A 72,089-nucleotide genomic window follows, 5' to 3' on the forward strand; every position below is an offset into this window, starting at 1 on the left:
AATTTCCACTTTTTTTTCATATGATGGGGGTTTGGGGGGAAGTAAAAGAGGCCTTGGGGCCTTGGTTTCTATAGAGCAGCGTCATCACCAATTGCCTCCATATCTCGTGCCATGCATCACATGGACTAGTTAGGAAGCAACGTCTCAGTATGTGGGATGGTCAAGGACCATTACCAGATACAAAGTCCGAAACATCAGTCTTGGTGCATGGTTCTCACCATGACACGTCATAGATTAAATGGTTGAGCTGAGATTAGAAGAAAGAGAACTATGCCACATAGTGGCAAGTAAATAGAGGAGAACGAGAGAGATTGGGCTTATGAAGGAAAAGAGGGTCCATAGTGGTTTGGAAAGTAAAAGAAGAGCATCCAATATGGCAAATTTGGCCATTGGATGATGGCAGCCAATTCTATTCACCCTAGAAAGTAATGTGTTGGGAGACTCCCCCATTCTACCTAGTATTTTAGTAGGTGACTTGGTGAGTCACCAAAAATCCCACCTTACGTGGATGTCTACTCCTCAAGTGAGTGCTATAAATAACGGTATGCTCCAAGAAGGGCTTTCCACCATCTCCTCTAAGAAAAGCTCTTAAACACGATCTGCACCTTATAATTTTCACACAAGTGGACTAGGAAGTAACAAATGGTGAGAGATTTATATCTATGTATCAATGCATATCTTGGATAAGCATGAAAAGAAAAAAGAGAAAAGTTCTTTTGAATAAATACATGTAATGCTATGATTTTCTTGAAGTCTTAAGGAACTAGCTTAGGTCTTCATCACACACATCTATGTGGCCCAATGGCAAGCACAATAGTCGACGAGGGATTGTATACTTAAATTTCTTGATGATGTGGTTGTTTTAATTGTAGAATTATGCATTCAAGGAACAAAATCAGATCTAGTTCATGCACTAGTACTTGATTCAAGCAACATTTTTTACACATAACATACTATCACCAGGTACAAGATGCAGTCAAAACTATCCACTTCTTTATATTAGATAACAGGGGGGCATGACACATTGTTCTTCTAGCATTGCTTTATGTTGCATTGTGAATCGTGATTGGCTACAAAAATAGGATGTTAAGCTGAAAAGACACTTGATTTGGTCTCCCTTTCTGAATGATATTGGAAATCAAGGAGCTTTGAATTTTGGGCTTGTTCTAACTACAAAAATTTGCTAATTCTATCAATGAGAGATTATTTAGGTGGTAGTTTGTGTTGAACAACAACTCTTAGAATCGGTACAAGAAACTCCATAGGTACCACAGTTTCAAGTCCATGGACTAATTAGAATATGGTCATTCCAGTTGTGACCTTGAATGTTTCCCATAGTGCACAATGCAATTCCTGGGCTAGAGATGGTGAGATGGTCTTGCAATTCCTGGGCTAGAGATGAGATGGTCTTGCTTTGGATCAAGGCCCCATCAGGGCATGGCAAGGGAGAGCATGATGGTGCACGAGTGGTAAGAAGAACATTGACACATGAGAAATTAAATCCTAATAGTCCTAGCTTAAAGTGTGCAATTGGTTCATGTTGAGACTACTTGTCAGAGAGAGCAAACACAACATATCCTTCACAAGAACTGAATGTGCCCGCGTGTTTTGGGAGATTAAATAGGATTAAATTGGGAGATTTGAACAAGGAGGTGAAGTGGAAATGTGGAAGGATTTCATATTCTCACTCTTGCATGCATTTTGTGGTCACAACCAAAGGGATCCAAGCTACCCTTGCCACAAGATCATTGGCATGCTTTTGTGATGCATGCATGTATTACACACAATGAGATGCTACTCTAACAAGGCCTGTGCAACCCTGGGACTATCATCGTATGATGGCACTACATGATGTTGCTAAATTCCCTGTAGATGAGGTAAATGGATATGATAATGTCACATATGAAGGCCACTATGATGCATTAAGTAGTGCTTTATGTAATGGAAACAGTTTTGGAGAACATTGACATGTGATAACCAATAATGAGAATATCAAATCTTTACCTTATCAAGTGCATTGAAGTAAAGCAAAAGGTAGAAAATAAGAATAATGAGAATACAAATCTTTACCTTATCAAGTGTGTTGCATTAAAGGAGAAGGTAGAAAAGTGGTATGTTGATGAATGGGAGAATGTAATTGATAAAGGTTCCGATGTTGTGAAAGGACTATTAAAAGCAAATGGATTCTTCCTGTTTCAAACTAGATAACAACTAGCCCCTCATCCACATACATTCAAACCTTGTATGTTGAAATAAGATACCTATGAAGCACATGCCAAAATGGAGACTAAATGTACACAATCAACCAAGAAAATCTAGCCCATTGGATTTTGATATGTAACTTGTTATTGTTCATTGGAAAAATTATGCACCATGCAATGATGCAAATAGCCGGCAACATCATTTTCCAAGCCATTTTCATTCTATATATGATGTATGGACTCATTTTATGGCCTTGGACCCTTGGTGCAACCTTTCAAAAGGACACACCTTCACGTTCCACACCATCGAGCCTCTGAATACTTGTGTCTAATTTTTCCTAGATCACCTTAAAATCTATATTTTGTGATGATGGCTCTTGGTAAATACCATAATACTATTAATGCCATACGTCCATCTCCCCTAGATCTATCCTACTCTCCCTGGAACTATCTCTACGTAACCACATATGCTTATCTCCCCACTTGCCCCTATCTTCCCACCTATGCCTATCTCCCACCTATCCCTATGTCCCAAACTATATCTATCCCTATCTCCCCACCTTTGGTTGTCCCTTGAGATCCTCATGATCATGTTCTCTCCTTCTTGATTTAGCTTATATATGCTTGGGGGACCCACCCCTAGATTTCCTCTTTTTTTTTTTTTTGTGGATCATTGTAGGAAAAGCACATCAAATTCGTGAATTTTGTAGTTATGCACATTATCATTCTCAATCTTCCATCTGTTGGTTATTATGGTATTCTTCACATCCCAAAGAAGAGAATGGCACTCTCCACATCCCAAAGAAGAGGATGGCACTGGCGCCATTCTCCACATAGGGAAACTGGCACCAATTCCATTCATGGAGAATCTTTTCATGTATGTTTATTAAGAATTAAAACTTTTATATTCGTGTCAAAATTTTGTATGCCCTAGTAAAAGATAAATTTTAAAGCATTAGCTGGGATACGAAACTTTTACATTAAAAAATTTAAAGTCTTACCAAGATTTACATCTTTCCTTTCAAAATTTGAAAAAAAATAATACTATGTTATGTCCACATTGGGAAGCTCAAAGAACTAGCTTGATAAAATTTAGCCAATATTTTATATTAATATATAAGTATGTCTTCTCTAAAAACATCCATGGTTCCATTCTCCCCTTTGGGATGTGGAGAATGGTAGTAGTGCCACTCTCCCTATGAGGTTATTGAAAATGACACTTGTGCCATTCTCCATGTCCCAAAAGGTGGAATGGCACTATGACAATTGTATATAGCCCTATAGGGAGAGTGGAAATATTTCCTATCTCCACATCCCAAAGGGGCAAATGGCATTATTGCCGTTATCCATAACCTCATAGGAAGATTGGTAAAAGTGACATTCTCTACCATGGCTTATGGAGAAGGGGAGTTGTGCCATTCTCCCATGTGGTTATGGACCCAAAGAGGAGAATGGGACTACTACCATGCTCCCCTTTGGATTCAAGAGAATGACACTAGTGCCATTCTCCTTTAGGTTAAGGACGATGGCACTACTAGTATTCTCCATAACTCCATAGAGAATGACACTAGTGCCATTCTACCCTCTGGGTTGATACTAATATTCTCCATAACTCCAAAGGGAGGATGCAACTATCACCATTTTCCAGAGCCCCATGATGGAGAATTCACTAGTTCTATCTAACATATTCCCCATGGGATTGTGGACCTGGGTTAAGGAGAATGGCACTACTAGGATTATCCATAACTCCAAAGGGGAGAACGGAACTATCGCCATTGTCCATAGCCCCATGATGGAGAATTTCACTAGTGCTACTTTAACATATTCCCAGCAAATTATGAAGAATGACACTAGTGCAATTCTCCTCTATATCCCCTTTGGAGCATCACATTATGGCTATGCTTTTTATGTGTGTACATGTATGAAATTGTCTATTGAAATTCTTTGGCCACAATTTGTATAATTTTGTTTTCTGTAATAAAAATTATTTCATACAATCTGTGAACATTGGGATAGTTAGTGTATCAATGATAATGGAGAAGGACATGCTCCTACCATTTCCCATTATTGGATGTAAGAAATATTAATGAAGGACTTTGGAGTGTCGTCAAGTGGCCAAAGACCTCTCTTCAATCTACTAGTTTTGCTTTATATGAGTCAATAGCTCAAGAGGCTACAAATTAAACCTAAGCAACATCATGTTGAAGCAATTCATGTTGGATCAAAGCCAATTGCAATTATATGTGAAGATGGACCAAGATGCTAGTATTAATGAAGTGGCCAACAATGGAATATTGGCACAAGATGCTCCACCTTCAAAGAAATGAAGGTACATTTTCATTCAGGGGAAGCCACCAAGCAAAGAGAGCCACCAACGTCAATGTTCAAAATGTCACTAGATAAACATTCAAAATTAAAGACGAACATACTTCACATGGTGTTTATTAACACCACCCTATTGTATGATTATCAACCTCTAGCAATACATTGCATCCCTAGTTGGTGTTTATTAACACCACCAATTACATGATTTAGATCTCTAGCAACCCTTCATGTATACATCAACTACCAAATTTTGGTTCCCAAAATTAACCAAATTTGGCAAATCCACTCTTGTAATTGTTGTTAGGATCTTTTCCTAGGTCCATTGTTTATGAGGTTCACTACAATTCAATATGCTTTGTACTCATGCTAGCTTTTCTAGTACAAACCACTTCACATTCCCAAGCAAGATCACCAAACTGGTCTTCCCAAATCATGGTATCTTTGCTAGTGCCTTGGTTTGTCCTATCACACTTCGCTTCGCTCCACGTATGCAAGGTTATTATAGTTTCTTGATGACCAATGGGGTTTTCACTCTATGAGAATAGAAGCTACAAAGTATGTACATAGCATGGGAGGGCATGGGCGAATGTATAACTTAAAATGTGACTTTTGTGTGTGTGTGTGTGTGTGTGTGTGTGTGTGTGTGTGCATGCGTGCATGCGTGCGTGTATGTGTGTGTGTGTGTGTATGTGCATGTACGTGTATGTGTGTGTGTGTGTGTGTGTGTGTGTGTGTGTGTGTGTGTGTGTGCATGGGCGAATGTACAACTTAAATGTGACTTGTCTGTGTGTGTGTGTGTGTGTGTGTGTGTGTGTGTGTGAGAGAGAGAGAGAGAGAGAGAGAGAGAGAGAGAGAGAGATGTATGCACAATGGGTTGGAAATTGATCTCTTATGTTACTTTGCCAAAAAGACAAATGTACACACAATGCATAGAAGCAGACAACTCTAACTTTGATGTTGCACATAATCACTAGAAAAGCCCTTGTACCTTGAAATATCAACTCTAGTTTTGTGTACTTGATTTTTTGAAATACTAATTGCAAGTCACAAGGTTGTGCATACTTGACTCTTTGAAAATATCAACTCTAGTTGTGTGCACTTGACTCCTTGAAATACTAATTGCAAATTAGAAGGTTGGCTCTAGCCATTATGTCTACAATATGATCAATTAGGTTGAATACAACAAAAAGTATTCTTTGAAAAGTAAAGTCTAAAGTCTTAAATTTCAAAACAAATGAGCCAACAAACAAGTAAAATTCTAAACTCTTAACTTTCAAAGTCTAAAGTCTAAGCTTTCAAAACAATGAGCCAACAAAGCCCAAAAGCAAATTCAAATTTCAAAACATCTAATTCATTTGTGAAAATAGTTCAAAAATTTACTTCACTTTCACAAATCTTCAAGGCCCTAGCCGTCGAAGTCATCATCATCATCATCTCGCTTGCCATCACTATGGTTTAAAATGCGAATAGGGTCTTTCTCATCCTTCTCTTCCTCATCGTCCTCATAGGTAGTATCTCCTTCTACCTCTTGCTTTTCCTCATTTGTTTGGATGGAAATACCCATAACAAAATATTCAAAAAAATTGGACATTTTCTCTTATTTTGGATTTTTTTCCAAAACCGATCACCTCCACTTCATATTCACCTAGTACACATAAAAATGGGTGTTTTTGGAGCACTACAGATATTCATCTTCACACAACTACGGCCTATAGAAGCAAAAAGAGAGGTGTGGGTAGGGAAGAGAATGTGAAGAGGGGGGCTCTTTTATAGTATAATTTTTTGCACATTTGATATAAAAATGAACTCATTATCCCTTTTTTTATTATTTTGACTATAAACAAGACTACATCTTCATATTTTTATTGAAAATTTTTATTGTAAAAATGGGAATGCACCTCAACATGTGGCATGTGCTATATGTTGGGGAGGGGGGACCTAATTAGTTTCTTGATTATTTATCAATTAATGTCTTAGTTATTGCTAACACTATGGCAACAAGGGCCAAAAGTGCAGTCTAGAGCAACAATGATGAGATCATTGTATGTGTAGAGGAGTGGTAAAGCTCCACTTGTAATATCTTGAGCATGAAATATGCTATGATGAATCTTAAAGGATGAGGATAGCCAAAACCCTCTCTAGAAAAGATCCAATCATACTTGCAAAATCAAGATCAAGAGAAAGACTTTTTGAAAGGGGAGTGGAGAGAGAGATGGTGGAGTGGAGGGAGATGGGGGGTGGAGGGAGAAAGCATGATTACCTTGAGTAGTGGAGATGGGGGATGGACGGAAAAAGTGGAGGTGATGGGGAGGGGGATGATGGGAGGTGGTTGAGATGGATTGATGGAAAAAGTGGTTGTGGAGGGGGGAGGTTGACGGAAAAAGTGGTGGTGGAAATGGTGGACAGAAGTTGGAGGACAGAGAATGGAGGTAGACGGAAAATATGGAGGCTTGACAGAGTTTGGAGATAAAGGAGAGATGGGAAGTGGCTTGGAAAAGTGTGGGGAAAGAAGTGAGGTGGGGGGATTGGTGTTGCTTTATAGGATGTGGGGGTTTATGGGTTAATTTGGTGTGATTAGTGTATTCATGTGCTTATGTAAGCCAACATTGTTTAGGATGTAACTTTAATCCTTTTGCACCAGTTGGAAGCATTTTTTCACTCCTTTGCCTTGAGGGATGTGTCTTGAATGACTTTTCGAAGGGGGTTCTCTTTCACACATGCAAGCATGTGCGTTGCTTTCGCTTTAGGTGCTAACCTCCTCGGAAATGGTGCTAAGATGCTATCCTCGTCTCTCCAAGTGCATGTTCCGAGGGTGTTGGTCACCTATAGTTGTGTCGTTGCTTGTTGTAGCATAGGTGTTCACAAGTGTAGCATAGATCCTCAGGTCGTATTCTAGTGAGAGGTGTAGGTTGAAGTGTGGAAAGCAGATCTCATGTGCACGTGGGTGAGAAAAAGGGCTTGATCACAATGATGGATGGAGGGTTTAGAAGGGGTTGCAAGGTTCAAAAATGGGACATGGTTGAGAGAACTATCTAGGAGTTCCAGGGTTCAGAGGGGGTTGCAAGGTTTAGGAGGAGTCCTCAGTTGAGGAGTGGAGAGTTAGTCTCCTTCGCAACTTCGAGGGGTAACGGTTGAGAAGGAGGGACAAGGGAGGAGGGAGGAAGAAGGAGGAGGAGGAGGAGGAGGAGGAGGAGGGGGGGAGGAAGAAGGACGGAGGAAGGAGGAGGAGAAGGGAGGAGGAGGAGGGAGGAGGAGGAGGAGGAGGAGGAGGAGGAGGAGGGAGTACAAGGATAGGGAGTGCAAGGGTAAGGGCAAAGCACCATCATGGCTCTAGTTCTCCAAGAAGTTGCTCAATAGCATAGCATCTCAATAGCAATAGCAATAGCATAGCATCTCAAAACTGCTTACATAATGAGAATAATTACATCCATTTTTCCAATGAAATGACATTAAATCTCAGTAAATCAACTACAATTTTAACATCCAATGCTTGCGAACTTTCAATTATGAAACCAATTCCCTTATGACATATATGTATTCAATATAATTGTACAAAATAAAATTGAAAAGTGCTAATGATACCTCTAAGCCATAGCTACATTTGAATGCAGTAGTCAAAGTACAAGACCCCAAGAATCCTTAGAAAATGCACTATAGCCCTATTCTAAAGATTGCATTAGCCCAAGAATAAATACAAAGGAGCATTTGACTTGTAAGCTTATAAGTTAGAATGTAATCTTAAATGGCATTAAGCCATAACCATAAATAATGCAAAAGTCCGATATAAAATCCACAACATGCCTTAGTAATTCATTGTTATTTTACCCTTTCTTACCTAACTCCTCAACCTAAGATCCATAATATCCCATGTAATAGATGCATTACATGCATTTTTTCATTTAATTTCCATAAATAATAACTAGAAATCAATGCAGTAAATGGATATGAGCATCTAAAAATACCTTTGTAGATCTACGGATATTTATATCATAAAATTTGGAATATGCATAAAGACAGTGAACAAAATTGATAATCAAAGCCACACAGTTACATAGGGGGTTCACTCTTCAGAAACCCCATATAGCATGTGCGAGCAAGCATGGATTAATAATACCCCTAATCTTGCATTTTTATATTTTTTCATGTAGAAGGTACACATTTTTCAATCTTTGAAATTTAGACACCCCTCCATAAATCCACACATATAAGTTACATTAATTTGCTATTTTATAAATCCCCTCATGCATGTAAAGGGCATGTAAATCTCCCTATTAAAGAAAGACACCTCTGTGCACTAACGTGCAATGTTACATTTTTTTTTTTAATGGTAAAAGAAGCAACTTAATTAAGTAGTATAAAAGGAGAAAAGAAATTACAGTTGTGACAGAGTTCCCAGACTACTAGCAGTCTTATTCCAAGTACAAAATTTTCCTTACTGACATAGTCTGGCTAAGGCTTTACAAACTTCATCCTTGTAACCAAAAGAAATCAGCATCCTTTGAATCTCCTCCATGTAGCTTGGTATCGGTATTCTTCCCTGTGGTAGTCGTTGGAAGGCTTTTCCATTTCTGAACTTCCATATGAGAGAAAGTATGACAGCCCTCTGTGGATGTATTGATTTGAAGGTAAGTTCATTATGCTTCCCTCTGTCTCCAAGGAGTGCTGTTCTCCAATGGAACTTGATGTCCAACTTCAAGCTAACCATTTTCTTCTCTAGAGCCATCCATAGTTCCCTAGAGATGGGACATTCCCATAACAAGTGCATATGCGCTTCTCTGAACCTATAGCAGAGTGGGCACTCCAGGGGTATGCGGGGATTCCATTTTGAGAGCCATGCTCTCACCAGCAGTTTACCTATCACTATCCTCCAGAGTAGCCCATTGGATTGAGTGGCATCCCACACTCTTCTCAGTCTAGATACCCATCTATCAGTCCCATCTCATGGGGCATGGAACTTCCACTAGTGGGCCTACGAGCCACTAGTGCACCTGTTGCTTCCTTCGCACTCCTAAAATTTTTGCATTAGTCGGTTGAGAGGCTTGCCTGTGGGACTGATGAATCCCATGAAATCTCGTGCCTCTCTGAACTAATTGCTCGTTGGCCAATTGGTGCTGATCCTTTGGATCGTGATGTCTACTAACTATTTTTTCCTATTGTTGAGATCGAATTCCTCAGCGATCTGTTCAAGCCTCTTCCACGTATTTCCACCTGCTATGTTACATGTTTTTTTTATTGACCCACTAGTTATACAATTATAAAATTGTGGACAATATAAACTAAGCTAGATTGCATGCACAAATGGTTGAGCTAGATTGCATACACAAATGGTGCTTTTCTCTACAACACTTGAATTCACATACTCTAATCATGGAGCCCCAAAGAGAACTGCAAAACACACAACAAATCCAGGATTACGTCATCGTAAGATAGTGGCAAGGAACCTCGCAATCACATTTAGAAACGCACAAATGGTCACTCAATAAAAGACAAATGTCTCGACACCAAGAACCTCTCTAGGATTGGCCTATTTTTATTGTGATGAACATATTAGCTTTCGAATCACCTTGACAAAGCAATGCATTTCTATTTCAGAATCAGGGGTGTCACAAAGATCCATTTCACTATTTGAAAGAACCATATGGAAAGAGGGGTCAAAATCACTTGCAAGCCCTCTTTTAGAAAGAATTTGCAAACACAAGCCACGCCAAAACATGCATAACATACTTTAGAAAGAGGTGTATAGCAAAGGATGACATCACTATCTGAAAGAGACGTATACCAAGAGTTGCATCAAATCAGGCCACTGGACATGCAATAGTGCATATCATTGATGCACTGTCATCATGATTTCCTTCACCTGTAAGACAAAGTTACAAGAGGAGAATGAATTGCTCGGATATTCTATCTAGACATTCACTATATATACAAACAATTAGTTGCACACTTGCGAATTGAACCATATGGGTGACGTGCAATCGGATCACTCTAAAGTATGAGCAGAAAGATCTCCAATGCCATATCCACAAAGTCCCCCTTCAATGTTTTCAGAGTGCACTTGAATGTTTGTAGTAGGTGAGGCGGCGAAGGCAGTTGGGGGAGGGGTTTAGAACCTTGACCGACAACTAACCCTAAAGCAACAACACTAAACCAACTAATACTAAACAATAACCCTATGCTTTACCCCTAAAATCATGCACTTAAGTAAACTAATGACTTGCTAAGAAAAGTGAGCTTGACTTTTCCTTCATAATTCCAAACAACCATACTTCATTAGCAAAACGCTAATCAAAAGTTTCATATAACCCCGTGTAGGGCCAAAAAGATAAGCTAGCTGTTGCAAGGCTTTTTATTAAAGGGAAGTACAAATGATCAAGCATACTTAGGTTACAAGCACATGGGTGCTATAGTTTCCACATTCAAAGCACGCAACACAACTCCATATTGGAGTCTTAAAATTTCCCATTCTAATAATTAAGCAGCTTCAGTGCCTAGGTCACTAAAGGACCATGCACATGCAATGGAATGTATGATTTGGTAAGTGTACTTTATAGGGTCAAGATATATCTTAAGCATGTGCTTGGCAACACAATGATACAATGCTATTGAGATCATGCCAAATAGTTTGCATTGTGTCAGGCAAAATGTGGGTAATGTTTTTCATTCTTTTGAAGCCACGAGGAAGTTATATCTTATGGATTTGTTCAAGGCCATTGTGAATCCATACCGAAAGCCACAATGCTTAGTCAATGAGCTTTCATACTTGTTCACAATGGAAGATGATTAGGCCTATGACTTCTTTGTTGGCGCAAGGACAAAAATCGTGTGTGCCCTTTAAGAGAGCAGGCATTGTGTGGCTATGAAGAAGGATCCTTTTATAAGCATCATTCATCTTGCAAAGGATATGTGTAGTTAATGGTTTACCTGATGTGGATCAAGATGTGGGGGCAATGTACAACTTAGAGAGTGACAAAGTTCAAGGTGCATCAAGCGAGAGCCCTGGCCTCCAATTCAAGATGAGGAAGGAGAGTAATTTGACTAGGCTTAGCTTTAGAATCTTGCAACATTGCGTGTGTATGCATGCATATAAAACCAAAAACTTGTCCATTTGTAGGTGTGTAGAGGAAAGCACAATGGGCTCCAACCTATGGCAACTTTTGGGAGTGGCTCCCATAGTCGTTGACTTGTGGGAATGCCCTTGTCAGAGCATCGACATGCACTCCAAGGCGAGGATCGTGAATGATGACTTTGAGATGGTGAGGAGTTTAGACAAAGAGGCACTTGCTTCTCCCCTTAATGACTCTTTTCTTACTTGGAAAGGGTTACTTCATTGCTATTTAATAGCTGTTGCATTCACATGTCTTGCTCACCGGCCAATGTCTAGCTGATGTTATGAAACCATTGGAATATTTCGATGTTGGATTGTGATTGATTTTGCATTGAGCATCAAGGAGGGGGTGGGCGAGGGTGGTTGGAAGCAATCTTCCCAAATGACATCGTGAGATGTTTGTCCACGTCACTTGTTTCACTGGACGTTGCGGCCACACGTTCTGAATGCCGATTTTTAGCTGCATGAATTTGATTGGCCCTTGTGACGTATTCGAGAGCTTGCCTCTTCATTTGGACCTAGTCTAAGAGGACCTCCCCACGCTAGTGGGAGTGCTGAAATCTCAGCAAGGCTCTGCCCAGCCAGCATTTCTAGAAATGCAGCCCCATGAAGCTCGATGAAGGTTTGAGCGTTTCCGTAAAGCGGGTCATTGCAATTTTCGCAAGTACTTAAAGTCAAGCCGATAGCCATCAAACTATTTGGGCAAAATGAGGAGCATCCTGAAGTTTCAAGATGCTGGCAATGCGAGCCGAGCATTTTGAGCTACAAGCGAAGTCGAGAGAGAGAGTGATGGGGAGGCAAGTGATAATGGTGGCAAGGCAAGTGCGGGGACACGTGCGAGGCATGTGAAATATATATATATAGATAGATAGATAGATATATAAAAGGGGAGCAACGACTTGTGTATATGTGAGATGGTCTTGGGCATCATCGTCATCACCAAGCTGTGAATCTTTGAAGTGAAGTTCTCAAAGTGTCCGCCATAGCTCTGCCCTTCCAAGGTTCTGCTTTGCCTCCATCGCCATGGCAATCCCCATTCACCAGCAATGGGGATCGCCTTCCCTCTCCATCCCTCCTCCCTCTCCCTGACCCTCCCCCCCCCCCCCCCTCCCTTGCTTTTTGTTACCTCCTCCATGGCTGGGGAGGACATTTGGAAAGCTCACGCCGCCCTCGCCCTCGTGCAGCTCAACTATGGTGGCTATCACGTCATCAGTAAATTGGCTCTCGCTGTCGGTGTCAATCAGCTCGTCTTCTGCGTTTTTCGAGATCTTTTAGCATTGGCCATCCTTGCTCCTGTGGCATACGTCAAAGAACGGTGCGCATTCGTCCCTTTTGACCGTTTCCTTGCTATGCTCAACCTGTTCTGCATAGAATACGAATGGTATCTTAATGGGATCCCGGTCGAAGCTTTTCTGCTTTCACACGAAAGAGCTTTGACGCTCTCTCAAATGATGCCTGAGAACTGTGGGAAATTCATGATGAGATTAGTTATGAGGTTGTAACAGGAACAAACGAACTGTAATTTCAATGGAACATCTGTGAATATAACTCAGAGAAGTCAACTTCAAGCGAGACGTGTTGTTCATCTGGCATTCTTGTTTCATTTGCAGGAGAATTCGTCCACCGCTCACTCGTCAAGTTTTGTTTTCATTTGTTTTCCTTGGCTTCACGGGGTACGTGTTCAAACTCCACGTCTGTCTTTTGCTGGACCTTGTTTTCCGAACTATTCTTTTCAAAATCTTATCTTCGCGGTTGACTTTGCCAGGATTTTTGCAAATCAGCTACTCTTTTTAGTCGGTCTCAACCTCACATCTCCTGCTTATGCTGCAGCACTCCAGCCAGCAATTCCTGTATTCACATTTTTATTTGCAGTCCTTATGGGGTTAGTTTTAAATTCTTCCTGAATTATATGGTTAAGTGTAGCTATCAAAATAATGCTCTTTCTTAAGCTTCTATGGTAATGTGGTTCGGCATGTTTATTTTAATGATGTAAATGCTGCGATGGATACTTGTTTGAACAGCACAGAGCAAGTAGATTGGAATGGTCGGTCTGGCATGGCAAAGATTGGGGGCACCATTGTTTGTATATTTGGAGCAATCTTGATGGCAGTTTTCAAAGGCCCAACCGTTTTGGGTGACGGCTTTCTTGACATGCATATGCAAGGGGCCGTTATTGGAAAGCCCTCTCCAGAACCAGTCGGCTGGTTGGCTGAGGGGTTGTTAGACCTTGGTCTTGACATGTGGCACATTGGTGTTTTGTGTCTGATAGGAAATTGCTTCTGTATGGCTCTATACATTGCATTTCAGGTCTGTGCAATCTTCTCAGCGCAAAAATCTTGCCGATGGTGATATTCGCATTCACATCGGATGGCTTTCTTGAAAATTAAAGCATTTCCTCCTGCGAAAAATGTCGTATGCAGGCACCCTTGCTGGCAAGATATCCTGCAGGTCTATCTGTAACAGCTTATTCATATCTGTTTGGTGCGACATTGATGGCTATTTCTGGATGCTTTGGTGCTAAAGAGTTAACAGATTGGATCTTAACCCGGTCGGAGCTCCTCTCAGTTCTTTATGCAGTAAGCTCATTTCAACCTTCGTTTGTACTTTTTTAGTATCTTATTTTTGTTTGCTGAATTTATTTTTCAGTAAGGTTCTTCAAAAACTTGTGCATTTGGCATGCAAACAGGGACTTGTGGCTTCAGCTCTGAACTATGGGCTCCTGACTTGGTCAAACAAGGTTTTGGGCCCTGCGCTTGTGGCCCTGTACATACCTCTTCAGCCGCTTTTCTCATCAATTCTTGCTCGAATTTTCCTTAAAAGCTCCCTTTACTTGGGAAGGTACATCTTTGTGAATCCCACTCTCAATTTTATATTGGGTTGATAAGTGCCTGCTTATGTGTAGGCTGTAGGTGCTTGGTTCTCTACGCACTCCCTCCCCCCTTGTCCTCTTCACTCTACTATCTTGCCTGCTATCTACTAGTCTTAGTTTTACAATTCAAAATGTGAGGGCAAAAGTTGAAAGCCTTTTTAGTTTTGAGAGTCGTTTCAACTCTAGCTGCAGTTGGTATGGTGTCCAGCTTAACAGAGCAATAGTTTGCATTTGGTTTTGACATTGGTTTTGAATTTCTTGCTCTGAGTGCCTGTAAGATGGTCTACTTGTAGGCAATGAGTTAAAGGAATGGTTGCTTGGAACAATTTTGATTTCCTCCATCCTGACAGAGTGATTCACTATTATTGTGACTGTACTATTACGTGGCTGATTCTGTTGGAATTTGCTGATGCATCTTTATGTTGTTAAATTTGCATCTAAGACTTCAGTGGCTCCACGAGAGCTTTGAAGAAGAATATATCTTGACGTCTTTGAATCCACTTTTAAGCCTTCCAAAATGCTTTTAATGATGGATATCTTTAATAGACAATTCAATGCTCAGGAAATTTTATAGGGAACAAAAACCTAACAGGAAAACGTGCATTAGAGAGGCGGGTTTGGACAACTTGCAAGCCTACACAGTTTGGAAAGTCTTTCATCTTCAGAAGAGAGAATACTGATGTAGACATAATTGTGACAGTACCCACCCATTGTTTGCTTCTCCGAGGGTCATCTGCAGCTTAGGAAGAAGCTGCTCTGGCAGAGTTTTTCTCCTGCTAGTTTAGTTGAATTTGTACAGACCTGGCAACAATTTCACAAGAGTTGGTGATGCAGTGACCTTTAAATGATGAGGGGGAGTCGGACTGAACAAACCAGAGAGGTGAAAGCTCAGATGCAAGCCATTTCTATACTGTCACATACTGGGGTTTGGTGCAAGTGACTCACATGCATTACTATAGGGCCCACCTTCATTGTAGTAACTCTTATGATTGCCTGCTTAATCATGGATATGTAGTGAAATTGAAGAAAACACCAGGTCTGAGGACTTTTATCTGTTTTGTCAGTCTGTGGTATACGGTGCTTGTATATGATAATATTTGTGAACGAGAATGTTTAGTCATGCGGCAGGCTTTTATGAAGAACGTTCTGTTCGATTTCAGGGAACTTTGAATGGATCCTGGTGTAAATTTTGCGAGCAATGGACATCGTGTAACACCTATGTTGTAAACCCTTTTGAATTATTGGGGTTCAACATATGTTCCTAGAATGAAGCTTTGGAAGCAGCCCACCCTGTAATTCCCTGCTCAAACGGTAAAATGGCATCCAATTACTAAACAATCATGTATCCTCAGCCAACCAAAGCTTGCAACGGAGATCCCAAAAGCATCCATTGTCTGTGCCACACCTGCAATTACACAACCAAGTGCCTAACCAGCCAGACACGGCTGAACAACTGCAAGACAAAGCCTTCATCAGCCAAACTCTGGTGCAATCAATCGACAAAGCACTTCCAAACAAGTTGCCTCAATCTGTTGCCTCCCTGGTCACTGCCCAACAGCATAAATCAACCTTTCGTCGTGAGGAAAGAAACTCAAACGCAATAACTAGTCAGCAACCAATCAGGGAATGGAAAAAGCAGGCAAAAAGCAAGCCTTCTTTTATCCAGTATCCACAGAAGATAGGTCACCGGGGCTGGAAAACCCTAGATCTTGCAAAGAAAAGATGATTCTGCTCTGGCACAGTCCCAAAAGCAGCTTAGAAGAGAACACCCACACCTAGAAAGATACCAAAATCAGTAGCAACACCCCGAAAGCTTCAGAAATCAAATCACAAGTTTCCTTGCAGAGCTTGGACAGCCTGGAAGCAAATTGCAATCTTCTGTAGCAGCCTGGAAACGCCTGGAACAGCTTTACCAACATTGCACTGAGGTGGTACAGTTTGCTTTGGATGTCATGGTGACCTTGCCTTCTTCAAAGAGAACTGACATGTTATTCTTGTCCATCTGACTTACAGACAGTAAGTTCTTGCAAAGGTTGGGTACATAAAGTACTCCAGAGATATCCTTCTCTTCACCTGCGGTCGTAATGAAAGGAATGCTACCAATGCCCTTCACAGGACATGTAAGGCTATCCTCCACAGAAACTTTGGAATCCGGGTGCGTACTTTCCATGGTTTTGAAGGAAGTCTTTCTGTTAGACATGTACTTTGAAGCACCGCTGTCAACATACCAACCCTCTTTTCCTTCACTGACTGCATACGCTGAACAATGTTCACTGATTAAAAACAACTGCCGAGTCGTCACATTGGCAGAATCATTCTTAGGCTCTTCTTTGTTCCTGGCTTCTCTCTTCTGCTTTTGATCTGCCTTCTTCTTTCAGGCTGTGGCTGCTCCAGGCTAGGAGAAGGAGAGAGGATGATGCTGCTGTTCCAGAAGAGCTGAGAGGGGGCAGATTTTTGGAGAGGTGGTAGAGACAGAGTGTGCTGCTGTAGAGAGAGAAAGTGCTGCTGAGGTGAGAGAATGGCCTGGGGAGAAGCTGGCTGCACCCAAGGAGCTAGAGAGGTTCTGCTGCATCAATCAATAGGAGGGAGAAGAAAAGTGACGAATTTTTCATGTAGGAAATGAAGGGGAGAGGCCTTCTTTTATAGGCGCAGCCCCCCCCCCGGGAAGGTGGTTGTCCCAGATTTTTGGTGGGCTACAGTCCCAAAGAGGGCAGCCCACAACCTACCCCAAATCTACCAGATTTGGGACCAGACACTTGGCCTGCATGTCCTGCCACTTGCCATGCATGTTGCCACATGTGTGGGACAGGTGGACTGACCTGCCAGCTCAGATTCCATGTGGCAGTCTGCCACGCGTCACTCCCAAAAACCCTAAAATTTCAAAGAAGTCAGAATTCAATTCTGATCGCACCCATGGGTTCCTAACAGCTTGGACTATCTAGTGACGAACTCTAAGGTCATAATTGAGCCATACTGAGCTCATTTGTTTGTCGTCTTATGTTGTATCTCCATTACTCTTGGCATGCTATCAGGCCCACACCCAAAGCTCAGGGAATATTCTCTTGAATGGTTCCTAGGTCAGTATGCAATCTGTGCATTTAATTGGTCCCATGTTTGGGTACTCAGGTGGGGTGTGGTTTCTAGATGTCCCTCTCAAAGAGATGCCATCACTCTTGTGGGTCACTAATGCCCATAACCCCAAGCAAGGGGGTCCACCCTCAAATGCTAGACCTAGTTCCCATTGTCCGTAACTGAACAGTAGGAAAACATTTCATTTCTTAATAAGCATACTATTGAAAAACAAAAAGAAATAGTACCAAGCAAGTGGATACATGTTGAATGCAAACACCCTCCGTCTTTTCTTTGCAGCTGCTCTTTGTTTCTCTTGTGTCTTTTGGATGGCTGCTCGAACCGTGGCATAAGCAAAGTCATAATCCTCCACGAATTGATCCGCGGCAAAGATTTTCTCTTTTGTTTGCATGAGTGGAGTTGGTAAAGATCTACCATATACAATTTCGAAAGGAGCTTTTCCAGTGGAGGAATGAATTGTGTTGTTATAAGCAAACTCCACAAGAGGAAGGAATTTCTCCCAAAAGGTTTGCTGGTCATGCACATAAAATTTCAGCAAATCCAAGAGTGTACTATTCGTAACTTCAATTTGGCCATCCGTTTGAGGATGAAAAACTGAGGAGAAACTTAGAAGAGTTCCAAGGTTCTCAAACAAAGCCTACCAGAAGTTACTAGTGAACTTTGAGTCTCTCTCTGATACTATAGACTTGGGCATGCCGTGGTGTCTAAAGATGTGTCTAATAAATAAATGGGCAGCTCCTTGAGATTCTTTCTGCAAGGAATGAAGTGGGCTTGCTTGCTGAATCGATCTACTATCACCCAAATCATTTCATGATTTTGATTGGTCCTAGGAATTCCACTCTAAGCCTGGGGGGGGGGCTGAGCCTATAAAAGAAGGCCTCTCCCCTTCATTTCCTACATGAAAAATTCATCACTTTTCTTCTCCCTCCTTTTGGTTGATGCAACAGAACCTCTCCAGCTCCTTGGGTGCAGCCAGCTTCTCCCCAGGCCATTCTCTCACCTCAGCAACACTTTCTCTACAGTAGCACACTCTCTCTCTACAGTTCCAGCCCCACCTCTCCAAAAATCTGCCCCCTCGCAGCTCTTCTGGAACAGCAGCATCATCCTCTCTCCTCCTCCTAGCCTGGAGCAGCCACAGCCCCTTTCTCTCTCTTGTTGCAGTCTTTCTCTCTCTACTGCAAAATTTCTCTCTCTACTGTTCCAGCCCCTTCCCCTTGCAGAAATCTGCCTTTCTCTGCACCTCTGGAACAGCAGCAGCTCCTCTCTTACATCCCCTCCCTTGGGATCAGCATTGGCACACTCTCTCTACAGCTCACTCCATAAAGGTTTCTCTCTCTAGCCTAGAGGCTGTTTTTTTCTGAGCTGTTTTCATTCCAGCCCCATTTCCACACTCTCCTCACCCAAGGTAGCTTCAGAGGCATCAAGGACTTCATCTACAAAAGGGTCAAGTCACGAAGGAAGTCTGTATTGTCAAGTTTATCTCATTTACAGCACTATTTCATGTTGTTTCTACTATCTTTCTAGAAACTAGTGCTTGCCTCTAATGTTGGATGTAAGTGGTGATTGTTGTAGGCTTCTTCCTTGTGGATTGGGCAAGCCAAGAGTTGAAACCTGAGCTTGGAGTCCTCCTTTTTGTTGTCTACCTTGTACATATGCTCTTGAGTCTTGTATCTAGGTCCTAGGCTTTCACTGAGTTCATCAGTTTGGAAGGTGCATTGCACCTTGGTCTTGTATCTCCATTTTCAAGAATAAAGTGAGCTTGGATAAGGGGGGGCATCTTGGCCCCTCAATCATATTGCAATTTCCAATTGCAATCTCTTAAGTTCCAGTATATGTGTTTGGCAACTCGCAATCATTTCATTCAAACGCCTCTGCGAAATCCGTTGTCTGAATTGATAGAAAGCACCGAGTAGTTTACACTTTGCCACGATCTACTCATGGCTGATTCGACGGAACCCATGTTTCTAGAAGGCGATCATGACATGGATTACCAAGGAGGGGACGACTAAGGTCTTTATGATGACCTGGTGACAAAGACTGCTTTTAGTGATATCACACATGCTCTTGACGCACAGTTTGAACTGATTAATACGAATCATATGGGGTTGACATAGCAACTCCAAGGGATTCAGAATTCTATCACGCTCTTGACCAGCATTGTCCAAGCACTTACACATGTTAATGCTTTAGCTTTAGTGTTGGGTTCGAATATTACATCTCGGAGATCAAAAGTCCAGGTTCAAGGAACTGGTCGACACTTGGTTACATAAGTGAGAAGTACACTTCTAGTTTCACCGTTATCCTGATGAAAAGAAGATGCAACTTGCAGCAGGGTATTTATTTTATACTTTGGTGGAAGGAACTGCAGCCGAAGCCCTCCACCTGGATCGAATTTGAAGAGGTCTTTAGGAAATAATTTCTAAGAAAAGAGGAGGATTATGACAGTGTAGCCAAGCTAAGGCCCTCGATATGTCCAAACAGAATTTGACTTTTGAAGTTTATCCTTAGAAGTTTCGTGATTTGCAAACCAGAGCTACAAAGATGGATCCCATCACTTTATTGGGCTTCTTTGTGGATGGCTTTCAGATCAAGAACAAGAAATGTACCACTTTGGAAGAGGCCATGAACTATGCGCGTATCTATGATGATACCATGGCCAGCGCAAAGGGAACCACTCTTGCCGACACGAGTGGAAAGCACAAGAGGATTTCTTCTAGTCACTAACTGGTGCAGGGGAGTTGAAGTCAGTGGACAACGCCCCCAAGAAGATCTTGACTCTCACAAAGAATGGTAGAGCCCATTTCTTATATGATTTGAAGATGGGAGATTGCAAGAATGAGATTTTGACATGTGGTCCTAAGTGAGGATTGGAGCTAAGCCCTTGTCACGGGCATCCATAGCCCATGGCCATGTTGACTGCCATGGAGATAGTGCAAGAGTACACGCGGGCAGTGCAAGAGCTGCCATGTGAAAGTGCTTACATCAGCATCTGTCACGTGGCCAGTCGGTTGCCACATCAACACTCAACAGCAGTAGCAGGTCGGGATAGGAGGAGGCTGGTCGGTCAGCATCTAGCAGTCTAGTCGGTATTTTAGGGCCCAAGGGGAGCCTATAAAAGTAGTCCCCTTGGCCCTCATTCTTCATCCCCATCTCAGGCCTTCCAAGTCTTCAGTGCAATAGTAGACATGCTTTCCCGCAACAGACCAGCAGAGCACCTCAATCGTTGCAGTTTGGGTTTCAACCCCTCCATTTAGTCGTATTCAACCCATTGGGCATTCATACATTTCAGTTATATTCTCTCCCTCTAATTCTCTCACTCACATCCTGGCACGACCCCAATACCCTAAAACCTCTTATTTGCAAGCAAACACAAGAACACACGAAACATGAGGAATTTGAGCAGGCTACTCACCACCCAACCATGACATCTACGGAATAAGACCCCGTGAGATTTTTCCTCCGAGCCACAAGCTGAGCTTCTGGCACGAGCTCCCAACTAGATCCTGACCAGCTTGGTGTCCCATACCACCAGGTGGCGCCTAGAGGCCTTGGATTTACTGTTGGGCCTTGGGCTATGCTAGGATGCAGGCGTGCGTCCACGACTTGATTCAAGATCAGTCCTAGCACTAGGGAACTAGACTTGCTCCCCTTGGCTCCTCGAAGACTGAACCTTTGGGTTCCTTTTATAGACTCGAGCCCAATGCACCAAAAATAGCGGAGACCTCTATCTGGTTCGTACCCTTGCCACTCAACCGAGAATCAAGCCTACCTTGCCCTAAGCCTCCCCAGGCTACGTGAGCTAGTCTTGTGTACCACAATACACATCAGATAGCAATCCATGCACATGACGTACTTCCCCTTCTCTAAGAACTCAATCCTGAGTTCGTAAGAAAACCCCTTGCGTCCTCCTCGACACGATCCTTCCACTTGATTTTGTATTTCGTGATAGTCGTAGTCCGGATTCGTCTTTCACGAAATTCAAGTTTTCTCTCAGGTTCGTGTGGAATAAAAGTCAAGTAACTACTATTATTTCTTGAGGAGAAACAAGCTGTTCATCCGCACCCAGTAACTCTTTCAGACTACTGACATGAAAAACTTGATGTACTTTAACATCAGGAGGCAATTCTAGTTTATATGGAATTGGTTCAATTCTTTTAATAATCTTGAATGGACCACAGTATCTGGGGGATAATTTCGGAACCAAACCAGTACGTAGGCTCTTGGATTCCTTGGGAATACGTAAATATATCATTGTTCCATCAGAGTACTCTCTGGAAGAACGATGTCTATGAGCATAAAATCTATCTTGATCTTGGGCACTTGTAATAGACTCCTTGGCAAATTGCAACATTTCTTGCATGTCTTGCAAGAATGTCCTTGCAGCGTCATTGTTTATTCCCTTGAACCCAACCATAACTGGTGACTTTGGTTGAAACCCGTACATAAGCATAAAAGGATTGTAACTTGTACTTGAATGCTTTGCACTGTTATAAGCAAATGCTATCATGGGGAGATAGTCTTCCCAGGAAGATTGTCTCTTAGAAACATATGCACGAAGCATATCTTCAACGAATTAGTTAACCTTCTCTGTGCTACCATCGGATTGTGCATGATTTGAGAAACTCATACTTAGAGAAGTTTTCAGCTTCTCAAAAACAAGTGTCTAAAAGTTACTTGTAAACTTAGGGTCCCGATCACTGACTATGTCGGAAGGCAAACCGTATAGCTTAAATGATTGGTCCACAAACTCGTGAGCCAACTAAAAGTTGATATGGTGGATCTAGTAGGTAAGAATCTAGCCACCTTTTTTAATTAGACGGTCAACTATGACCCAAATGGAGTCATGACCCTTTTGTGCTCTAGGCAAACCGGTAATAAAATCCATGGAAATACTTTTCCATTTATTACCAGGGATTTGCAATGGCTGTAATAAACCCGTGCTTCTAAGACGTTCTACTTTAGTAACCTGACAAACTTGGCAACCTACCACATAGTTTTCAAATGCACACATCTTAGGCCAATAAAAGGTATGTTTCACAAGAGACAGGGTCTGATGTATGCCCGGATGTCCAGCACTAGGAGTATCATGACACTCCCAAAGAATCTTGGATCGAAGATCTGAGACATTTGGCACACATAACTTTCCATTCCGGAACAGCAAGCCGTTCCGAATAATCTACTGACCTCCCGCCGCTTGTACTGTAGGTGGCACAATCCTTGAGTCTTGGTCAACCATGGAGCTCCCATCTTGGACCTTATGCCAATAAGAACTGAAATGACTCAGTTGCGCAAAGGCCTCTCAAGGATTGAAATAGGTCAGAGGATATTTCCGTAAATGACACATCATTTACAAACTCGACGATTTAAAGCATCTGCCACACTATTTTAGGAACCCTTGCAATAACGTATTTCAAAATCAAAGTCTTGCATTAAGTCTGTCCATCTAGCCTTTCTTCCCAGTAATTCCAACCCGTCTCACACATACTTTATTGATTGATGATCTGTCAATACAAGAAACTTTGAACCATACAAGTAGTGTCTCCAAACCTTTAGAGCATACACTAAGGCATAAAGTTCTTTTCTAGTGTGGGCTAACAATATTGAGTGTCATCTAGTTTTTTACTTTCAAAAGCTATAGGTTTGTCCTCTTGGAATAAAGCTGCAGCCTGTCCCAATTGCAAAGTCACTCACATCGGCCTCTAAACCATAATGCCGGGTGGGATCGGGCAGCGAAAGAACAAGGGCTTCCTTGATAGTTTGCTTCAAGATAGCCTTGTTCGTCTCGTTATTCCAAGAGATTGGCTAGGTAGACCTGCGTCCGCGACCTCTCAATATATTGGTCAAGGATACCGTGATTTTAGAAATCACACACTAACTTTTGTAGAAAGACCGTAAATCCTAGGAAAGATGTGTTTAAACTTTAGCATAGATATGGATTTGGTGGTAACCCGTACGCAAATCAATCTTGTGAAATAGTTCGCTTCGGCCAACTGGTCGATCAAATCATCTGAACTAGGAAGAGGGTATTTAGTCTTAATTGTCACTTCATTTAACAATTTATAATCTATGCACATTCACCACGAACCATCCTTCTTCTTTCTTAAAAGGACAGGTGCACCCCACGGTGATTTACTTGGGCAGATATAATCCATGTTTAGATAATCTTGAAGCTGTGAAGCTAATTCATCCTCCTCAAGTTGGCTCATCCTATAAGGTGAAATACTAATAGGTTGAGCCCCAGGACTAAATCTATGCGATGATCTATTGCCCTTTCTGGAGGTAAACCTTCCGATAGTTGTGTAGGAAATACATCAAGGAAATCATCTAACAACGTTCTTAATTCGCGGTGTTCAAATGCACTCAAATCATTTTTGTCATTTATTGAAAGAACAAATGAGGAAAGCAAAATCAAAACACAGTGATACACATCATAAGGAGAAGTGTTTAATATATTCCAAAGTTGCATCGCAGATACAATAGGTCCCTGAGAAGAGGGAATGTAATACAAACTTGGGTGTCCTTATCCAAAAAAGAGAGAGTATGATCTTTCCATCCGATCTGAATATCGTGGGTTTTAAACCACTCTATTTCAATCAACAAGTCCACATGTACCAAGTGCATAACATAGCACGTAAGAGTATCTGTGTAGTCTTGAATCCGGATAGAAAGTTTGTCAACCTTGCGATCCCAAAACTGCTTCCTAGCTAGAAGCTGCACCTCGTAGGTGCGATCGCTAGGTGTTGTGGACAGCCCCATCTTCTGCACAAGTTTTTAGTTCACAAAATTGTGAGAGCTGCCTAGGTCAAAGAGAATGTAAACGCGTTGGTTCTCACTTTCACCATGAGCTCGGATAAGGTCATGAGGGCCAAATAACGAATTATTAAAAGTGCAATTACATGAAAGTGGGTAGGTAATAACATTTACAGAAATACCTGTCATTGCTCCTTGGCCTACATGGAGCTTTGGTCCCGGCGCTTGCATCTAGTTCTTGCGCTTAGGACAATTGTTCCGTGTGTGGCCCCGCTCCTCACAAATTAAACAGCATCCTTCTTTCTTTAACTTGAGGGTGCATATATTACTACTCCATACCACTCTTCTACCACTCACCACCTCTCTAGTGCTTAATGGCACCACAATTCGGAATATTGTTTAACTTAATCCTTGTGAGGTGCGTCCACCTATCCTAGTGGGCATTGATTGTTTGCATTTCAATCTCCACATCTCAAGACTTGTATGGTTCAGTAGCTCTACCCAAGCCTATGCTTTGAAAGACCAGGCCCATCGTCTAGGGGTCTGTGAACATAAGTTACAGATCTGCAAAGTGTCTCAAGAATTCAAGCCTTGGATTTCTAAACTATTGCATCTAAGGGCTGCCAAGCTGCAATAATCCTGAGCAAGCATGCCACTGCCTTACAGCAGGCTCTTGAAAGACCTTCATCGAGTAATGAAGACTCTGTAATGCCAATGATTATCAGTGGTCATAGTCACGAGCAAGACCAAATGGAAGGAATTTGAATGAGATGCAACTTCACAAATAGGTTAAACCTTTTTTCAAAGTTGTACAAGAATCAGCCAGCATTGTAATGCTCTAACTCTAGCCATTTATGCCAGAAAGCTGCTGCTTCGTATAGCAATCATGCCATCTCTGTAACAGCAGTAGGGCAGCCAATGGATGAATCAAGTGGGGGTGCCTGAGATGGATTAGCTGGTTAGTAAAGAGAACCATGGGTGGACTTTGGCTAGACTACAGAGTGCCAATCTACAGATCTGTCTAGTCTATGCAAGTCCATAGGGATGTTAGTGAAAATGCATAGTGAGTGGATCTGCATGCTAGCAGTTGGTTGAATTCATATCAATGTTTTTTCTGGTAATCAGTTTTTTGAAACTGTGTAAGAAGCTCAATAAAAATTAGCATTATAAATTTTTTTCTGACACTATTTAATGCTTTGTAGATATAGTGTGTTTGGCCATTTGACAGGCTTGTGTCTTTCTGGATGTAACATTATTTACTGTACCGAAAGGATCTTATCTCATCTTATTTTGTTACAGACATTGTGTTGTGGGAGTTGTGGCATTCAATTTTTCTTACATCATGGTCTTAAAAGTAAACAGTTTTTCTTGCTGGTTCTTGAGCTTTCAGAGAGATATTTCTCGGTCAGCACATTTTTGTTTGTGACCACTATACCTAGTCAAAACCTGCACGATAGGAAGGAAAAATCAATTCTTAAGAAAACAAGTAAACTGTAGTTGCTCTGAAAGGAAAAAAAGAGACTCCAGAGAACACATTTTTATGTTGACTCTCAGATGAGAAAGCTGAAATTGTGCTTTATTTGCATATACATTACAGCGTGCTTGGAGGTGCTCTTATCATTGCTGGCCTATACTGTGTCACCTGGGGTCGAATAGAAGCAGAAAGACTCACTACTTGTGTTCCTTATCGACGAATCTCAAGGGTGCCAGAGATTGATAATGGGGACTTGAACTCAAACGTGAAGGACTCTTTTCTCAAGGTGCTTTATCAAAGGAGCCCTATACATCTAACAGGCACTACTTTGCCCTTGTCTCGAACTAAAGCAGACAAGTTGTAAAGCTGCTGATGTTTTAGGTTGTGCAATTCGTGGCTAGAAAGCTTCCATTTGCTCCAGAAGCATTTGTCAGGATGTTCGGCTATATATGTGATGTAGCAGTAGCCAGTGACAGAAGCTTGAAGGCTTGTTATGTCACAGATAGTTTCATTTTTTTGACGATGGGACGCTCCATTTTTAAATGAATAATTGAAGAGTTATCAAGATCCAGTTCCCTGTGTGCTGGCCTTCCATGGAAGATGATTAGTCATAGTATTAATCTGGTTGGTTGGTAAAGGCCAAATAAACTTTTTAAGAATCTGATGCTATTGATGCATGAGACTTTCCACCTATAATTCATATTTTCCCTACTCTTAAAACATTCATCGTTTGCTGGATTTGGGAATTCATTTGGGTTGTGAAATGTGGCAGGGAACCTTGGAGTCTACCACAGACGGGGAATGTCTGCATACATCATAGTTCAAGGTTTAGCTCTGTGCAGAAGATTTCAGGAAAAATTTATGGATAACCTACATTTTCTATGGAGGTTTATGAACCATCAAACGCAGTGCTTGTAAATTGGATGTCTTACATCTCTGCAGGGAAACTACCATGTTTACCTCGAAACAGATATGGATAGACATCTTTAAAGAACGTTATTCTGCTTTCATTGCTTATGGAAAGAAAGGTTACAAAATCTGTTGTGCCAGCTGACATAGAAATAGGTACCTGGCAGTTATGCCTGCTCTGAAAACTGTAGCATAGATGACATTGCACTACATTCCGTGTACAAAGACAGCATACATGCACCACGGATGTTGCTACAGCCCTTCTCACCTCTTGAAAGTTTGGATAAAATATACAAAGTACCTTAAAGGTGCTGACTTACCGCAAGCTGAAATTTGCACATTTATTTAAGGTGGATATCCTAAAAAACATGGTCGCATTTGAGACCTTTGATGGTATGCCATTGTTGAGATCAAACAATCTGGAAAAGTTCAATGTAGCAAATGGGCTGGTAGGCCTAAGCTGAATTCGTAATAGCTTTTTAATGTGAAGGGCAGCTCTCTTTTGGGGGAATTTATTGCCAAAAAGGTGTCTACAGTATTCATGGCTTTGGGAGAAAAAGTAGCTCATGTAAAAGCTCATACCAAAACAAAAGATGAGATGTATTCAAACTCCAAGATACACCAGCATCAATCTTGGCGCCTTCAAGTTGCGTGGGTCGATGCTTGGTTGCTGTAAGTTGAGGTTGTGGTGCATTTTGTTGATGAGAACTATCAACTTACGAGCCTCTACAATGTGGCGGTTAGTGAGAGCAACATTCTTGGTGAATGGCACTTATGATAATACCTTGTCATTTGTATTGACCTAAAAATGGTAAGAAAAGTGTGTGCGTGTGTGTTTCACACAAAAAGGTGTGTTGAGACAAGCAAGTCTCGAAGACGAGAGCTTCATAGGTAGTTTCATTAGAAACATGCATACGAGCATTGTCGTCAGGGCAACAAGCCTGAGTTTTATCAAAATTGGTAAGAGATTCTAGGGAGCAACAGTAGGTCATTGACATGACTGCAAGTTTCACATCACTACATGTATAGGTAAGTCTCGAAGGCAAGGGCTTCATAGGAAATTGCATGCATACGAGCATCGCCATCAAAGTGACAAACATGAGCTGTTTTGAAACTGGTTAGCACGTTTTAGGGAACAATAGTAGGTCTTTCACATGGCTACAAGTCTTAAGGTCTTCAAAACCGTTACTCTATATTTGAGGATTCTTTGGGTGATGACTCTACCAATCTCTTATGCGAAAGAGGAGCACTTCTTAGACTAGCTAGTTGCAAATGGGATAACATTAGCTATGTTGTTTCCCTTAAACAAACATAAAATGAACACACAACACCAAATATGTCCATTAAAAAGGACCAATGTGACTCCAATGCTTGAATGCAAAGAGAAAGTGATGTGATTTGATGCAAGCAGCTTATGGTCATCAACACTTGGAACAAAGAGACAAATTCAAGTAATAGTCATTGTAATAGTGAGACTATTAACATAACAATGCTAGAGTATAGCTAGACAAGAACATTTATAGGTTGTGGATACTAGGTAAGCAATATGATGAGCAAAAAGTCCTTATTTGCTTCATTATATGTGTTGTTTTTAGAAAGAATTTTTTTGCATGAATATTGTTTTCATTAGACAATTAGCTATCATTGAGAGGCATATCATACATATTGTATTCATGGATCTTCAATGTTGAATGCTCGTCTCTTTTCATTCAAGCTACATTGGATTATCTTAGAGATGCTTTGTTATGGGGAGAGAGAGAGAGATTAGATTTGAAGTCCCTAATTAGTGCTTGCCCATCTCGATAAATTGTCCATTTTCTTGCTTTGTGTGCTTCCTTTACTTTGCTGAGTTAACTATTTCTTGGAGTAAGCTCCTTATATATCCAAATCTTTGTACCCTTTAACTTCTGTGTTTGTTTGAGGATTTTAACTCTTGTTGCCCTCCCCTTGAAGTAGACCTGTGCTTGTGTGCCATTTTGACTTACATTGCATATATCATTTTCATCCCATTGAATTTGTGGTTCTTCCTTAAGGCATATTATAATTTCATCTCCTCATCATCACGGATATAGTCATCTTTCAACCCTCCAACACGTAAGATCATTGTATTGTTCACTCTAGATTCTTGCTCTTTTACTTCCATATAAAGATAAGCTTTATTTACTTTGCTACTAGCATTGGCAATCATCTCTTCTTTGATAGAGCTTACTTAATTATTTAGTGATCATCTTCTTAATTGTGGAGGCAAATTGTGGTGCTGGAGGAGACATGCTGCATTTGTATAATAGTTCTATCATAAATTTTTGTCTTGAACCTTCCCTCTTGGAGCTTGACCTCTGAATTTCCTATTGTAAGTAAGAGATCTACTCTTGGGAGTATGAAATGATCCTCCACTTCATCTTTGCATAAGGGGAGGGTGGTGGGAAGCTAAAATGGTCAATAAGAGACCTTGCTAGCTGTGGAGAGAGAGAGACGGAGAGAGACAGAGAGAGAGAGAGCATTAATTTGCAAACGTGCCAATTGGTTTGGATGCCAACAACTTTGTTGGTAAGGAGCATGTAGCTATAAGCATCTAGCTTGCTAATTATGGGGAACCCTAGCTAGCCAATTATCCCTAACTAGTTAGCATTTTGGCCATCCAAGGCAACTAGTTTGTTGGCCATCCAAGCCATGTTGTTGGTTTATACTATCTACTTCATAATTCAGGTGTCCAACATAGTCTAGTTGGTTTGGGTGATGGAGACAACATTGTTTTAGAAAAGAATTAACATACAGGTTAAGCCAGCAAGTTGGCTTGCTTAGATGGCTAGCATTCACGACATCTATGTGCAAACTAGCTAGTCATAAAAGCATCCCTAACTAGCGAGATGTCGCCGACAGAGTTGCCATTCAACCTAGCTTGCTTGGTAACTGATTTAGGTTGCCTAATGGCTAGTTTAGGTGACTAGAATGGTCTAGGAATAAGTTAAAAGTTCTTATGAGTAAGATGTCTAAAAGCTCACATAACTTTCCTTATTCTTTGCTATTGCATTGGGATTGGTTAGTAAAGATGATTCCCAAGTAAATGACACGATAAAATAATATTGTGTGGTTAGATGGTGCTTCCTATCAATTCAAATTAGCTTGTCGATTCTATATCATTTCAAGGTTCAAATCCCTGGATGGATTGAGCATGATGTGGCTTTTATTTGGGTCTATCCATGGCAAGAGGGAGCATGATGGATGTAGTGTTATAATTAAAGCATAGACTTTATCAACACTGATTAGCATCCCTCAAGATACGTTGTAGAGAGTGTCCATGACACACTATCATGGATGGCGGCTAACCCTCTAGAATACAAAACATTGTTTTTCATTATTCTTTTCTATTGTAATGGGATTGGTTAAGTAAAAATGATTCCCAAGTAAAGGAAGGGGTAGACTAATATCATGTGTGGTTACATGGTGCTTCCAATCAACTTGTAGATTGTATATCATTTCAAGGCTCAAATTGTCTAAAAATGATTTCTTTAGATCTATCCATGGCACAATCATGTGGTGTTATAATAGAAGCATGCTCTTTATCAAGACTAATTAAAATGCCCGCAAGATAGGTTCTAGAGAGTGTCCATGATGCACTAGCATGAATTGCATGGCCAACCTCTCCACTAGGACAAAGCAACACATCGTAAATAAAGTCTAAGTAATAATTTACTATCTAAAGTGTTTTCATGAGGTCAAAGCGAATGAAGTATAGTGGATAAATCTTGACATTGTGACACCATTTGTGAAACTCCTAGCTTCAACCATATATGGGTCATTTCAAAAAACCACCTTTTAATCAAAACATGATAAATTTTCTTGCTTTTGAAAAAAGTGCATGATTGGAGATCAAGGAAAGTGTGAGGATATTGCAATGGTGAAGAAATAGAAGATGTGTCATATTATCCTCTTAATGGAGACTGTGTTAGAGAGAAGTAATGAATCATAGTTTAATGATCTTTTCGCTAACCTAACTAATGCACTCGTAGAAGGGAATAACTTTGTAGTTCCTACTACATTTGGAAATGAGAAAGATGACACCTACTTTGTGATAAAAGTACCAAACCCAAACATAAGATTGAGATGGTATTTGTGGATAATTAGGGACGAAGCTATCATAAGTATGATAGTTACATAGGTACTGAGGGATACACAAGTGCTTCCTTATGGTATGACGTGAGTGTACATGAGGGGGGATTTTAAGGAGGGCACATAAGCTTATACATTAGGCATAATCCACTTTATATTTTTTGTCTTAAACTTATACCTAAGGGTTTAAGTGGGTTTTGGGGCTAAAGGGGTTTGATATCATGGCAACTGGGTCCACCAGAGATATGTAAACTAGCAATTGCATTTGACATATAGGGCTATAGACTTTTTAATAATGACTTAAAGTTGATAGCTGAAATTTCATAAATAAAGGGAAATTCAATAGACAAGGCCCTAAGACCTTGGATAAACCTTGCACATATATACGTAAAGGGGGGGGATAAGAGCTTGAGAAAGAATAGAGTTATAAGGAAAGGGGTCATAGTAGATTCTTGGTATCCACATAAGCTATAGTAGGGGTGTTTTATTGTCTATGTGTAGGAGATGTCTTGAGGTTTATGCAAGCATTTGACGTCCTCTCCTTCTTAGAGTGAATCTCCTGGGCCTAGGGTCATCATGATCCTTGGTGCTTACCCCCCTTGCTTGCCTCAAGTGAGTTTCTAGGGCTCTCCCTAAGGCTTAGCTTAAAGAATAAGGATCTAAAAATGGTCTTTTTGGAGTCTCTAAGTCTCTCACCTATTGAGACGCCACCTCATTTAAAAAACGGGATGTAGTAGTTAAAGCTATGCACTACTAGAAAACATCTGAGAAAGGCCACAAATACAAATGGCTAGATAAGAGTCTAGAAATGTGTATTACTAGTGGAAGAGCTAGAAAGTGGAATTTGGAGCCTGAGACATAGACATACAAGGCTTGTAGGGAGTAGGCTGAGGCACAAGGCTTGCAGGGAATTGAAGAAATGAGGCTTGTAATGAGTGAGCATAAGAGGAATAAGGCTTGCAAGGAATCCAAAAGAACTAAGCTTAAGAGGAAAATTGGGAGTAGCATTGTTGCTATTTAGCATGATGGTAAATGAACTAGCTAAAAAATATGATGATAACCAACTAAATTGTGAGGTTTAATGAAGTATTACCAAGCAAGTTTTGGCCAATAGTCTTGTATGCATGACAACCGGTGGGTTGGCCTAAAGTACAAAATGGACAAACACCATTGGGCTAGTCCAATGCTTTTACATGCTATCCAATGGATATAAATAGGATTGGATTTGGACATATTGAATTAGATCGTGGGCATAAAAGTGACTACATCCAATTTTGTCAATTGTACATTGGATTGTATGTTTTTTGGTTAATAAATGCACACAAAATTCTTTAATAGTCTCTAAAGCATTAGACTAGTGTGTGTGTATGTGCGTGCCATGCGTGCATGTGTGCGCGCCTGTGTGCACGTGTGCGTGCGTGCATGCACATGGTGTCAAGGGTGGGTTGGTGTGAGAGGTGTATGTACATGTACATACACGTTTATGTCTATGTGCATGGGTGTGTACATGTACACACCCATGTATGTGCGTGCATGTGCGTGTCTATGTGCACATGCACATACGCATGTGTGCGCACATGCACATACATGTGCCTACATGTGTATGTGGTTGGTGATTTGTCGAACATGTCGAATAGATGCTACACATGGTGCCTAGCATAGTGAGGAGACATGAAAGGGGTCCGGAAGAAGCATGAATGCATTGGATTATATACAAAGGCTACAGAAAGGTAGGGACAAGGAGGAGATGATAATTATGATGTACACCGGGTAAGAAATGAGGAAGTAAGAATATAGAGGGGGGGAAGGAATGCACATTGTGGGAGGGAGAAGGGAAGCTAGGAGATGATAATTATGACGTACCATTGTGGGAGGGAGAAGGGAAGCTAGGAGATGATAATTATGACGTACACCAAGTAAGAAATGAGAAAGTAAGAATATAGAGGGGGGGAAGGAATACACATTGTGGGAGGGGGAAGGGAAGCTAGGAGAGGGGATAAGAGCTCATAGACATGGGAAGAAGAACTTCTACACAAGAATAGGTGTGCAGAAAGAAGCTAATGAGTGGTTTGATATGTCCCATGTAGGAGGACAAGGGATCCTTTTATAGGTGCATTATCACCCTCCACCACCAGATAAATGTAGATTCTTTCCCCCATTGATTACACAAGATAGGATATCATTACCAATGTCCTTTTTGGTTACTTTCTCCATGTGTCCATTTTAAAATATCCTATGGTATCTCCATCAAATATATAGGAGGAGAACTTGTCCTCATATGGTTTTAGATAATATCATTCTACTCCATACTGCATAGTTAGCTAGACTCACCTAGTGCCCCCCCATAGCCTTTCCCTATCTTTATATCTTTTCATGCATCATCATCTTGGATTGCATGGGAGAGGGAGTAAAATCCACATCAATCATGTTTTTTATATCTTGTGATAGAACTTTGAAGTTGCAAAAGTTATGTTAGTTTTGTTGCACCACTATAGGTTGTGCTTTGAAGAGGAACATATTAGTCTTAGATTTCTACAAGGGTAGCAATCCCTATGGGGAACTAGCCCAGATGTTGTAAGTTGTTCTCAATTGAAGTAGATTTGGTCTGGTGGTTGTCCCCCTCTAGATAACTTTTCGAGCATTTCACAACCATATTATAAATTCTCAATCTCTAAAAATGGATTGTACTTCCTAATCACCAATTAGTGGCACCAATCATCAAATGCAAGTTTCATTAATAGGCTACCCTACTCGATTCCAAAGTTAGTTCCTTTCCCTATTGGAGGTTAAAAAAGGTATCAACTGAGTTGTGCTTTTCTTCAATTGATGGTACTTGGTAACGAAACACATCATGAATCTTGTTTGTGACAATGTATGAAAATAAGGGTTGAATAATCAAGGAAGGATCCTAAATTATTGAATTGAACAAATTCTCTAACAAGGAAAGAAATCCTTAGACTAGACCAAAACCAAAGGAACAACTGATGTTACTCAGTAATGAATTACATCATGAATTTTGCTTCCAACAATGTATGAAAGTAATGAATTACATTATGAAATTTGTTTCCAACAATGTATGATAGGATTGAATAGTCAAAACTAAACAATTTCTCTAACAAAGGAAAAAATCTAATCAGACTACCAAAACTAAAGGAACAATGGGAAAGCACTGGAACAAACAATTTCTCTAACAAAGGAAAAAATCTAATTGGACTACCAAAACCAAATCACAATGAGAAAGCACTGGATACATGACAATTTCCATTGGGCAACTATTGGAACTCACTTCCCACTGCATGAAGTTCTTCCAAAATCCAGTGATGAACAAATGACCTACAACCATTGACAATAGGGCTGGCAGTGCTTGAAATGGCAACTTCGGACGAAGAGGCATCCATGATTGATGTGGAAATTCGGAATCACATGACCGCAGCCTCTAAATAAGCATGATCTTTGAAGTTGAAAAACTTAAGCCATATCCCTTTAAAATTTGCATGGCAAATTCGTGATGCGGAAGGGTATGCTTAGGGACATGCATGAAGATCAATGACTGCTGACAGCTCTGAAATGTGCAGACCAGGTTCAAAGTACTGCACGAAAGCTTCGAAATGCAACAGGACAGTAGTCGCTTGCAAAACGCCTTCAGAAGGGTGAAGTTGTGGCAGTTAGGGCTCTCAAACAGCAGTACTAGGCTTAGAAAAGCTCCAGGCAGAAGCACACATCAGAGAAACTGCTCAAAGCTGCTCCAGGAAGAGTTGCACAGAAAAGGGAGCTCAAAAAGGCTCCAGCAAGAGTTTCACACCTCCAAAACACCTCGCAGGAAGAAAGCACACCAACAATGGCATATGAGTAGAGAGATTGCTGCAAATGGCAGCTGGTGCTGAACAGTTCGATTGAAGCAGTTTTCGCAACATAAGTGCTCCAAACTAGTTGGGAGAGAAGAGGGCAGGGCTGCTTTCATACCACTGTAGGGATGTGTGGAAACAAGGGAGCAAAAATGTGAGGCAAGGAAGCAAGAGCTGAAGGTGAACTGATTCTATTGTAGAGAAGTGTTACAATTGAAGGAGACAAGCCTTTGAAGGCTAGTCTTAAACCCTAGACTGGTCAACTCAGCTACAACTTATTTTAAAAGAGCGACTTAGTTCAAATGGACTTTCAACTAATAGGACTAGAATTCTAACTCGCACTAGCCTACAAGACTATACCATGGAGGAAAACTAGGACAATACACAACCAAAGTTCCTCACAAGCTATTACTATAGTTATCACCGGCATCAATCATAAACAAGGCTTTAACACCATGTTAGAAGGAATGAGAAGACAAGAGAGCACATAGTCCTGCTAGATACAAACGAGGGTCTCTAGGACAGAAGTATTACGCTGATCGATGGCTTGTCTGCATCTAGTTGTCATATATACCACGCAATGGTGCTGGCGATGTACTCATCTGGGGCAGTGCCCAGGAGTCCACTCTGTTGTCGTGTAGTCTGGGGTTTGCATAGGTGTGCTGTCCTATGAGGCCTATAGCAATGCTCCCCTGAAAATCCTCGTAGCCACAAGGTGGTCCTCTGTCCTTCACGCATGCAACTGCGCAACAAGTCAACACCATCTCTCCGTGGGTGCTGGCCAGGATGCATCAATTTTACGAGCAAAAACCTATGAGCAAGTTTATAAGAGCGTGTTTTTCAAGAGATTTAAAAAAATGTATTTCTTTAGGAAACATGGTTTTTACACTTTAATTTTCACTAGGAGAGCTCTTCTTCCTGGGCCTGAAACTATCCCATAACCTGTGCTAAAAATCAGATAGAAATCTCTGAGAAAGTCCTCGCCTTTCCCAATGAGCTGCTGCTGTGCGGGTGTACTATCAATCCTCTGCATCTGAATCCTCCTCCTAGTTTGCTCCAATAGCCAAAAACGGACATCTCTGGCACATCCAAAACCATTGGGATCACTCCAAAACCTCTCGCCTGGTCCCAACTCCCACTCCAATCTCCTATACTCTTAACACTGAGCTATTACCTGGACTCATTGAACACAACAACCTGCGTATTCCTCCCTGCTGGTCTCGTCTCTATTGTCCTCCTTTCTGAGGAGTCTGCCATCATCTAGGACTCGTGATGTGAGGAAAGCGTCCTGAGGTACCACCCAAAAAGTAGAATCTCATGTCAAGTGAAGATACCCACCCAAGAGTGCGGACCTCTTTCACAGACGTTAATAAATCTTTCTTTCCTCCTTGTCCACCTCCTAAGAGTGGAGGCATCTACCTCAAATAGCTTCCTATAGAGGCCATGGTAATCCCTAAAACCTTTCAGGGTCCAAATGCACCTGATCTGCAGGGCCCCCTCGACACTAAAGATACATCTCCACTAAGCTGATCCCATGACCTGGAAAAACAGTCTCATCATTCTATCCCATACTTTAGCCGTATCCGAGTGAAATCAGCGGGTCTCAAGGGTGTGCAGGTCTAAGCCTTCCTATTGGAGCCAATTGGCGATCCAATAAATTCTTGTTGCTGCTCTCTCTACCACACTAAGGAAGCCATAACTCATTTGAGCACTCTCCTGTGTGGGTTCAATGCCCTATTGCATAGGCTCCCGTTCACAATATGAACTTTCAATGTCCCGTGTCTCATATATACTTTCTAATCTACTTAAGGTAGCCTAGTGCATGCTTCAGCCATGCGACACTGGTCCTTTGGAGAGCCTCAGCTACCAAAACACCTCAGCCTCCTCATTTGAGCACTCTCCTGTGTTCCATGCCTTGTTGCATAGATAAGAATGGTCTCCCATTCACAATATGAACGTTCATGTCCTATGTCTCATATACTGTCTCTAATCTCCATGAAGCAGCCCAGTGCATGCTCCTGACATGCGACATTAGTCCTTGGAGAGCCTCTGCGACCAAAACACCTCAATCTCCTGGTGGACCATGCTCGTGTTCTAGCCTGCAAAACGTTTTTTTGTGCGATCCTGAACATGTTGCCCTAGTGATTTAGATTTGTCAACATTTTAGGGATAGATGACCGTGGCCACATCTCCTTTTTACAGGTATGATCATTTTGCCTGAACAAAAGCGTGTAATACAGCAGGCAAAGTGGATGAAACAAAGACTACTTTGAGAGAAGGCACAATGTTAACAGCAACTCAAATCATCATGTGATTACAAACAGATTCAACATACAATCATGTAAATAGTTTTCCACAAGATTCAAATTCTATGAAAAGCAAGCAGTACTGTACACTGAGTTGAAGATAAACAACGGACTAGGATAAGTAAAAGCAGACATCATAGGACCACAATGCCAAGTTCAGCACAAAAAACTTATGCTACTAGAACAAGGTGCAGAAGACGCTGCTAAAACACACAGAATGAAGGATAGAACATACCACGTTGGAATTCATTAGATGGCATTGACAACTTCAAATCATAATATACCTAGATGAATCCAGGAACATTCCCAAACTCATCCTCTAAAAACACAACATAGTGCAGTTTCAATCTCATGATAGTCACTCACAAGGTTGAAAACCATAAACTACATCATGCATAGCAGGGACTAGCTACTATGACATCCCCACTGACGTCATCAGTGCCCAACAGTGGTTGTAGGCCATAGTATAAAAATATGCTCTCACACATACAAATCCACACACCCACACATACTTGAGCATCCATTTATACAAAGTCTTCGTACTGAGTTTCTGTCGGCACTCCGCAGGTGAAGGGCAGACTCAGCCATGACCAAGGCTAGCACTAAAGGAGAAGGCTAATCAAAAAGTAGTCCAAAATCTCTTCATTCAAGCTACAACTGCTTGTGAAGTCTATAAACGTTTTCATTTTAGTCTCTCCCCAATGAGCATCTAAATCTAAATCTAGCTGATAGGGCAACCATTTAAGATAGAAAGAAATATCACAATACCAGCAGGCCGCAACTTGGACGAAAACTTCACAAGGTGAAATTTGCATGTCTGCTAATACGGCAGAAGCATATACCTAGATGAATCCAGGAACATTCCCAAACTCATCCTCTAAAAACTTCAAATCATAAGCTGTAATTTATACACAATTTATGAACATGCATGCTCCATGACCTGCTCTCTCTCAAATGTGTAATTGAATTTTTTTTTGCCTTTTCCATAATCAGAATGCCATGTTCAGCTGAATAAATGACATGGATTAAGACATCAATGATGGAAACTCTGCTTAGCACATGCCGTGTTCAGGAGGATAAATGAACATTCCTTAGAATACAAGGGCAGACGTCAATGCTTGAAACTCTACTCTAACATATCAAGGACAAGGGTGCCGACGTTAATGATGGAAACTCCTATAAAGAAACGGTGGACACAAAAATTCTGCGTCCTCGTTCTTAAGTAGAGAAGAATAGACCAGCATAGCAGTTCAAACAAAATCTAGCGTTTGCGCTTTTTATGGTTGTAGGCTACAGCATATGAAGAGACTGCATAAGGAGAATTTGCCAATTCCAATGGCACAATTGCGCCAGATGACTGCAGAAGCTTAATAAAATCCTTAAAAAGAGCTTTATTTTCGTTGTTAATAAAAACCATGGCAGTCCCAGGCACTCCCCGCCTTGAAGCTCTTCCAATCTGGTGAACGTATTCCTGTAGAGAATGGGGCATGTCGAACACTATCACTTGCCTCACTCGTATAAGGTCCAACCCTCTTCCAAGCACCCCAGTTGCCACAATCACTGGCAGTTCACCCATGAGAAAAGAATGAAGCACTTGTCTTCTCTCACTCATTTGTTTATCCCCATGTAATGCTGAAGCCTTTATACCTGTCACTTGACAGATAGCATCCGCCAGTAAATCTGCACCCGCCCTTGAGTTCACAAATACTACCAGTGGAGGCTGGAAATGAACGGCACTCTGGAATATCTCGAAAAGCTTCTGCTTTTTCCGCTTCGACTCCACCCAGATTACCGTTTGTTTTACAGCCCCACTCGGCAAGCTGGGTTTCCCCACAGATATGTGCAACGGGCGTTTTAATATCGAGCTTGCAAACTTTTCTATGTTTGGAGGGATTGTAGCAGAAAACATCATGATCTGCGGTTGAGATAATGCTTGAACGATTTGCATAACCTGATCTCGGAATCCGCGCTCAAGCATGCAATCCACCTCGTCCAGCACCAAAATATAAACATCGCCGAGATCAATGGGGTGCTTGGTCAGCAAATCTACTAGCCTCCCTGGCGTGCCGACGATAAGCTCAACACCCTGCTTTATTCTGTATAGCTGCTGAGGCAAAGCGTCTCCACCGACTACCAGGGCCGTTTTGAAAGGAAGCCCTTTTCCGAAAGCTTTAGCCTGAGTTTCGACCTGAGCGCACAGTTCCCTGGTTGGGGTCAGCACCATGGCCAAAGGCTTCTCTCGCTCCACAACATAGTGGCTTCTAATCAAAGAGCATCGAGCTATGATGGGAAGCAAAAAAGCAGCTGTCTTCCCGGAGCCTGTATGAGCTGCAACCAAAATGTCACGCCCCTTGAGAGCTGCTGGGATTGCCTGCATCTGGACAGAGGTTGGGGAATCATAGCCGGCCGATTCAAGGTTAACTTGGAGCCTTGAGACGAAGCGACACTGCGCAAATTCCAAGATTGGAGCTGGAACTCCCTCCCCTTTGACTTGTACATCGATTTCCTTCCTCAGAGCCTCCGCTTGCCCGTCGTTTAGAGCGTTGACAGCCTGATCAAATTGCCACTCCGGTAATTTTTGTTCCTGGTCCTTCACATAAACGCAGTCATCCTCATACCGCAAAACCTTGCCGGGAGAAGAAGAACTCCTAGTGGCTGCAGCAGCACGGTTCGCTCGCTCGATCGCAGCAGCTTTGCATTCGGAACTGCAAACATCTTGATCAGTCTCATCACAAATGTACTCCCCATATCGGCCACAAATTACGCAGCAAGGCTCTCCTGGCTCCGGGTTTCTCTGCTCCTGGCTTGTGGCTTTAACAGGCGCGTGTGCTGTCCGAACAAAAGCGATCCAAAGAAAGAGTTAGAGAAACAGGATGGGCAAAGCAGATAAAGCAAGAAAACGAGGGGGAAGCAAGGGAAAGCGGGGAGGAAAAGAAATGCAGCGATGGAAAGATGGGCAGGCATAAAAGCGTGATAATGAGGAGAGGTGGAAGGAGAGAAGAAAGAAGGAAAGATGGATTGAGAGTTACGGAAAAGCGTGAAGAAAGGCAGAGGAAAGAAAGAAGATAGAAAGATGGAAGGAGTGACCTGGTTGTTGGGAAGAAGGAAGCACAAGAGGAAGAGGAGGAGGAGGAGGAGCTCCTCGAAGACATCGTGGTAGAAACATAATACTAATTGGTTTGAATTTTGTTGCTTCTTCTTTGGCCCTTTTCTTTCTCTTTACCTCTCAAAAACAATAACAAGCCCCTTGCGCGCATGTGTTGGAAAGCTTTTCTTGCAAAAATAGCCTCCAACCGCTTGCAAATGCAAAGAGATTTGCAATGTCTATGTGTGTGTGTGTGTGAGAGAGAGAGAGAGAGAGAGTTCTTAAAAAAAGAAAGTGTGTGGGAGTTAGTGTGTGTGTGTGAGAGAGAGAGAGAACCAAAATAGAAGGGAGCCCCCTCGCAATAATCTGTGTGGGGGACACTTTTTAACAAAACTGTCAGTATAGCGCTTCCTGGAAGGCAGTGCTAACAAGTGAGAGTACAAGTGGGTGACTCTACCCATTGTCAAGATGAATGGATGATTTATTTGCAACACTTGTCATGGAAGCTCTAGTAGAGTTTGCAAATCTCTTTGTATTTGCAACACTGCTTGCATTATAGCTTTCAAACTTTCCAAAAAAAAAACAAGCGTGTGTGAGTGAATGTGTATGTGTGTGTGTGTGTGTGTGTGTGTGAGAGAGAGAGAGAGAGAGAGAGAGAGAGAGAGAGAGAGAGATTAAACCAAAATAGAAGGGGGGCACTTGGCAAGAAACAGTGTGGGACACTTTTTTTACAAAAGTGTTTGTATAGCACTGCTTGAAAGGCAGTGCTAACAAAATGAATGCTCATAAATCATTCATAAGGCTTGCCTGAAAAATAGCAAGAAAGCATAATTGGATCTACAGCTTGTAAAAGAGTGCAAAAAGGGGAGAGAGAGAGAGAGAGAGAGAGAGTACATAAAAAATAGGATGATTTCTAAGGGAAAGGGGATTATGTGGGAGTTGTGGCAAGCTAGAAAGGGAAAGTCCAAGAAAGAGAATGATTGTTTTCATTAGTAAGACCTCCCCTTCTAGGACAAGCCAAAAACAAGGCTTCAAAAGAAACAAGGTTTGTATTGAGAGTCCCCCCCTGACCAAACAATTAGAAATTTCGGAGGTTTCACACCCGTCCATGGACAAGGGAAACCCCCCAATACCCCGTTCGCCCTCGTTTGAAGCATCCATTCGCGCTTATATTCACAAGCAAACTATTTATGTTATAAAGCTCCACTACAAATTGACTATCTTACATGGTAAGGCTATCAATCTCTATTGTGTGGAACCCAGGTTCAATTCCTAGGAAGAGCGCAGATTGGTGGAGTTGTCGCGGACTCTCAGTTGGATGCGCATAGGGGGCTGCTCGAAATTTTTTTAGCTGCCCATTCATGACTCGAATTCCACGTCAGTTTTTTGTTGCGGGCGGGTGGATGAGTGTGAAGATGCTTTGCCGTGGGCGTGCTTTTTTAATGTAGCGGAGACACCATCCGCCCATTTCTGGGTGGATGTGTGTGAACCCCCCCTTAGACAACCTCCCTGCACATCGGTTCCAGGGCTAAAATTTTGGTAGGTGAGGATTCGCATCCCCACAAAGCTGCTCCAGCTTCATACGGGGATTATTTTAATATATGACTGATTTTCTGGAGTAATCATGCTCAAAACAACATCTGGAAGCCAATCAAAATCCTTGGGCACTGCAATGCTGGGCTAGCAAGCCCTAAAACTGAGATGCTGGGAGAGCCTTGCTGTGCTAGGCAAGCATTCACAAAAATAAGGTTTGAGCAAAAATAAGGTTTGTATCTTAAGGCCTTATGGCAAAACATTGTGGTACTTTTGTGGGAAATAGGAAATTCTATGGTCCTACCTTTTTTCCCATTTTTTGGCATGCCAAACACAAAGCCATAGTGTTTGTTTTCGGTTCTCTTATCATGGAAATTGTGCAAGGGCCTTAAATGAATGCTACGATACAAGGGTAACCTGAAGCATCTCCTTTGGCATGATTAGTGAAAATTTCACCTTGTTTTCCCATGAAACCAGGGAGCACTTGAGCTCAATGGTTTTGTGGGAAAAAGAGTTTGTGAAGCATTTAAGGGCTGAAAAATGACATAAAATCCATGTTTTTACTAATTATTGGGAAGGTGTCGATTTTCATTCTCAGCCTTTTTTGGTGGTTTCCATTGTTTTCGACGTGAGCATAGAAGGTACCGTTAACATTGCGAAATTGGGTGGAGTTGGTTATGAGAATAGGGAATACAAACTTTTCAGAGGTTGTTGGCCAATGGAGAAATTGCCTTGCAGCAAAACTTTGCTTGAGAGCGGTTGGAGAACCGGAGATGAAGTCGTTCAACTTTGTTTTGGCTTGGTCCCACAATTGCTAGAGTTTCGCCTTGATTTCCTCTCTCCTCTCCTTCGAATATCCTCTTATTACCCTGACCAAACGGGTGAAATTTTAATCACCCAAGTTCTCGGGCTAACCTGACCAAAACTAATAGAGTCATGAAAACCCAAGGATGGGTAGGTTTTCTGTGATTAGAAGATGGGCCACCAATCCAATCAGTTGATGCGGTCGGCTATCAATAATGGTTTCCTACCTAGAGCCAATAGAAATGGTCAATAACTTCTTGGAATGGTGGCAAATTCCACCATCACAATGGTGGGTGCTCAGCCAATGGGAAAATATCTATTGTCAGGTCTGTTGATGAGTTAGACAGTCAATGCGTGACTCCAAATTAGATTTGCTACCTTAGTCATCACCTGCCAACTCGGGCAATCGATCGGTAGGTAGGGGGGTTCCACACTTGGGCAGATGCCCAAGATTGATAATCCTCCCTGCTAATGAAAATCCAAGGTGTTCCACATTCTCGGCTTTCGCATGCGTCAGGATGAGAGCCATAACAAATTACGTGGCTCCTAAGTCATGGATAGGCAAAGACAAAACCTTGAGCAGCCTCATCATGTTGCCCAAGAAGTTGGGTGGGTGTAGGGGACCAATCACGCGGCAATAGTGAGATTGAAACTCGGGCCCTCATAGTGAAGACCCAGCTCGCCAACCACTAAACCAGCTATACTTGGTGTAATGTCTAAGTAGCATTTATGATTTAAAGATACTTTTGGGCACCCAGATGTAAAAACCTTGACAGACAGGCACCCTTTTTTCTCATCATTTCAACTCGAACACTGAATTCACCAGCTTCATCCTTCCACAAATGAGTGTGAAACCCCCCTTGTTTTTCTAGGTTGAAATTCATTAATCCCGGTTGGAATTGAGAACTCCAGGTTGGGATTTCAAGGTGCCTTTAATTTTAAGGGACATAATTAACAGAAAGCAAATGGAAGGACTCACCTAGTTGGGAGGACATGGGCAGAAGGTGCTGAGGAGGGAGGGGCTGCAAAAGAGGAAGAGGAGGAGGAGAAGGAGTAGCATCACTACAAATTCATCATCGCAATAAAACCATAATCATGGTTGGGATTTTGCTTCTTACTATTTGTTCGCCCTTCTTTACACAAAAATGAACATCACTGGTCATAAAAATAGGTTTGTAGTATATTTTTTCTTGGCTAAAAATTTGAAAAATTTGGGTAGGGATTCGAGGTTGCCTTTAATTTCAACGGACATAACTATTGAGGACCTACACATTGTTGGAGCATAACATTATTTTTACCTTGTCGCAAGTGGAGTTCCTAGATGCAACTAACCTAGAAGCAGGGGAGTTCTTGACTAAAATTTTGATTGATTTACCTTTAGGTTGCTTAACACCACAATGTTTAAACAATTGTTTGGCCCTTTGATCAAAGCATGCTTGAACCTATGTGGGAAGTCATGTCAATGCTTCTGATGAGCAACATTCAAATCCCTGTTCTCAGTTGCAATCTTGCATTGATTCCCTATGTAATTGGTTGCCTCGGGCTTGGACCTTTGCTTCGAGCAAAGAAGTGCATGTGCTACCTCTTCTATTAATTTGTTGCTTTTTTAAACCTCATTTTTGGAAGCTTTCTGATTGTGACACATGTAGAAGAATAGAGAGAGTGTTGAGTTCTAGAGAGAGCCTACAATGTCAATTATAGATCGTATAGATGGACATCATTGCACACAAAAATTGGTTGGAGGCAGAAAGTCAACAAGATTAATTAAGGGGAAATCTAGAGTTTCTCGCTATTTCGAGGTCTAATGAATTGGATACAATAAGAACCAATCATTGAATACCTTTCAATCTCTTTCGAATTGACGAGTTAGATTATGAAGAAATATTGCTAGGTCTCCCAACAATTGAGGAATTAAAAAACACTATTCTCAAGAATCTTGAGGAGGTAGTAGAGAATCCAGCAATGAGTGTCAGAACAACAAGAAATCGAACAAAGAATCTAAGCAAAAGAATCAAAAGAATATGGACAAAAGATGCGATGAACAGATAGAAGAATCGGACAAAGGATCCGAATTTGGGGCTGAAGAAAATCCAGAATGAAGAATCAAGAAAGATACATTAATTGAGTATGTGGTTGAGTTGGTTATATTTCAATGCAAACATCACGACCAACATACTCCAGCCCAATAACAACTTCATGGAAACTACCATTATTATCATCGATCCAAATTATATCACTTATCCCACAAATGGCATGTATATCCTCAACTCTAGTAATTACTTCATGGCCAATATAGAAACATATTAGGTTGGGATTGTTGCTTCTTGTGGTTTGTTGGCCCTTTTCTTTACTTACAAAAACAAGTGAGTCCAAGTACTCATCAGCATTGCCTTAAGTTCTGCTAGATGCATCTAATTATTGACAACATCAAGGGCGGCACCAAGGTTCAAGGCCCCTTGCGGGCTTGTGTACCCGCCCCCCCCAACACACACCTAGGCAAAAGCCTCCTATGTGCTTTGCTTACAGAAACATCCTACCACCGCTTGCAAATGCAGAGACATTTGCAAAGTCTGTGTGTGTAAGAGAGAGAGAGAGAGTTCTTAAAAAAATAAAGTGTGTGTGTGTGTGAGTGAGAGAGAGAGAGAGAGAGAGAGAGAGAGAGAGAACCAAAATAGAAGGGGCCCCCCCTGGCAACAAACTGTGTGGGACACTTTTTAACAAAATTGTTAGTATTGCGCTACCTGGAAGGGAGTGCTAACAAGTGAGAGTACAAGTGGGCGACTCAAACCATTGTCAAGATGAATGGATGATTAATTTGCAACACTTGTCACACAAGCTAGAGCAGAATTTGCAAATCTCTTTGTATTTGCAACATTGCTTGCATGATAGCTTTCAAACTTTCCCAAAAAAAAAAACAAATGTGTGTGAGTGAGAGACAGAGAGATTAAACCAAAATAGAAGGGGGTCACGTGGCAAGAAACAGTGTGGGACACTTTTTTTACAAAAGTGTTAGTATAGTGCTGCCTGGAAGGCCATGCTAGCAAAATGAATGCTCATAAATCATTCATAAGGCCTGCCTGAAAATTAGCGAGAAAGCAGAATTGGATCTGCAGATTTGAAAAGAGTGCAAAAAGGAGAGAGAGAGAGAAAGAGAGAGAGAGAGAGAGAGAGAGAGAGAGAGAGAGAGAGAAAGAGACAGAGAGAGAGAGACAGAGAGAGAGAGAGAGAGAGAGAGAGAGAGAGAGAGAGAGAGGGGGGGGGGAGAGAGTATAGAAAACATAGGAGGATTTCTAGGGAAAGGAGATTATGTGGGAGTTGTGGCAAGCTAGAAAGGGAAAGTCCAAGTCGTGGAAAGAAAGAGAATGATTGTTTTCATTACTAAGACCTCCCCTTCCAGGACAAGAAAAAAACAAGGCTTCAAAAGAAACAAGGTTTGTATCGAGTGCGCCGCCCTGACCAAACAAGTGGAAATTTGCTCTCTTAGGGAGGTTTCACACCTGTCCACGGATAGGGGAAACCCCCCAATACCCCGTTTGCCCTCGTTTGAAGCATCCGTTTGCGCTTATATTCACAAGCAAACTATTTATGTAATAAAGCTCCAATACAAAATGGCTATCTTACATGGTAAGGTTGTGAATCTCTATTGTGCGGGATCCAAGTTCAATTCCGAGGAAGAGCGCAGATTGGCGGAGTTATCGCGGACACTCAATTGGGCTTGCATAGGGGATCGCCCGAAATTTTTTAGCCGCCCGTTCATGACTCGAATTCCATGTCAGTTTTTTATTGCGGGCAGGCGGATGAGTGTGAATATGCCCGCCCGCAACGTCTGGAAGCCAATTAAATTCCTTGGGCACTGCAATGTTGGGCTAGCAGGCATAAAACTGAGATGCTAGGAAAGCCTTGGTGTGTTAGGCAAGCATTCACAAAAATATTGTCATTCACAAACACAAGGTTTGAGCAAAAACAAGGTTTGGCCTTATGACAACATTGTGGTACTTTTGTGGGAAATAGGAAATTCTATGCCAAGGTCCTACATTTTCTTCCCATTTTTTGGCATGCCAAACATAAAGCCATAGTGTTTGTTTTCGGTTCTCTTATCATGGAAATTGTGCAAGGCCATGAAACCAAGGAGCATTTGAGCTCAAAGGTTTTGTGGGAAGAAGAGTCTGTGAAGCATTAAGGGCTGAAAATGACATAAAATCCACGTTTTTGCTATATTATGACATTCAAAGTCGGAAATTTATTTTTCCCATGAAAAGCCTTCTCCCACAATGTTATTACCCCTTTAGAGGGCATTCGCTCCTATCTCCATCGAAGGTGTTGAGTTTTATTCCCACCCTTTTCTGGTGGTTTCCATTGTTTTCGATGTGAGCATAGAAGGTACCATTAACATCACAAAATTAGGTGGAGTTAGCCATGAGAATAGGGAAAACAAACTTTTTGGAGGTTGTTGGCCACTGGAGAAATTGCCTTGCAGTAAAACTTTGCTTGAGAGTAGCTGGAGAATTGGAGATGAAGCCATTTAACTTTGTTTTGGCTTGTTCTCGCGCACAATTGCTAGAGTTTCGCCTTGATTTCCTCTCTCCTCTCCTTTCTCACGCACGAATGTCCTCTTGTTACCCCAACCAAATGGGTGAAAATTTAATCGCAGAAGCTCCCGAGCTACCCCGACTGAAACTAATAGTCACGAAAACCTCAGGCTGGGTGTGGGGGTTAAAGGCCATTGTACCTTAACCCCGGTTATGTACAATACTCAAACACACATATTTATGGATGAAATAGAAGATTAGGGTGTTCTATAACCACCAAAACTTGTGTCTCTCAAGCTCCCTCTCACCCTCTCAACTTCTGTTATGTCCTCACAACTGGTATCAAAGCTTGGCAGTAGAGCCTGGCGGTAGTGTGAGTAGCCCGATGCAGCCTCTAGCCTAGAGAGAGAGTGGTGCATCCCAAAGATTCGTGTTCAGCAAGAGGAGCTGCAAATTTTGGAGCTGCTATAGCAGTTGGAGAGAAAGGGGCAAAATCCTCTTGGGCATTTGTTTTGCTAGGTTGCAAAGTTGAAGGTGTAGGCAAATCTTCTCAGACACATGTATGTAGTAGTGCAAATATCCAGAGTTAGATATAGAATTTTGACTTGAAGTCTTCAAGAAAGTTGTAGATTAGATTGAGAGCTACATTTTCACTTTCAACATCTCTATCATCCGAGTTCTCAGTGAAAAGTTACAGCTCCTACAAAAAGTGACGAAATTCATTTCTTATGAGGATTTCGTGTGTTGGATCTCCATATCCAGGTCACCATTTGCAGTTCTGACACTCCCAGTGGATCCAGAGTGGTCCAAAACTTTTATTTAAGAAGCTGCTTCCGGTTCTGTGAACTTTTGAAGCTGTGGTGAATCTCTATTTACTCTGATGTCTTCATTTTGCCATTCCCTGTGTGAGTGGAATCTCAACATCCGGGCCTCCATTTGCAGAGCTGTCTGTCTTGTTGGATCTGGGAGTGCCTGAAACATATGTCTACAAAGCTACTTGCCATTTCGTGAAGAATTGAGGGAGTTGTGATTCTCTGTGTTTTTTTGTCCTGTCTTTGAAGGAAATTTCTCAAAGTTTCCAAGACCTTCTCATTGATTGCCATGTGGCATTTTGGCTAAGGTTAAGTTTCCTAAGGTTCATTTTTTCAAGTAAATGCAAGGGTTGACTGGCTCTAACTCCATCCTTGGATGAGATTTTGGAGTTGTGGCAGAAGAGAGATATTTGCGGATTGTTTCGCTGAGTTCGACCATGCAATGATGCCCATGTTTTGAGACATCCCACGTTCTATTTTCACTAGCGATCATTGCCATAAGGCTATGATTTCTTGGATATACCTTATGCTATCACTTTGGTTGCAGTCTGAGCCGTGTGTGCTCATTTGTGGTTTGCATTGGGTTGCAGTGGATGCTTTACAGGCCATTTGGATGCATTGCGATCCTTGTTGGATGCACTAATAGGCCCAGATTGCCTTGTGGGATGCTTTATTGATGGACATTTAGCACACAAATGCTATTTTATGATGAGGGACAGCTTTGACATATTGTAGTGGGGATGCATAGGTTATGCTATGATCTTTTGGATGAGACATTATTGATGCTTATGCCCATGGACGATATTTATGCTTGAGGCATTTGGCTCTTATTGGTATTATATTTGCCATTGTTTTGTCATCGTGGGTTGACATTTTCTTTAGGGCCAGATTTGCTCATATGGATGCATAGTATATGCACATGAGTCAGATGCATTTTGATGCTTTGAGCCTTGAGTTTTGGTGACACTATTCTTTATTAAAGTAGACACATTGGGTGCACTTGGTATTTGGTGTGATTTCTCTTTTGCAGGTACTAGCATTTGGGATTTTGTTTCATTTACATCATGGCATCCTCTCAGATGTATGAAAAGGAGTTTCTCAGCATTAAAAAGTTTGATGGGACAAACTTTTATTTATGGAAAGAGCAGATAAGGGATGTGCTTATTCAAAAGAAGCAGATTAAACCCTTGGTAGGGATTGAGAAGCTAAGCCTGCAAATATCTTTGAGAATGATTGGAATAAGTTGGATGCATTAGCAAAGTCTACTATTACATTTCATCTTGCAGAGTCATTTTATTTCACAGTAGTAAATGAGTAGACTACGGAAGATTTGTGGAAGAAATTGTGTGCCACTTTATGAGAAGGAAACTGCCTCTAATAAAGTTTATCTCATGAGGTTATTTAAGCTGCAGATGAAGGAAGGGATCCCATTGCTTCTCACTTGAATGAATTCAATATTATTTTCAGCCAGCTTCAGGCTCAGAAGATGAATTTTGATGCGGAGACTAAGGCAATATTTCTCTTATGTTCATTTGCCATCCTCATGGGATACCTTCCGTATAGCTGTCAGTAACTCTGCACCTGGTGGAGTACTGAAGTTTGATGATGTTGTGGGTAGCTTGTTGGCTAAGGAGATTAGATGGAAGTCTATAGATGGCAACAAGCAGGATGTAGCCTTAAATGTGCAAAGGGGCAAATCACAGTTTAGGGGGAAGTCCCAAGAAAGAGGGAAGTCTTGTAGCAAATCCAGGGCACGGAACATTGAGTGTTACCATTGTGGCAAGAAGGGCCATATAAAAAAGTATTGCTACAAGGTGAAAAGAGAGTAAAAGGATAAGAAAAAGAATGCAAATTAGGGTGCAAATAAGAAGAGAGTCCAAGGGAGGACAAAGGAAAAATGAAGATCGAGGAGATTAATGGAGTCACTAATGATAGTGACAATGACATTCTCGTCATGTCTAGTCTACCTGCAGACTTGCTCACGACTTCAGATGATGCATATTCCTAGGATTGGATTTTGGATTCTGGTGCTTCATTCCATGTTACTCCCCATAGGGAATGGTTCTCCACTTATGACAATGGAAAGACAGGTTGTGTGCATCTTGGAAATAACTATGCATGTGACATAGTGGGAGCAAGTGACACAAAGTTTTCTTTTGCAAATGGGTTTGCATTTATTTTGAAAAATGTGAGACATGTGCCTAAGTTGACCAAGAGTCTTATTTCAGCGGGTCAGCTAGATGATGCTGGTTTTTAGACCACTTTTGGCTTAGAAGGGTTCTACGGTTTTGGCCAGGGGTGCCAAGTGTGGGACTTTGTATCCCTTACATGTATCAGGGGAGTTTGATCATGTTGTTGCAATAACCGAGCAGCCAAGTACTTCTTTGTGGCATTGTAGGTTGGGGCACATGAGCCAGATTGGAATAAAACTCTTATGCCATTTGGGTTATGTACCGCATTTGATTTTTTCTGATTTTGAAGACTACTCCATGTGTGACCAGAACTGGCATTTTAGAGGATTCAAAGAGATTCCATATTCCCTGCATTTCTTCAGTACATTTTCAAGGCATTGCAAGTGATCCTTTTTGCTTGAGTGTATGCATAAGTCATCAAGGAAGACTTGTAGGAACTTGTTCAGAAATTCCTTGAAGGTGGTGTACATAACCCTTTGAAAAGTGGATGGGGAATTGCATAGGCCAAATGGCATGACTGTGTATGAAAAAATGCCCCATTCAATGGCAAATGCTATCTTTTCTTGGACTGGAGGAGCAATCTAGACTTGGTTATACCCACCAAACCCATCCAAGAAACTATACACTTCAGATCTAGCTCTACCCTTACTAAAACTATTTTAGTCAATGGTACGGGGTAGTGATCTCTAATTGTTGTTGCGTTGACATTCTTGAGATTCATGTATATTCTAAGCTTCTTGTTTTTCTTAGGAACAATCACAATTGGTGACACCCAATCGGTATGCTCGATCTCCTAAATGAAGCTGGCATCTAGTAGCTTTTCTAGTTCTTTATAGACATGGGTGCCATACTTGGGATTTGTCCTATAGGGTCTACATACCTTAGGTTTGGATCCTTCCCTAATCAAGATGGTATGTACTACAACTTCACAGGAAATTCCTTTCATTTCCTTGTGGGAGCAAGCCATGCAATCTTTGTATTCCATCACCAATGCTTTTAATTCTTTTTCTTCCTCTAGAGTGAGCTATTCACCAATGTATACAAGCTTTTCTTCTTCTCCATCCAAGGCAAGATTTAGTTTTCTTGTCTCGGATGGTTCTTCATACATTGGGATATCTCTGTTTCTATGAGCTCTGATTCCTTGGCTAGCCAGGGTATTGCTATTGTTGCTTCTCCCCTAGTGTAGTGTTTGAAGTAATTGGGAACTTCCCTTAGGCCTTCATGGCACTTATAATTAAAAGAAACTCAAGTGACACTGCAAAACATGGGATTGCATGGGATAGACAACTAGCCTCCGCATTTAAGATGGGTTTTATTATCTAAAGTGTTGCATTGCTTGAAATTATAATTAGTAACATTAATATCACTTCACCCATATGTGGGAGAACCCAAGTGTCATTTAAAAGCATAGGATTGCATAATACATAGAACAATATTACCACATTAATATCACTTCATCCACATGTCAGGAAACCCAAGTGTCATTTGAAAGCATAGTTGAATAATACATAGAGCAATATTACCATGTTCAAAATGGTTCTTCTTATCACAAGTGTCACCAAGTTCTCAACAAAATGTTGTTTTAAAACATATATTCTACTCCTCTTCACATTCATCATCAACAAAGTAGTTGTGAGATCGTGGCTTATCTGAATGCCTCTCATCATATTCGCTTTTGGTTGACATGAATCTTGCCATTTCTTCTGCATAGCATGGTAACAAACTACAATCAAACATACATTTGAAACCATAGTAAGTCAAAACATTAAAGTCACAATAACAACAACTCAACAATATCCAAACTGTCATCAAAGAAATATGTAAGTCCAGTACTATACTAATCATCATATGGATTTGCGATGGGGTCCACTCTATCTTCATGCCCATCGCCATCATGCTCTAGCCTCTCACCCATTTCCTAGAATGGTCTGCCACCACAAGTGGCTCAACAATGTTAGCCACAATACTACTATCTAAATCAAAAGAAAAACAAGGAGACAAAAGGCACCCAGCAAAATAGCAACATTGCTCAAGTCCACCTTGAGCCATTTGAGAAGACATAGGCACTATTGTCCTCTCAGTGAGAGGCACACAGTGAGTCCATAAATTAGATAGTGGATCAATGGAAAGATTTTGAAACAGTGGAACACTCTCTTCCAAATAAATTGATGGATTCTTCTTAGCTCTACATACTAGAGCCAACATATATGACTGCATTTGTAAACCATGCATACAAAAGAATGACCTTAGCTACCAAGTATCATAGCATGAAAGATTGCAACGACCACACATATAGAAACCCAAATGAAATGTATGACTTTACCATCAAAACCTAGTATGTATACTACATGTAACATGGCATCTATCAATCACACATAGAGAAACACATAAAAAAGTTCTTGAATGTAGCATTACAACATAGCATGCCTGGAATTGTAGCATACCTTAAGAGTTATACCATGGTATTTAAAGTTTTTATGTAGAAGCTTGTCATGAATGACTACATGTTTGACAACTTCCAAGCCTTGGACAAATGCAAATCGTTCCATCCAAGAAATACAGTGTCCTATCTATCTTAGACAAGAAGAATGATAATAGAGGACATATAACAACAATAGTGGTAATGATCCTTACCTACCATAGGACATATAACTACCAGCCAGCCACTCACTGATAATGAAGCTGTTGCAACTGCAAGCCCATAACACACATGGTCCTCTGACAAGAGGTTCCAAACTAGGATTGGGTCCTCTCTCATCAAGTGGGAATCCGGTGGGAAAGTCAAGAAATATGAAATCCGTAGCCCACCTAATCTTCTAACCCAACTGCATGTAGTCTCAATTAGCACCAACCACAGTCATGAAAAACTCATGCAGAATAGTATACTTATCATTTTTCTTGGACTGTGCAAAGTCCTTGCCCATGGTTACCACCATACACGCATATAATGGCGTGATACCATGAGTCAATATACTATCTGGTGACTGTGCTTTATGGAATACATAATGTTGTACTAACTTTGTGACAGATTGCAAACCTACATGGGAAATTTATGTCAAATACAATCAAAGCAAGCTTTGAAACACCAACAGCAAACACAAAAAATAACTAGACCCTTACTTGCATGCTCCATTTGATCCTCCTTATCTTGCCTTGGTGGACTGGATGGCTATTCCAAACCTTCATCATAAACAACATTAGGAAATCAACATGTATATATATTTCTTACCTTTCTTTTGAGCTTGTTCTTGTTTTTGTGGGTGTTGTTTTTCTAGAGCTTCTTAAAACTGAAAGGGAGCACACCTGTAAATAACCCTATGAGCAGCCATGTCCAATTCTGAGAGACCGTCTGCTTTCTTTCCTCCCTTACTATCAATCTTTGAATCCTGTGATCATAGAGCTAAGAATAAATGCTTTCTTCCTTCTAATTTTAGGTCCTCCATATATTGTTGCATTGTGTAATATTTTGGTGTCTCTAAAGGGACACCCATGGTTGTTACAATCCTCAAGTCATCAAGAACTTTCAAAGCTTGCGTCTCTACTTTCTTAAGAAATATCTCTCTATTGATCCATCTACACAACAAATGAAAAATAAATTTTTCTCACAACCAAGAATTGTGCCACTTCTATAATCCAAACAAACAAAGCAAAAGAAGTTATTTGCAAAAGAAAAAACTCACCCTCTATACTCCACATCTCCCACAGGCATGAAATACATATCCCTCATTGGTTTTGTAGCCTCAATCAAGGAAAGAAACATGATTTTTTTCTCCAATCTCAAGTCAAACTTTGCTATGAGTTGTAACTTCTCCAAAGTTACACATGAGTCTGCACTGTCAAACCGCAAGGCAAATAACTTTTCCAACCATGCCTCACCCAAGCCTGAATCTATGCAATTCAAAACCTATCCAAGCATTGCATGTTGGAATCATAAAATGAAAATAAATGAAATTAAGAGCAAGAATACAACTCTCACCTTTCCCATCCTATCAGCAATTCTCTTTTGAATCAAGACACGTTGCTTTCCTTTAGCTTCTATTCTATGGTCTATAGGCAAGGTCTATAGGCAACTTCGTGGTGGATATCTTGTCAATTTATATTGTAGATTTGACGATGGCATGCTCATTCATACTACAAGATACAGCAAAAGATTAGTTCATTTGCACACAACACAAATAATGAAGGCAAGCAAGTATACAACACAAAATAATGAATGACAACAAAGAGTTGAAGTACTTATGAATTCATGCGTTGTAGGCCAACCAACAAAGCAAAACTCACTGATTTTTCTAGGATCAATTATTATGCAAACCACTCTTATATGTCATTTTTGTTTGTAGGAAAGATATCCTCTATAATACTTATCCAAGAAGTAGTCCTGTGATTGCCCTCCCAAACAAAAAACATCATTCTTGACATAAATTTAAAGTCATGACTTGATAGCAAGTCATTCTCAAACTCTTCATCAACATCTCTCCAAGTGGGAGCTACCTCGCCATCATATCATCTACCTCATCTCCATCACTCTTACAAATAGACACTATGAAAGATCCTTTGTCTAAAATGTAGCCTTACACTTGGAATGTGCTTTTAAGTGAAGAAACATCATCATGCAATCCTTGTACTTGTGCATAGGGGATCAACCTACATAATGGAATGCGAGGACAGTGATTTGAATCAAGCACCCTACATTTTCCAGTCACATCACCTCCTCCTTCCCTGCACTTCAGTGTCCTCCAACTCAACCTCCTCCATTCTTGGTCCTTCATCTCTTGGAGCACAGGATGCATCAGAGCCTACTGCACTCCCTAGCTCTTCCATCCCATCGATCGATGATCAGGCGGGGGAATCCATTTTCTTTCCTCTTGTTGATTTTGGAGGCTGAGCCTCTTGAGGCTTTTTACCTTTTCTTCCAGTCATCCTAAAATGACATACAAAATTAACACCTTTTTATAAACTAGTCACACATGAAAAGATATTGCAACAAAATTTAAATCTAATCAAAGAGCAAATATAGCATAGCAAAGTATAGTTTTTTTTTTTGTTCATGCTATTCTTCTAAAAACATGTCTATGAAGAACAAGAGTCCATCATGAGCACAATTATCCTAAACAACAATAACCAGAGACATCTTTTAACTATCCCAGGGCACTTTCCTGAGTGCCTGCAGAAAACTTCCACCACCAAAATGGGCCCTAAATGGCCTCAAATCAAAAAAATAATTTCACCACGAGCTTTGCCCTCTCCCGTGGCATATACTGCCCTGTCGCCATATCGTGAAGGGCATCCCAATTTGAGACAGTGCACTCTTGCACTTTCCAGTTGTGCTACCTGCAGAGATTTGCTCCCAAACTCAAAAAAAAAAGGGAAAGCAACACTAATACTCTTACTAGGATACCGTGAACTTGGTTTGCTTTCTTGAGCTCCTTACCACGAATCGAGCTCTGCTGATACCATGTGAAGAGAGTGGGAGAGAAGGAAGGAGTCTCACTTACAGCTTTCTCACATACACAATGGGGGAATATACACAAAGGTGGATGCTGAAAACATTTTTTCTCTGTGAAAGCCAAAAGAACTCTAAGTACAAAAGAATAGGTGAACCCTATATGTGGGTCTCAAACCAAACTCAACTAACTAAGGTGGCATAGCAACTGAGCCACTAACTAGAGTACATAAAGATAGCTGTCATCTAGCTATTATTCATGGGCGGTGTACCAACCACATCTACAGCTAACAAGTTGGTGACATAAATGCGCAACGGTCACCCTAGCATATCACGAGTGGAGCTCTATATCTCAACAAATCCTTCCTCTCCTTACTCTCACATTGAAATCCTTATGTAGAGACAATGACATAGGAGCAAGTAGAATATATGATTCATAATATCCAAAACGTGCTCATATTCTACATGTACTTACCATGCCTCCCATGTTTGCAGAAGTACATCTTCCAAACATTTGATACAAAAAATGGAGACATGTAGAGCAAAAAAAGTACATTACGTTTATCGCATCTTCTACCCCTTAGATTGCTCACATATCTTGCCTCCAATGCTTATAGAAGTATACCCTTACTTCCATTACAAAAGTATATCCTTACTCCCATTACAGAAACATGGAAGGATCCCTACGTCTAATCCGCATGTTCAGCAAAGCACAATAGAATGTCTTCCACATCATCTAGTCTATGGAAGACGGGTGAGGAGGAGGAGGAGGGGGAGAAGGGAGGTAGAGGAGGAGGAGGAGGGAGGAGGAGGGAAGGGGGGATGGAGGGGGGGGTTGAAGAGAGGAGTTGGGTGGAGGGGGGGGAGGAGGTGGATGTGGAAAGGGGAAGGGGGGGTTGGGTGTTGGTGGAAAGGGTGGGAGGGAAGGGAGTTGGATGGAGGGGGTTATGGTGGAAAGGGGGGGTAGTGGAAAGGGGATGTAGAGGGAGGTAGGGAGATGTACTGGGTGGGGGGTGGAGGGGTGGAAGGGGATGTGGGGTGGAGAGAGGAAGGGGGTGTAGAGAGATGATGGAGGGAGGTAGAGAGATGGTGGAGTGGAGGGAAGTGCATAGTCAGGCCTTGTGTGTTGAGGAGCAATCTCAACATCATGTGTAATATATGCACTAACACGTGAAAGTGCTAAATACCCCCCACGAGATTGATTCTTTTAAGTCTTTCGGATATAAATATATACATTATGGATGCTTTATCCTAGCTATAGAACCGCTTTTTCGCATGGGTGTAAATGCTACATGCATGGTCAGTTTGGTAGATACTCGCCACTTCTACAACTGGATCACCAGCACTGAAAACCGTCTTTACATCGGATGGTTCAGTGTCTTAATGATTCCCACCTTATTAACTGCAACCTCTATATTCATCATTGCTTTCATCGCAGCTCCCCCTCTAGATATTGATGGTATTCGTGAGCCTATCTCTGGTTCTTTGCTATACGGAAACAAAATTATCTCCGGTGCTATCATTCCTACTTCTGCAGCTATCAGTTTACACTTCTACCTAATCTAGGAAGCAGCTTCCGTTGATGAATGGCTATACAATGGTGGTCCTTACGAACTGATCATTCTTCACTTCCTACTTGGTGTAGCTTGCTACATGGGTCGTGAGTGGGAACTTAGTTTTTGTTTAGGCATGCGTCCTTGGATTGTTGTTGCATACTCAACTCCCGTTGCAGCTACTACTGCTGTGTTCCTAATCTACCCAATCGGTCAAGGAAGTTTCTCTAATGGTATGCCCCTAGGAATTTATGGTACTTTCAACTTCATGATCGTTTTCCAGGCTGAGCACAACATCCTTATGCATCCCTTCCACATGTTGGGTGTAGCTAGCATATTCGGCGGCTCTCTATTCAGTGCTATGCATGGTTCTTTGGTAACTTCTAGTTTGATCAGAGAAACTATTGAGAATGAGTCTGCTAATGGAGGTTACAAGTTCGGTCAAGAGGAAGAGACCTACAACATCGTAGTTGCTCACGGTTATTTTGGCCGTTTCATCTTCGAAGAAATAATAGTAATATCTCACCATAATCTTATAATTATTAGTTTCCAATCTTGGATTCTGGGGAATCTTTGAAACACCCTTCTAGGATTATAGAGAATGGGAATCCTAATACTAAATCTAAATGAGAATGAAAAAGCTATATATATTCATTCTTTACAACCAATAGTAATGTACAATTAGTCAACAATTAGTCACTTGTGTGTGTGCTCCTAGCTTTGCCCTCTTTCCTCCATTGCTATTCTCTCCTTTCCTCCCTCCTCTTCTCCATTGCTATTCTCTCCTCTTCTCCCTCCTATTTTCTAATAGAGTATTAGAGCTTAAATTGCCTTTCATTGAGGCTTCCTCTTTCCCATTACTATAGATCTTCAAGCCAGTCTATGTAGTGCTCGTTCTGCACTTTTTGGTTCACAAAGCATGTGAAATGGAGCTATTGTGAGGGAATTATGTAGACTTGAATCGCATCCACTTTACATGAGAGATTTATGAGAAATTCTAAGAGAAAATCTTGGAGAGAGAGTGCTTAAGTGTGTCACAGAGAGAGAGAGAGAGAGAGAGAGAGAGAGAGAGAGAGAGAGAGAGAGAGAGAGAGAGAGAGAGAGCACTTCTTCTGAGAGGATTGAGAGGATCTATGAAACATGAGAGAAGAAGAGAAATCATGTCGATGTGCCCATTGAATCTACACTAATAGCCTCAGCCTTTAATTTCCCTTCACACTAGCAACCCAAGTTAGCAAACATGGAAGGCCAACCTTCCTTAAGTTCTCATCCATAAGCATGTCATCTAGCTCATCTTGCATATTACGGCCTATCCAGCCTATGCCAGCCCCTCTAGTAGACCTCTCATCAATCCTTTGCCCCTTATGTTAGCTCCATAGACTTGTAATTACCCCATAGTATTTGTTAGACTACCTTCAACATTGAACATGCTACTAGTTGGTAGCTACCATGACTTGTTCTAATGTGAATCATAATTGCAAAATTTTTCCCTCTGCTACTATCAATTGTAGCCTTTAGTCTCTACACTAGTCAGTCTCTCGATCTACTCAAAAGCTTTAGATAGCTAGCTATTGCTATCATGTCACATCATCGTAGCAGACTACATCCTAGCTTAGTCAGCCTAAGCCATGTAGCAAGATCATCAAAACCTCCTTCTTTTGGTGCCACACCACATCAACTTGCTATTGCTTTTCTACTTTTGTTAAATGTCCCTTTTGACACTAAAAGCTTGCACTGTCACTCTTTTGACATTTGAGATTTGAGCTAGCACAATCACAGTTTGATAGTTGTCTGGACTCATAGTCTATCCAATTCAATCTATAATCAACTACATAATTGCAATCAATGTCACTCCACATCAACATCGCCACACTATCCACACCCAAATTACTATATCATCCAGATTACCACATCATCAATGCAACCATGTCATCAATGCCATGACAACAACCACATCATCAATGCTTACGAGGCGTACTGTGCTCCATACACTCTTATCTCTTGTTGCATGACACCCTATACCCGTCGATGTGCTTCATGTCATCAAATTTATTTCATTTCTTCATGCTTGTCTTACATTAGTTTTAGGAATTGGATAAGCTAGTTTGAACCATAGGTTAGTCTGAAGATCGCTATGGACATCATTATCACAAAGACCTTTTGGTCAAAGTGGCAATGTTGGTGTCTAAATAGCCTAAAAACACCCATATTTAGACCACCATATTTTGTTCATTTGGACTTGATTTCAAGTGTTAATTTGACTTAAATTTCAAGCATACAAAACTAAGACAACATTTCTAGAGTCATTTTTTAGAATATTGGCATTTTTCTCAAAAATATACCCCAAAATATTAGTTTTTGGCCTATTTCACATGTAGCTTAGTCCAATGGACACTGAAATCATGTCAACAATAATAACATTCTCCAACAAATCACACAACTCAAACTATGGCACGTGATGGAATAATCAAATGGAAATAATACTTATTCTACATGATAGATAGGAATATGTAGATGCAATACCTAGACCACCTAGTTATCCACCACTGATACAAGCTATTACCCAAGCATAGTTTAAATGGCATTAAAATGACAAATATCCATCTCATAAAAACATCATGTTAGGGAATTTGGAAAAATCCCAAGTCCCATTTTGCAAAGATCATAAAATGGGAGCATGGTGTACCCTTTTAAGATTTTGTCAAAGCCCCCTCATGTGACATGTTGTTGGAAAGCTCTTGAAGAGTAGATTCTAAAGGAACAAAATCCACCAACTTTGAAGTTTTGATACTCAAGATATAACAATAACTACATTGGAAAGAAAATTCCCAAAGTATTGGGATTTTCCCAAATTCTCTAATATGGTGTTTAAAGCAAAATGTTCAAGATGTTGTGCTTGTTCAATTGATTACACAAAAACATCGGACTATACCTACAACTTTGTATGTATCTAACTACTAGGATACTAACAATAAGGAATCAAATTTGTCAAACCTTTTTCTAGAGCAATAAATTAGGAAATGCCTTTGTACTAAGATTCAAAGACATCAAGACTCATCTAGATGAATATATTCTCTCTCTCCGTTTAAGTTATCTCTGAGTGAGTGTTTATTGCATCTGTGATCAGTTATCTGAGTTGAGTGTCAAGAAGAGTGGGAGAGATCTTGGCTGGAGGTTTGAGTGATTCATTCCCTCCTATTTTTCAACACAGTGCTCTCTTTGAACTTTCCTCACTAGCTATTTGTAGTTTGGCGAGGCTTCAACTTGTGGGGACCCAAGCCATCCTACAAATATTGATAAAGTCAGAACAAGGTAAGCGCAGCTTCGGATTTTTTTTAAGTCTTGCCTACAGTTTGGATTTCTGCCTATTGCTCTTACAAACATAGTTCTTTTCTTCGTTGCTAAGTTAATCTCAGACAAGGCGCCTCTTAGCCTTTAGCTGATACATCGATGTGCTTTGGTCAATCCTATGGCCAACCTTTCGAAAGATAGCAAGACAAAAGAAGGTAAAGGCAAAATCCATAACATCTCTAAAAGGCTATGCAAATTGCAAAATTTCAATGGATATGCAAACCTAGAGACATTTCTTGTTGCTGCAATTTCTCCCATGAATTCTTGATCTGACATTCTTCACAAGGGGTCAATGAAAACGAGTCGCGCTCTACCTTCAAAGTTCAAACACTTATATAGATTTATGATGGGAAGCATTTGTATGTATGCTTTTTATGTTGTATGTATGCTTTTTGCTTTTCTACGTTTAAAAAGCAAATATATTTGAATAAAACCTTCATAATTGAGATTAATTAAAATCAATCCTTCATAGTTGAGATTATTTAAAATCAGTGTAAGTGCTAAAATCAATCTAAGGCTCATATTCATTACACGTGGCCCAAGGAGATAGAAGAAAACCAAAACATCTCTTTGGGCTGCCTACTGTAAAGAGAAAATAGGTACCCCTGATTGAATTAGGGACCCCATATTGAATTTGAGGTCCAATGTGAGCGTGTGGGGTGTGTTTTGGGGAGGGAGGGAGCAGGGGGGACGGTGGGGTTGCATCTTGTGCCACGTGACAATGCGCCAAGTCGATTGAGTTATCTGAAGCCTTTGGAGAGGCCATTTAATTCTAGTCCTGGATATTATGCATGGGCTATCATGATTCATTTCCTGCACAATGTGCTTAACGATGATGGAGAGCTCGACGTGCATAAGAGTGCAGCTACGGGGATGGAGTGCATCCGTGTGCAGTGGAGGATGAAGTCCAAAGCTATGGCTAGGCGATATTAGTGGAGGAAGACAGATGGATATTGAAGACTGAAAGGGCAAGGAAGCAATGTAAGTTATCAAGGCAACCTACTCTTGAGCATGCATAGATGAATACTACAAAGAACTTGCTACAACTTATAATGGAAAGAGGAGAAGGAGAAGGTAAATGCTAATGTGCAATGGTTTCTAAGGGAGAGATGCCTGGAACTAGCATACTTCCATCTACTGATTAAGAAAACCCTATCGATCGAAAGAAGAGAAAGGCTATGACTCTGGTGATGATGATGATATGAAGGGAGATAGCAGCAATAATTCCATATAACACTACCTACAACAACATTGATTTTGTGAGAGGAACCCATGCATCCAACAAAAAATGCTCTAAGAAATAAGTCCCCATAACATGCCGATTTTCTCTTTCACAAAAATGAAATCGTAACTAGGCCCTACCCTCGTAAGGGCAGACCAAAAAGCAAGTGAGGGTGAATGAATATGGGAAAAGGTAGATGAGTGAAAAGAGAGGAGAGAAAAGAGGTGAAAGAGGGGATAGACCATTAAATACAAGTGGGGACATAGCCATTTTGGAAAGAGGCCCTCATTTAAATAATACTTAATATAGGTGGTGTCATACAAGCTAAAAGACAATAATTCACTACCCCTCATGTAAGGCCAAAAACACAAAGTGACAAAGTCACTCAAGACCCTCTCAAAGAGACAAAGGCCTAAACTTAAAATTCATTATCTGACCTAAACCACCACTAATTTTAACACTAACCACCTATAAGGGTAGATTTCGTATCTTTTATTTACTAGAGTACTTGCCTATAGCATCATCCCTCTTTGTAAGATACAAATATCAAACCATCTCTAGAGAGAAATACCCAGTAAAAGACAAAAGCACTTAGGATCTTCACAAGAGGATAAAAACATGACCCTAACAACACATTAGAAAGCCCTAAGCAACCACTAACCCTAAGATTAAAAAAAGAGTCAACTCAACCAAATGAACAAACATTTACAACTTGGACCTGATTAGCAAAAAATAAGCACTGACATTCCTTAGGACCCTTGCAGGGCCAAAATCTTTATGGTTGGAAGGAGACAATCCAGGTAGTATTTTCAAAAACTAGGAGATTGCCCCTAGAGGACTTGAAAGAAGCAAGGATTTACTATTAAAGGAATAGGGAAGTAGCCCCGATTTTATTGAAGAAATAGGGAATCAACCGTGACCTTTACCATCAGAATTGGATGAAATCGGTGATCGGCCCCATGATTTCACTAGTTTTCCTGTTTTTTATGAGTAACGATCAGTCGCACATGTCAACAGTGACAGGAGCAAGTAACAAGTGGTGATTGTTGGTCAATCTAGCGTTTTTTACATGTGGCATGATGCTGTTTGTGATATCTTTTGAGACATGATGGTTGGTAGGTGCATAATTTGTATGGTGGCAAGGGGTTGGAGCAGTCTCTAGCTACTTAATTCGATTAGGGCCATAAAGAAGAGGACCCAATGGTGGAGATCCATGCTCCCAGACCTCCAACTTTGACAGCTCTAAACTCACCCCTACGAAGTCTCAAAAGTGCTTGTTAGTTGGGTACAATTTCTCCTTGGGGTTAAAGTGGGACAACATCAGTATCCTGAAAGGCTCAGGTCACCGAAAATGAATCTTTGCCATCTGTCTCCATCAAGGCTATAATATGAGATGTCAAGTGTTTATGACAACCTCCCTAGGCATTTAACGACCAAACAACTGCTCAAGTCCACATGTTCCCTCAATGTAAGGTGTCCTCCAACTATTTCCCTACACCATCAAAGGCTCGTGTGTGATCATACATTATGCACGTAAAATACCAAGGTATGCAAATTTCGATCACGATGGTCTTGAGCATTCCAATGGCTAGGATTTAACCTATTGCCAACCCAATCCTCTAATAGTGAAATCTCTAAGGGTGCTTTCCCACCTACAATTAGGTTATATTAGTGCGCTTAACATAACTAATTCTGTTAAGTTAAAAATAACCTTAACAACGGACTTACATTCCTGTTGCTACGTAACTATGTTACACAACACTAAGTGGCCTTGACTAAAACTTTCAAGGCTTTCTTCGTGCAAAATGGCTTATTTCATAAATCCAATGTATGTTCTTCAAACTCAAGGTCATAATAGGTTCTTATTTTCAAGACCTTTCAAAAGAGTGCCCATGTTATATAGTTTTGAGTTGATCTTGGCCAAGCAATATTCTAAAAAAGAATCTTGCTTGAAGTGTCATTCCCACTGCTACATTCCAACTTCTTTCTCTTTATAAAAGTCCTTAAAACACCTCTTTTGGGGGGGTTAAATTTTAAAGCATTTTTAATAAGCCGTAAAGAGATTTAAGTCAACTAGACAATTTAAATGCCAATGGCAGTGCACACTTATGTGAACACTCCATTAATAACCTCAATTAGTGCTCCGTAACTAATAGTAGGAATAGTTCTAATTTTCTTAGATTCTCTACTAAGAGTCCTCCCTATGACAAGTCTTAAATTGTGTAATGGTTTGTCTCTTCAATTCTAGCACCATTTTTGGCAAAAGTAAGAACCTATGGGAGATGCTTGCTTGTGTGTACAGGATTTCTCTCTCAGCAAGTTAACATTAGTTGTATTCATCGTATTTCTAAAAAGAAAAAAAAGAGATCCATAGTTGTATTCATCATATTCCTAAAAAGACAAAAAGAGATTCACGACCTTGGAGATCTACTTCAATGTTGAATATCGCTTACAAACTTTATGCAAAAGATTGGCCTTGCGTTTTGGCCTTGCGTTTGAAGGCTTTTCTTCTAGACCTGATTGGGCTCGAAGATCATGGATTTGTGCATGGAAGGGAAATTTTATTTTTTAAACATTCATACAACGGTAGACTCATATGAAGGGAATCATCTAAACACTCACATGGTAGTCAACTATGATTTTGAAACCAAGAGCAATAGTGTGTACTAGTAAAGGTTAACTTTGATGAGGCTTATGACCATGGGATTCATTGTCAAAGTCCTAAGAATACCTTGGGTTTTATGAGGCTTATGATCTAATTATTATAGCTCAAAGAATTCTTGAGTATTATGAAACTTAGATACTATGGTGTCAACACTAGTAGTGCCTGTTTGATTGTTACTATGAATGGCAACGCTTGGGCAATTTGACCTCAAGAGGTCAATCAACAAGGCTATTTTCCCACTAAAATAATAAGATATTTTTTTGTAACTCTTTGCAAATGATTCACTTGCTTTTTTGCAACCAGGCAAACATTTGATTGATAATTCTTTTAGAGTTTTAGTGTGATTTATATATCTATTTGCAATAACAAAAATTGTTTGCATCCGTGGTCTGACAAGCTGGATTTTTTGCTTACCTTTGCTTTATATTGGCAACACATTGCTATGGTTTAATGTTTCTTGAGACCCCCTATGGGGATCAAAGTATCTACTATTGTTTATAGATTGGGTAGAAGCTTAATTGAAAATTCACTCCCTAGTGGTCGGCCTACCATGGTGATTATCCTCAATTATATATTATCGATCTACTCATTTTCTAAGGTGCTCCATTTGGAATTTTAACATTGGGAGAAGATGAATGAGAAAATTTGGATTTTTTATGGGAGCAAAAGAACAAGCAAAGGTTTCATGTCACCCCCCCTAGACATGGCAATCAAAGCTAACAAGAATCATGATGTTCATGTGCCTAATATGTCAAACACAAGGCCTCAACTTTTTGCTTGAAATGGTTATCTAAAATGTGCAATGCACTGGAACCTTGGGTAGTTATTGCTAGGTGGTTCTTGCTTCAAACCCATGGGAATAAATTTGGCAAGTGGAAGTTTCCTTATTGGCAAAGCAAGCCTCTTTTCAAAGTTTTCTTTGATAATTAAAGGGCCAAATCTACTGTCTCATGGTCGAGGCTTGGATTTGAGAGAAAAACTTAGTTAGTGTAGCATTCTTCTTGTTAGAGGAGATCGAAGCCTATCTCATGGTTTATAGTTGCTAAGATAAATGGTGTCCCTCCTACTTTTTTGAGCCTACAAAGATGTAGGAAGCTATACACAAATTGTTTTAATGAAATTGAAACATCTATATGTGTTTGAGAAAAGGACTCTTAGGCCTCTTTTAATGTAGTTTATGCCAAATTTTAGTCATTTTATCCTAACTTGTATGTTGGTTGTCAACCCTAGAAATTGTCCCTCTAATACTTTGCCTCCTAGTCTGAATGTTGTTGGTGTCTCTCGAGTGGATCGACAAATCCTCATCTCATGTTGTCTAGTTGGATTGGACCTTGTTGGAATGAGGTTTATTTCATGATAGAACATGTCTTTTCTCAATATCTCCCTATTCCCATGCATACTTTTGTGTGCACCAAGTTCATGTTGATGTTGTTTTTGTAGAACATTTCCATTGGAATGCCATGTATCTTATGCGACGCATTGCATAAAACTATTATGCCTCTAATAGGAAACTTGATTTCACATCCCTTTTACTCATCACATTATGCAATTGAGGCATTTTCATAGATATCTCGGTTGCCAAATCTTTGACTTCAATATTGCTTTCATAATTCCAAAAGATCCTTGCATGCTCTACCATCTGACAACAATGTTCATTGCAGCAATCAAGAGTTGAATGGACACTACTAAGAATATTTTTACCCTCAAATCCTCCTTGTGTTTGCTTTAGTCCCCTTGAGCTTCTATTAATCTTTTCCTGTATGGTTTTTCCTTAATAGAAATTTTATTCTAAGACTTGTAGCCTTATTAATGACATACTTGAAGTTCATAGATTCTAAACTATCATCTAAAGGGCCATGTTGCACACCAAGCTCCAACTTCCTCCCATCTAGAAAATGTAGTTTGCAACATTTTTCTAAATTCTAAATAAAACTATTCTAAGGTGAGGATCTCCTATACCTCACAATTGATTGGCTCACAAGGATGACATGACCTCTCCCACACAAATTATTGTTCCTTCTACTACCTGGATATCCTTAAATGTATTAAATAAAACCATTTCTAAAACTCCAAGGCAAATCTCTTCTAATGCTACAACTCTAGTGAGGACCTAACCAAGCATATATTTGTTTATTACTTTCTTATAAACCCCTTCATGGTTCAAAGGGGGGGCTTCATGACATTGTTGTTGTGGATCTTGGGGCTACTGCATGAGCTGAGGATACATGATGACAGGGTCATGAATTCCCTCCTTTGGCGAATCCCCTTTGAACCTATGTATCTCCTATTGCAAATCTAAGCTAAAGAGCACAATGGAAGCATGGATCCAAGAAGAGAGAAAAAAACTTCACATAACCTAAAAGAGGCGAGATGAGACTTTGTGTATACAAAGTTAAGTCTTTGTATTTTAGCCTTAAAAGAGACTCTCTTAAGGCCCTTTAAATAGGATCCAAGAGTCCCACCAAAGTGGTGTACGAGCCACCCACTTGGTTACATTACATCCATATGCTTGCTTTCATCTAGTACCACAAGTATATTGAGAATGCTACATGTGGAACTTTCTCATGAGACCCATGTGCACGTGTGCTTCTTTATGATAATTCTCCATGTGGAACCTTCTCATGAGACCCATGTGCACATGTGCTTCGTTATGTGAGAGTCATGTAAACTCACCCTTTTATTGCTTTTGAGAAAGTTACATGGGTTGCATAGAATCATGCTTTCCTATGTAGACAATGTAACACTTGAAGAGTGTTATATTGGTTACACATAATCATTATTTCTTTGACTAGTGCCTTTTTATATTAGGAATGTATTAGCAAGGATTTTATGAGTGTGGTTGAATAATGTCTTAGAGAAGGTCCTCATTTGATTGCAATTGTATTACCACAATGCTTTTGTTCATAAGGGACCCAATTCTCTAGATTTGCTGCATTGCTTCTTCTTGGGATCTTTGATATAGTACCTTGACTTAGTAAGGCCTTTAAAATATATATATATATATATATATTTGATGTAGGTAGGTTTGGAATACAATGCTTCAGCTAATGATGATATAGTACATTGACTTAGTATGTCCTTTTTTGCAAAAAGAACATTTGATGGATGTAGATTTGGAATACAATGCTCTAGTCGATGATGTTTGCAAGGTAGAGTAATTTTTGATGGAGGTGAATCACAATCAAAGACAATCAAAAGAAGATGAAGGATAATTAGAGACAAGTCAAAAGGGTGTCAACTTGTTGGTAAAGGTGTTAAAAAGAGATTTCCATAGCTTCACATGTGTAGGCCATGTCCAGATAGGGCACTGGGTGGCACATTATAAAATTGCCATGTCAACTTATCATATCATGTAAGCAAAATCCTTAGACTACCACATCATCATGAAACATGGTAGGGCCATGTCATTTGCCATGTAAGCTTACCCAATCAACAGTGCCACATTAGTATGCCATATATATTAGCCACATTAGCAACCATGTCATGGTACCACACCATCATGCCACATCATCCAACTATGTCATCAAGCCACATTAAAATTCCATGCCATCATGGCATGTCATCATGTGCTTAAGCACATTCTGCCCCACAACCACACATTTGCATGGAGCACATGAACACATGATGCCACATCATCATTCTGACCACTCCTTGCACAAAAGTTGTAACTTTTTATCCTGAAGGAATTTTTCAAAGATATAAAAAGAAAAAATGCTGAGTAGATCATGCTCTACATAGTGGCCACATCAAATTTGAATTTTGACTTACACATAATTTAGAATAATTAAGCCTCTTCATTGGAACCACATCTTCGTCCCTTACATTCTCTTCAAAATAGCACATAAAGTGAACAAAAGGTTAAATCTTTTTCTACATTTTATGTATTAATGTGTTGCCATTGGGCATTTCATCACACCAAAGATTTGTGACACTTGGTAGATTGACCTTTCTTAGATTTAGGATAGTTGCAAGCATCTTGCACTTCACATGCGACCCTTGTAAAGTTACATTATTGACTATTTTTATCATTTGGATCTTCTATAACATATGCTAGGCTTGTAAAGCCTGGATATTAGGAATCTAAGGGGCGAGAGGGTCAAATGAGGTCTATTATGGTCTCTATGAGGAGTATAAGCCAAGGGTGTTAAGGATTAGAGGGGGAAATCTATTTAAGGTTATTGTCAAAATTTCAAGGCCCCACCGCAAAAAAGTATTAGCAACAACCTATATACTTTTTAGAATAAATATCATGGTAATTCACAATGTTTTCCATATATCAATGCCTAGTATAGTGTAGTATAGTGCATTTTTTCCAATAACTTTTCATGTCATGGGTTTTAAAACTCATTTAAATCAATTTTTGGTGATATTACTTAACGGCTTTTAAAACATGATAGTTTCACCCAACAATCCTTCGGGGTGCCAAAACTTTTGCGATGGTGAAAGGATTCTCAAAGGGTGTAGTACATGGTGGAATGTGACAAATGGAGGAGTGACATGAATACACCATTTACCTTGACCTTCATTTTTCATTGTGGACATGAAAAATTGCATTCTTCTTGTGATTTTGTAATGGGTTGCATTTCTTTTTCATCTTGGAAGCTCTCAATTACAATATATCTAGTGTTTCCATGCCCTTCTTCTTGTTGATTGGCATATTGTCCATGACATTGATGATGAACCACCTAGGTCATGTTACTTCTTTCCACATTCTCTTTCATAGTGACCAAGTTTGTGACAAGACTTGCATTTTGTGCGTCTTGATGCACTTTCTCTTCCTTGGAAGTTTTCTCTACTTGAAGGATTACCTTGGTGTTGATAGTTTCCCCTTTTGTTGGTGGTTGACTTACTTTTGTTTGCTATTGATGGGTGATGTTGTTAAAGTTGATGTCAACCTCTTATAGTTTGAGGCCAATGAATGTTTGCTTGCTTGTTTGACCTTTTCTAGCTTGGATTCTTGTGGCCTCAATTCTTCACCAAGTAAGACTAGTAGCAATTCTTCAAGTGTCAGTACTTGCCTTTGGATTGCAATACTCCAAATTATATTCTCATAACCTTCTCCAAGTTCATTGTTGAGGATGACTTGGACTAGTTCTTTGGGTTTCATTGTGGGCAAAAAACTGGCTCTAGGGGAGCAATACAAAACCCAGCCAAGTGCTGAGGAGAACTGATGGAACTCTCTGTTAGACTAGACCAGCTCTGAGTGCACACAGCACAACCTAGGGAGGAGGCTTTCTGTCCTACAGTGGATGCTGGATTGAAGGAAGGAGTGGGCCTTTTATAGGCACTGCCCAAGGTAAAGCAAACTTCCTACCAATCGTCGATACAAGGGAGTATCAACCATGGATGATTTTTTCAAGTTAGTTTCGTTAAGAAGCTAAACTTTTATATTAGTGTCGAAAGTTTGTATGCCATAATAAAAATAAATGTTTGAAACATTCGCGAGGATTTGAAAATTTTATGCAAAAAAATTTAAAGTTTCGCCAGGATTTCCATTCTTTCCTTTAAAATTCAAAAGAAAAAATATAAAAAAGTACTACATTCTACCAAGATTGTGAAACTAACAAAATGAGCTTGAAAACTTTCGCCAAGATTTTATATTAATATATAAGCATTGCTTCGATAAAAACATCCCTGGTATCAACCAGCTGAGATGTGTCGTGAACACTTTGAGCCCGACCTCCATGGGAGTTAATGATGTTCTGCAATCCTCCATCTGAAATCTCTTCAGAATTTCTCTGCAATATTTCTCCTGTGAAATGAAGATCCTGTCTTTGGCCTGCTTTACTTCAATCCCAAGGAAGTAATGTTATAACCCAAGGTCAGTCATCTCAAACTTAGACATGAGTAGCTCCTTAACCTGTGAAATCTTCTTGACATGATCACCTGTCAAGATAAGATCATCAACATAGAGGATGAGTACCAGTCGCAATCCCTTCTCAATGAACAACTAAAGGTTTGCCTCAGAAGGACTCCGACTGAGCCCTATCTTCTGAAAGAATATATCAATCCTTTGGTACCAAGCTCTGGGGGCCTGTTTCAGCCCATATAATGCCTTCTTTAACCCATAGACCTTTGATGGGGACCCTGGATCTTGAAAGCCCGGTGGCTACTCCACGTATACCTCCTCCTCTAGGGTTTCATTAAGGAATGCGGACTTCACATCCATTTGAAAAATAGGCCACTATGCAGCAAGGGCAATCACTGTTTGGATAGTAACCATGCGGGCTGTGGGAGCAAAAGTTTCATCAAAATCCATGCCTTCAGTTTGAGCAAAACCTTTCACCACTAACCTTGCTTTATATTTATCCAAGCTGTCATCTGATTTGTATTTAAGTTTGTATACCCACTTAGTGCCGATGACTTTCCATCGCAGGGGCCTGGCCACAAAGTCCCATGTATTGTTCTTCAGGATAGCATTCATCTCTGCCTTCATGGCAGCCTGCCATTCTGGATTGTCCTTTGCCTCCTCGAAGGTCCTTGGCTCATCAAGTTGAGCCACCAAAGCAAAATTCACGGATGGGGCCTTTTGAAGACATTGAGACCGTCGCAATTCAGAACTCCTACTCTCAGGTAATGCGGTGACCCGAGACTCTTCCAATGTCCATAGGTACCATTGGGGCAACCTATTCTGCTTCTCTGTGGGAGGAGGAACGAGAACTTCTTTTGGAACATCCTGATCTTCCTGAGTATCTTGTGCAACATCAGCTTCTGATTTTGCCACCTCTTGGATGGTCAACCTGGGAGGGGGTGGGTTTGGGGGTTAAACAATCTCCTCCTCCTCAATCTGAGGCTCCTCCTGGGGTTCAGGTTCCTTTTTTGTGAAGACAACATCCTGACTGATAAGGATTTGCTTCTTTACTGGGTCGAAGAGGCGGTAGGCCTTGGATTCTTCACTATACCCAACAAAGATACATTTTCTGCTCCGAAATCAAGCTTGGTCATGTCTTCCTTGTGCACATGCACCCATGCGTTAGAACCAAAATGCGAAGATGAGTGATAGAGGGCTTCTTACCATAAAATGCCTCATATGGAGTCTTGTCCTTGATGGCCTTCGTCTTGGTCTGGTTGAGAATGTGTACGGCTGTATTAATAGCTTCACTCTAATAGGCTTTAGAAAGATTCCTCCCTCGGAGCATAGCAAGCCCTGTCTCTATGGTGTTCTATGCTTCCTCTCGGCTACCCCCTTTTGCTGAGAACTATGTGCCGTGGTGAGTTGCCCTGTCTATGCGAAATGTCTTGACATCCTCCCCTGTCTCCTTTTCAACTCTAGCCTTCCAGTCTTTAAATTTCGCGAAAGCCTGAGACTTTTTAGCCAAACAATATACCCAAGTCATTCTATTGAAATCATCCACAAAGAGAAGTGAGTACCTAGATCCTGCCCACGATGCTGTAGACATTGGACCACAAATGTCGGCTGAACCAACTCAAGTGGTTTGCTGGCTCGAAACGAGGACTCTTGTGGGAACTTATCCCTGTGCTACTTGCCTTCTAAACAAGCCCTACAGACATCATCCTTGCTTGTAATTGGTGGAAGTCCATCCACCATCTTCGACTTTGACATTTCAGCCAAGATTCCATAGCTGACATGACCGAAGCACTCATGCCAAAGTTTGGACTTTCCGTTGTCTTCATGAACCAACATTGCACTGAGACGATACAATCCATTCTCTTCAACACCTTGAGCCACCAGTTGCCCATTGCCTTTGGATGTCACGGTGACCTTGCCATCTTGAAAGAGAACTGCCATGTTGTTTTTGTCCATTTGACTTATAGACAGTAAATTCTTGCAAAGGTTGGGTACATAAAGTACTCCAGAGATATCCTTCTCCTTACCCGCTATTGTAATGAAAGGAATGCTACCGATGCCCTTCACAGGACATGTCTGGCTATCTCCGACAGAAACTTTGGAATCC

General features: G+C 40.8%; 2 protein-coding genes across 4 annotated transcripts; one reads left to right on the forward strand and one right to left on the reverse strand.

Moving 5' to 3' along the window:
* The first annotated feature begins 12,536 nt into the window (after positions 1-12,536).
* On the forward strand, positions 12,537-27,234 carry LOC147900096 (WAT1-related protein At4g19185-like). 3 transcript variants are annotated; one of them, XM_087377054.1, is made up of 8 exons: positions 12,537-12,946; positions 13,242-13,304; positions 13,397-13,513; positions 13,653-13,938; positions 14,052-14,207; positions 14,318-14,469; positions 25,938-26,100; positions 26,587-27,233. In XM_087377054.1, the coding sequence occupies exons 1-8, from the start codon at positions 12,678-12,680 to the stop codon at positions 26,632-26,634; spliced, it is 1,254 nt and encodes a 417-aa protein (XP_087233180.1). In that variant the 5' UTR covers positions 12,537-12,677; the 3' UTR covers positions 26,635-27,233. The 3 variants fall into 3 exon arrangements, with proteins under 3 accessions (XP_087233180.1, XP_087233181.1, XP_087233179.1); XM_087377055.1 differs by lacking the exon at positions 25,938-26,100 and having other exon boundaries at positions 26,587-27,234; XM_087377053.1 differs by lacking the exon at positions 26,587-27,233 and having other exon boundaries at positions 25,938-26,433.
* A 10,778-nt stretch (positions 27,235-38,012) lies between these two features.
* LOC147900097 (P-loop containing nucleoside triphosphate hydrolases superfamily protein) lies at positions 38,013-39,832 on the reverse strand (the record flags this gene model as incomplete). The annotated part of the gene is made up of 1 exon (XM_087376578.1): positions 38,013-39,832. A coding segment is annotated over one exon (1,587 nt), but the record flags the coding sequence as incomplete, so codon positions are not given.
* Between the last annotated feature and the right edge of the window lie 32,257 nt (positions 39,833-72,089).

Source organism: Dipteris shenzhenensis, chromosome 7 (assembly GCF_047967505.1).
Source record: "Dipteris shenzhenensis isolate YYH24624 ecotype China chromosome 7, Dip_SZ_1.0, whole genome shotgun sequence".
In the NCBI taxonomy this organism is placed as follows: domain Eukaryota; kingdom Viridiplantae; phylum Streptophyta; class Polypodiopsida; order Gleicheniales; family Dipteridaceae; genus Dipteris; species Dipteris shenzhenensis.

What these genes read in the sequence shown, in the direction of transcription:
- LOC147900096 (XM_087377053.1), top strand. Translation starts at nt 12,678, where the DNA reads ATGGGGATCGCCTTCCCTCTCCATCCCTCCTCCCTCTCCCTGACCCTC. An exon ending in GTGGCATACGTCAAAGAACG is followed by an intron (nt 12,947 to 13,241) that starts GTGCGCATTCGT and finishes TTTCATTTGCAG; the next exon opens with GAGAATTCGTCCACCGCTCA. An exon ending in CTCTATACATTGCATTTCAG is followed by an intron (nt 13,939 to 14,051) that starts GTCTGTGCAATC and finishes TGTCGTATGCAG; the next exon opens with GCACCCTTGCTGGCAAGATA.